This window comes from Corylus avellana, chromosome 9 (genome assembly GCF_965113065.1).
Source record: "Corylus avellana chromosome 9, dhCorAvel1.hap1.2, whole genome shotgun sequence".
In the NCBI taxonomy this organism is placed as follows: domain Eukaryota; kingdom Viridiplantae; phylum Streptophyta; class Magnoliopsida; order Fagales; family Betulaceae; genus Corylus; species Corylus avellana.
The window spans coordinates 2,084,411-2,156,499 of record NC_142498.1 but is presented as its reverse complement, the minus strand read 5'-3'; the positions used below and the strand labels follow the sequence as shown (position 1 = coordinate 2,156,499).

At 34.8% G+C, this 72,089-nt stretch overlaps 2 protein-coding genes and 2 long non-coding RNA genes across 12 annotated transcripts in view; 3 read left to right on the top strand and 1 right to left on the bottom strand.

The window, feature by feature from the left end:
* The window catches only part of LOC132188999 (sister chromatid cohesion protein PDS5 homolog C), an 11,741-nt gene extending 10,842 nt beyond the window's left edge, over window positions 1-899 (top strand). The window contains exon 14 of the mRNA XM_059603462.2: window positions 1-899. This exon is cut by the window's left edge and continues 48 nt beyond it. Within this exon, the coding sequence (XP_059459445.2) occupies window positions 1-529 (529 nt within the window). The 3' untranslated portion in view covers window positions 530-899.
* Window positions 900-21,909: 21,010 nt separating this feature from the next.
* LOC132188997 (uncharacterized) lies at window positions 21,910-35,910 on the top strand. Of its 4 annotated transcripts, none has more exons than XR_009440990.2 (6): window positions 21,910-22,518; window positions 23,345-23,905; window positions 24,087-24,166; window positions 25,871-25,948; window positions 33,869-33,938; window positions 35,407-35,910. It is a non-coding gene; the product is annotated as an uncharacterized LOC132188997 (long non-coding RNA). The 4 variants fall into 4 exon arrangements; XR_009440991.2 differs by lacking the exon at window positions 21,910-22,518 and having other exon boundaries at window positions 22,539-23,396; window positions 23,613-23,905; XR_009440992.2 differs by lacking the exon at window positions 21,910-22,518 and having other exon boundaries at window positions 22,539-23,674; window positions 23,835-23,905.
* Window positions 35,911-37,816: 1,906 nt separating this feature from the next.
* On the top strand, window positions 37,817-42,294 carry LOC132190190 (uncharacterized). 4 transcript variants are annotated; one of them, XR_009441100.2, is made up of 8 exons: window positions 37,817-38,342; window positions 39,903-40,292; window positions 40,395-40,645; window positions 40,745-40,978; window positions 41,051-41,143; window positions 41,245-41,331; window positions 41,433-41,849; window positions 42,070-42,294. It is a non-coding gene; the product is annotated as an uncharacterized LOC132190190 (long non-coding RNA). The 4 variants fall into 4 exon arrangements; XR_009441101.2 differs by having other exon boundaries at window positions 41,245-41,344; XR_009441103.2 differs by having other exon boundaries at window positions 41,245-41,350.
* A 3,793-nt stretch (window positions 42,295-46,087) lies between these two features.
* Window positions 46,088-66,376, bottom strand: TAF5 (TBP-associated factor 5). Of its 3 annotated transcripts, none has more exons than XM_059605043.2 (19): window positions 66,077-66,376; window positions 64,430-64,511; window positions 64,260-64,338; window positions 63,945-64,042; window positions 63,793-63,849; window positions 62,061-62,148; window positions 61,866-61,975; window positions 58,430-58,537; window positions 58,108-58,259; window positions 57,013-57,123; window positions 56,850-56,919; window positions 56,731-56,770; window positions 53,211-53,372; window positions 52,986-53,062; window positions 47,362-47,478; window positions 46,977-47,242; window positions 46,780-46,875; window positions 46,605-46,707; window positions 46,088-46,336 (listed from the first exon to the last, which is right to left on the bottom strand). In XM_059605043.2, the coding sequence occupies exons 1-19, from the start codon at window positions 66,259-66,261 to the stop codon at window positions 46,283-46,285; spliced, it is 2,055 nt and encodes a 684-aa protein (XP_059461026.1). In that variant the 5' UTR covers window positions 66,262-66,376; the 3' UTR covers window positions 46,088-46,282. The 3 variants fall into 3 exon arrangements, with proteins under 3 accessions (XP_059461026.1, XP_059461027.1, XP_059461025.2); XM_059605044.2 differs by having other exon boundaries at window positions 46,089-46,336; window positions 46,605-46,680; XM_059605042.2 differs by having other exon boundaries at window positions 46,089-46,336; window positions 46,605-46,675.
* Window positions 66,377-72,089: the final 5,713 nt, after the last annotated feature.

Sequence of the window (72,089 nt, the reverse complement as noted above, 5' to 3'; positions counted from 1 at the left end):
TGATCGGAAGTCTCGTGGTGGCAAGTCGAAAGAGGACTCCCTCAGGACTCTAAGCAAATCAGAAGATGTCAGTAGTGGCAAATCTAAGGATCATGCACCTAGAAGTGGCAGTAGTAAATCAGTTGATGCTACTCCTAAATTGGCTGGGAAATCCAAGAACAGTGATCCCGAGATACCCAAGACTGGCAAATCCAAGGATGATGATAGCGGCACACCGAGAACTTCCACAAAATCCAAGCAAGATATTGTAAAGACTGGAAAGTCCAAGCAGGACACGCCCAAGAGTGCCTCCATTTCCAAAGGCAAAAACCCCAAAAGTGGTGGTAAGTCTAGTGCTAATAATGGTACTGGCAAGGTGAAGTCTGGTTCTTCATCAAAGACGAAAGAGAGTGAGGATACGAAGGAAAACTCAAGTGATTCTGCTAAGGTGCCTGAAAGTACAGCAAAGGGGAAGTCGCCAAATTCATCAAAAGGACAGGGAAGTGACAACAAAAGTGGGAAGAAGCGACGAAGGGGGGCTAAAAGTTGATAAAATTTGCTTTTCTCTTTATCTCTGAAGCCTGTTTTGTCTTCTCTCCTTTTTTATATAATAGTCAAATCTTCCTACCACCAGCTTCTGCAGCTTTGTTTGATACTCAGCGCTGCAGTTAACATAAGCTGTCAATTAGGTATTCTTCATCATCTTTTGACATAATTGCCAGATTGTGACTAGCTTGTAATCCACAGGTAGCCTAGTTTATAGTGGTTTTTGCTAGGGTTTAGTTAGCTTTGCTCTACATTCTTGTTTTTAGATTGAATTTCGTGTTATTTGGGAGACAGCAGTAGAGAACTTTGCTTAGCTTTGTTCGAGAAATGGTTTTTATAGGCAGTGTAATAGATTCAAAACTTGGCTGGCACAATTTCTTTTCTCTTCACCGTCCTAGCTTCCTCTTCTTACATGCATTCTCACGCTAACCGGGGGTTTTTGTGGATACTCCCAATAATTTACCCGGGAAATGTTTTCATTTTTATAAACTTTTTTTTACATAATTTTCATCCTTAATGATGTAAAGGTTCTGTCATTAATATACTTGTAAAACGTGGATTTCAACACCAATCTTGTGTTTTATCTATTCGGAACCCTGATTTGGTATCTGCAATTACGTTCTGACCTTTTTTCTTGGATGTAACACAAGAGGTGACAATTGGGGCTATACAAGTATATAGGTCAACCTTAACTTAATTAATTAAATGGACTAGATTTTTTGATTTTAAGTTGTTAATTTTGTGTTGGGCATGTGATCACGCAAATGGGTATAATATTATATAGAATAATTAGAATTTGATTTATTTTTAATTTAACGAGTCAGAATCAGTGGTGCAAAATCTTGTTGGGCTTCTTTAACAAAGTTACGGCTTTCTTCTATCTTTTTCCGGATCTCTAGAAATCATTCTACAAGGTTGTTCTTTTATAGTGCAAACCTCATTCCGCTGCAATAAGATTTTGCCCATGTGGGTATTTTTCATAGGCTTCACTTGTTTTTCACGAAGTGGTTTACTTAGTAAATGCTAGGCATGGTTTACTAGAATGTTCATAAACTGGCTTTGAGGTCCAGTCAAAAGTGTCTTCAATTGAAACGGAGCCCAATATATATACAACTATAAAAAAACATTTAGGCCTGTGGACCGTTTGAATAACTTCCATTTTGGCAGTCAAAAGATAAGCCATTTTTTTTATTTTTTATTTTTATGTAGGGGAAGGAAAAGGGGAGAGGAAAAAGATAAATTAGTATGAGTTGCTGTTAGGGATACTATAACTTTTTTTTACAAATTCCTTACAAGTAATTTACATGGTACTCGTGTGAACTGTCACGTAAATTTGTAAATAGATTATAATAAAAGTTATACCCCAATTTATGTCATTAATTTGTTTAAATGGAACCGTCTTTCCCAATTTATGAATATGTAAAATATAATTGAGGTCCACGTCATTATGATTTGGATGTAATCCATTTTGAAATATAATCCAAAATTTCAAATCCACATCATGTTTTCGCTTTCCCAGTTTGTTTCTCAATTATATTGTCCTTATCAACTCGATTTCACTTTCCCTTTTCTTTTTTGGTGTTTATCCATTGCAAAGGTGTTGCATAAACATTCCCAAATTCAGGGTTTGACTTCATTATGCCAAGGAATTCTGATAACTAACAAAGTTTTTCTCTACATTAGATTAGAGGAAAGTATTTTAACTCAATCTGTTAAATTAACATATATTCAAAATGAGTAATGCAAAATACATGTGATTCTCACTCACGACTCTTACATGTATGTTTCAAGGCTTTGTTTATGAACACTTTTTCCTCTTTTTTCAACAACAAAAACATTAACAAAAAAACAATTCAAAAGACTCAAAATTATTTTCACATTTATGTCACACCAAAACACTTTTTCAAACAAAGCATTAACAGACAGAACCTTTGTGGTCTTGTAGAATTCCAAAAAATAAAGTGCAATTCTTTCATGTAATGGTTGGATTAATATGGACCGTAAGTTTAAAAGATGAATAATAATAATTTGGTTGAAAAAGCAGCATCAATTTGGTTGTTAATTAGTGAAAAGAGCAAAAGATTATTCTTTTTGATAAATTACTCAAAAGCTCAAACTTCTGTGATAATTGCTCCAATCCCCACACAACATCCGTTTGCCCCCCACTTAGGTAGTTTGACAAAGTTAGTGGATCACCCCCCCTTTCTTTTTTAATGTGGGTGGTTGAAGAAACTCAGATTCCATGTCTCTTTTGGATGATCAATGCTGCTTCTTTGTTCCTTTGCCTTTGTTATTTTTTTATATATATATACTTTTACATTTATTTGGTCAAATGTTGCTGCAAAGTGCAATTTGATGTCATGTTTCTTTATTAGAATTTGAAAGATATGGTTGGCGAAGCAAAAGTGGCTTTCATTTTGTCATTAAATCGACAGGCATATATAGGTGCTGAGGAAGTTGGAGATACTGTTGCTCTTTTCGACTTTGGAGGTTGGAGATATTGTTCATGCATCTGAGTCATGGACATCACTTCTGATCATTTCATGATGGAAAAGTTACTAAAAAATATGCTTTTTTAATATATATATATATATATATATATATATATATATATTAAAAACCTTTCTTTTTTATTAATTTAAACTTTTTTCTTTTTAACAAGTAATGATTTAAGATTGTATCAGAACAGATGATCAAACTTTTAATTGAATATTGCTGTGTTTGCCCTCACATGTTAAGAGGGAATTTGGGTCTTGTGAGGGGGATCTAGAGGGTTAATTCATCATTTACGTCAACTTAAGCTTTTGAAATAAGTGTTGATTTAGTAAAGAAAAAGAGAGGGAGAGGGGGGGAGGAGAATAATTAGGGTTGATAATTTTTAACATGATCTGGGAACCCGACATGAACCCAATACAAAGTTAGTAAGTTAGAGTTGAGAGGCTTAATTAAATGGGTTTGGTTAAAATTGACCTATATAGTTTTTTATATTTGTGCCTGGACATGATCCGAACCTAACATATGACATTTAGGGCAGACAATTTTTGACATGACTTGCGAACCCGACACAAATTCAACACGAAATTAGCAAGTTAGGGTTGATGGGTCTTTCTTATTTAATTAAATAAATCATGTTATGGTTAACCTATAACAGGAGGGTTAACACGAAGGGTGGGATGTGCAAAATTTATGTTTTTTATAAGATTGACCTCCAAAATTATTTTTTGATCCCAAAAAAGTTGTTTTTTTTACCCAGTTATGCTGACGTAAAATTCTACTTTCCCCTCGGTTAAAACCAATAGAGAACATTCAAAATATGACCCACACCAATCCTATCCTTTAGAGAGAAAAGAGAGAGGAAATGGGAATGTTTATAACGTGAGGGTAAAAAACATTTGAGAGGATTCAAAATAAGACCCACACCAAGCTTATCCTTTTACCATTTACGACATTTTCTAGCTTCCAATGATTGAATGAAATCAATTGATACTTGATAGGGACGAAATGAGATCATTACAGTAAAAAAGCTAGATTTACCATATGATGCAACCGTATGGCAGAAAGTACTTTTAATGTGGCAGAGTAGATATTGTTTAATTAGACCTAGCTTTTCCGTTGTTAATATTTTTTAGATTGTGCTTTGAGTGTTTTGTGTACGTTGTTTGTTAATGTTTTTGTTTTGAAAAGAAAAAACAAAATGAATAAGGAAAAAGTTATATCAAACAAAACCTTAGGCTTCATCAAAACATCAAAATCTAACGAGTAATGCTAGAAATCGTATTTTTATCCTACAACTATTTCACAATGTTGACATGAGAGTTGTTGTGTATGCAGTTATGAGATTTGTGTTTCACATTGAGAAAATATAAAGAATAAGAGTGATTAGGCTTTTGAGTTAGAAGTGGTGTCCTAGTTTGTATATTAGCTTACTCTTATTTGACTCCCTTGATTTTTCTCTCTCCAACAACAGTCCCAATTAACTCTTAGATTATTCATTCCGTTACATGTGTAGGTAGACGAATAATACTACATATAATATTAACATCCCATAAATATTTCACAAAGTTGATTTTTCAAGGTCTATTCCAAAATTTTATGTTAAGAAGCATGTCTAGGTCAAAGTGCTTAGAATGGTGCAAAAACAAATACACAAAAGCCAAAGGAGACGGATCTAATTAGACACATGAATTTGAGTGCTAAGTTTTATATTGCCTAATTATTAGGTGAAAATAAACTTTATAAGTGATTTTAGAGAAGTTTCAAATTGACTAGTCATTTTAGAGTGATAGCACATATGTGGCTAGTGTTTTTTCTTGTGTCGTTACAAATGATATAAGAGTCACCTAATAATGCCATAACATATGATGTTGTAAAACTGCATGACGTGGTCCTGACGATAACATTAGGAGTTTAAGAGGAGGAGTTTGTAACACCCTAGCTCTATATTAAGAAGATAAAGAATAATTTACATAAAATTAATAATTTATAAAGATAATTATAAATGCTAAGTCTCGCATTGAATTCTGGCAAAGAGATTTCACGTGGGAAAATGTTAAACATGTGGACAACGAGATTCTTTGGACCGTCTCTCCAAATGATACTTTTTCTATATATTAAGAGTGTCTGCAGGGAGTGTCGGGGGCATTCAATGGCATGGATAACATCCAATTCCCAAGGGAAGACTCTCTTGAGCCTTATTATTAACTTAATATTTACTGTAGGTATCTGTTATTTATAGAGGCCAAGAAATGCTAGAACTTTCAGAAAGAAAAAAATAATAATAATAATAATATTGAAAATGTTTTCTCAGATATTTTGTTTGGGAGTTAGGTCACGGGATAATGTTCTCTTTGCCTTTTTATTGTTTGAGTTTGCGATTTAAAAATATTTAGAGTTCGATTCATTTTGTGATTTTAAAAATTGTGATTTGAAAATATGATTTTAAAAAACTTTTATAAGTAAAATTGCAGTTTGACCTTTAAAATCACAGTTTAACATTTAAAATTATGTGCACTATATTGCCAACGATTTGAAAAATTCAAATTTTATATGTTTTCAAATCGTAATTTTTTTCTATAAAATTGCAATGCAATGCACTCTTAATAATAAGAGTTTAGTAAAATCGTAGTTTAGCCTTTAAAATCTTCTTTTAACCTTTATAATTGTGCATTTAAAAAAGAAAACGCTTTCTTTCTTGCAATTTAAAAACACAAGCAGTTCCGAACATTCATTTTCTACGATTTGATTTAAAATCACAATCTCAAACGCACTCCTAAGCCTTTTATATATCTTTAATATATCATACAACCACACAAAAATTCAATGGCATCCATTAACTAAAATCAGGGGGAAAAAAAAAAAAACTCAGAACCGCATCTCAATGGTCAAAATTATTATTATTTTTTTTTCTTCTGCAAAGAACAATAACAAGGGGCTGATCTCCATGACGAACAAACCAATAACAGTGGGTATACCAGACTTGCAAACCCTGTGAAAATCAGAATGATATAAACCCCAAATGATCCTATTAAAGCAAATAATGATTTTTAAAAATTTTTTTTAAAATTTTTATTTTTTCTATTATCAACATGATCAGCAACAGAAAAGTGAGTGAGGAAGAAGAAGTAAGGCAAAATACGCAGATCTGCTTGCAATATCTAAGGGGGGAACTTGATTAATTAAAACCCCAATTTTTAAATGGAAAAATAATAATAATAATTGTACGAAATATCAAACCCTAGCTTCCTTCAAAGATAGAAAGGTGTTGAGCTGCCTGACGCGCGTCGCCGGAGAAGTTGTGCTTGAAGTACTCGATCGGGCAGGAGATCACGGCCGAACTCCGGCGGGTTCCACCACCACGAAGCTGTTGTTGGTCGTGTCTGTCCCCATCGGATTTTCCATCTTAGCTTCTCCCCCATTTGAACATTTAGGGAAAATGCCAAGAAAATTAATTTCCAAGTCAGTATATATATAAATATAATGACTACATGCAAATTGCAAGCCAACAGAGACGCTTGTCACATGCATGGAGTTGCTATTCTCCACTTGTGAAGATTCCTAGACAAAGGTGCATCTGAGTGCCATGGATGATGGGGATGGGAGCTAGAGAACTCAGAAGCAGAGACACCAACATCGATAAATTAGTGTGCTAATAAATAGTTAAACATAATTACAAATAACTAATTCCTAGCCTTGTGCTTGGAGATTATTAATTAAACCACGATGATATTATTTCTTTCTGTTGAAATTTTTTGTTTTTTTAACCAATTATCTATTCATTGATAAAACAATCAAATAGAGCAAAATGCTTCGTACAATATTAAAGATATAATTTGAAATCTTCATAACTCAAACATTATTTATGACATACACAATAGCCTCTTGAGCTATTATAAGACAATATCTATGAAGTTACCGTCTCAAACAATTTCAGATCTACATCAAATTCTGACGAATCACGTCTCTATCCGCTACCAGGTCTTTGATTCCTTGGCTTTTTTATCTCCGCTACTAGTGCTTTATCAATTACAATTTCTTTGCTGCCTTTACCATAGTGATAATTCTTCTTTATGCTTGATAATTCCTCCGTCATCAATTTATGGCTTGCTCACAGAAAATGAACCATAGGAAAACAAAAATTCTAACGTTAAAAGTAATGTTATTTTGTAGATTTATTATGTACAATCAGCAATGCTACTATACTACATAATTACTCAGTTTTCATTTCACTCTCATATAAGTAGACTGATGTGACATATTGCATTGAGTAATGCTATATACTAAACTTGTGGCAGTACCCATTAGGCTTGATTTTTTTGTCTTTTAACAATGGCTGATTTAAAGACTAGTAGATACTACTATATCAACATTGTTGAATGATAGTCTAGTATATAGCACTACATTGTGATTTTAAAAACCATCATCATCAAGAATAATGCTAAAACCCACATTTTTTTTTATCTCATCACTATCCTACTTTATTGACATGGCAGTGCATGCCAATTAACTTTAGAATCAACCATTCTTAAAAAAATAAAAAATAATAACTAATTAACACTGTCACGTTAGTAAATTAAGATTAAAATAGGATAAAAGGAATAAAACTGTAATGACTTATCCTTAATTGAAAAACTGTAATGCACTTGTAGGAGAGATGAAAAGCCAAAAAATCACTATCTAGTTGAGAAAATTGTGAAGGACGGGCAATGGCTAGATACGTGATTTGCCAGAATATGCTGCAGATCTGGAAACTAATTAGGATGATGATATTAAAAGAGTTAAACAAAGCATAGGTCAAATTTGGATGAAAGAAATTTCTAATTGTATCTATGATATTCTTTTGTTAGATTAACATACTCTATTAATATTATTGTTGTGCAAAAAACACACGATCATAATTACAGTTAAATAAGGCGAGAACAATCACACACCAGATAACATCAAGATTTAAGTGTTTTCCTCAATGTGAGGTATGTCCACTAGAGGAGGCGATCACGAAAAAATTCACTATGAAAGATGGAGTACAAAAATATAGTAGAGAGAAAATCACTTAGATCCAAAACCCCAATACACCCAAATTTCACTATCACACAATAGAGATTATTTCAAAGGAGAAAACAAAAGACAAAAATACAAACTGTTCTTTTGTTGGGATACAATAGCAGTTGGTCTCTATATTCTTTTTCTCTCCCGCAGTAGCACCCTTTCTTTTTTTTTTTTCTCTTATTTTGACTCCTCCAAAATCAAGAAGAAAGCAGTCAGTGCCATTTGATCACACACATAGCAGCCCACCTTTCTTTCCTTTAGAGACTAGCCTTTGTGCGGCTCTATATTGTGATACTCAAAGGCTTGGTATAAGGCTCCTTATATAGGAACAAAATGTGGCTTATACACCAAGCCGGCTACTCTCCCAAAAGGAAAAACAATAGTCCCCACCTATTTAATTGATGGGTGAAAAAGTCACCATGTCAACAATCTCCACCTTAACTTGAAACCTATCAAGTCCCAACAATACGAATCTACTTATGATGCCTCCACCCAAGCCCTTAAGGGCTATCACAATCCACAAGTGACGCTCAAGTCTAAGCACTTTTTGAACTTGAGTATAGGACTTGGTTTAGACAAACTACCATGCTTCTTTACCAGTCCTCTAGGCCACACAGCTTTCTTTGTTGGCTCTTTCTTTTTGTAAGCCAATCTGCACCCTTTAGCCTTCTTTCCCTTGAGCAATTTTGTCGATTCCCAAGCTTTACCTTTTTGTAGTAACTCCACCTCTATCGGCATGCCATTCTGAATAGACGATGAGTCTCCACTACCAGCTATTAGAGTAAAGGGAACCATCTCCTCAAATTCATACATCTCCGGTGCTTTTCGATCACGTTTCTATCTGCTTCTTGCTAAAGAATAAGGCTCTTCTCAGTACTCTGAATCTCTTAACGATTCTTCGTCATCACATATGTCCATGAGTGAACGCTCTCAGTTGATGCTACATTCTCACCCTTTCTTAACATATAAGCCTCATCAAACAACACGTCTCTACTAACAATCTTTTTCTTTGAGACTGGATCCCAGGACCTATAGCCTTTAACACCAGATTCCAAACCAAGACAAATACATTTTCTTGACTTTGAATCTAATTTTGATCGTTTTCCACTCTGCACATGAACATATGTTGGACAACCAAATATTTTCAACATAGAATAATCAACCGGTTTACCTGACCATACTTCCTCTGGAACCTTGAAGTCTATCCCAGCAGCTAAAGATCATTTGGTGACGAAGCGTGCATAATTAACTGCCTTAGCCCAGAAACTCTTTGGCAATCCTGCATTCAACCTCATACATCTCACCTTTTCTAACAGTGTTCTGTTCATCCTTTCGGCAACTCCATTCTGCTGTGGAGTCCCGTGAAATGACGAGTAATGCCTTTTGTTTTGCAGAATTCCAAGAATGCAGTGTCTTTGTACTCTAACCTATTGTCGGATCTTAGATACTTCATTCTTCTTCAGTCTAATTTTCCACCTGTGCCTTCCACTGCTTGAAGATGGTGAAAACCTTTAACTTATGCTTCATAAAATACAACCAGACATTTCTTGAGAAATCATCAATAAAACTGACAAAATAATGTGCACCTCCGTTTGATGGCACCGCCATTAGTCTCCAAACATCTAAGTGAACATAGTTGAGACCACCTTTGCTTGTATGAGACGCCACCTTAAAGTTGACTCTTCGTCGCTTCCCATACGGATAGTACTTGCAGAAACCCAATTTACATGACTTCACACATTTTAACAAAATTCATCTTGTGAAGCTCAAACATACTGCGCTCGCCTAAATGACCAAGCCGCATATGCCACAAAACTGTGTTGTCATTATTTGGTTCTACCGAGGTGGACATTGCAGCTCCACTTGTAACTGTATCCCTGAGTAACTTATACAAATTGTCAATTTTCTTGCCTTTAATTATCACCATAACACCTTTTGTTATTTTCATAACTCCATTTTTGGCTGAATAACCATAGCCCAAAAAATCTAATGTGCCTAATGAGATCAAATTTTTCTCAAGGTCGGAAACATATCTAACATTAGTGAGTATCATGACAATCCCATCAAACATCTTGATTTTTATGGTACCTAGTCCAATAGCCTTACATCTAGTATCATTACCCATTAGCACTTTACCCGCATTACAGGATTTAAATGTGTCGAACCACTGCCTATTTGGACACATATGATATGAGTAAATAGAATCCAAAACCCAAGAGTCTCTTAGAGAATTTTTACCTAAGGAAACTGAAAGAACATCTGCACTAACCTTGCTGTCATCATTACTATGGGCCACACTGACTGAATCTGCGGAACCTTATCTCTTCTTATCTTCAAGATCCTGTTTCATCAGCCTGCAAAATTTTTTGTAGTGCCCTTTCTTATGACAATAATATTATTCCACATCTTTTGCATCTGGCCAAGATTCTTCACCCTGTGCTAATCGTGACATAGACCGATACTGCTTACTTCTGCCATTCTTCCCCTTAAACTTATCTTTTTCGCGCTTTGGCTCAAACCGTGCCACAAGCCCATCAGCCTAATCATTGACAGGTTTCCTCCGCTTCACATGTGACAAGAAGTCACATCTTCAAACGCCAGAGTCTCTTTCCCATATAACAATGTCGTAACCAGGTAATCATAAGAAGGGGGAAGCGATGCCAACAGAAGTATCGTTTTATTTTCTTCACTAATATTCACTCCATAATTCAACAAATGTGTATTTAACATGTTGAATTTGTTGAGGTGCTCAAGCAGATCTGTATTTTCCCCCATCTGTAAACCATATAACTGCTTCTTCACATACAACTTATTCGTCAAATTCTTTGCCATATACAGATTCTCCAACTTCTACTAAACTGATTCTACATTTTATTCATCAATCACATTGTGAATGATTTCATTTAATAAATTAAGACAGATCGCACTAGCAGCCTTCGTATCCATCTCTTCCCAAACATCATTCTCCATCTTCTCGGGTTTCTTCGCCTTTCCCAATAACGCCTTGTGAACTCCTTGCTGAATCAGCAAATCCTTCATCCTTCTTTGCCAAAGAGAGAAATTATTCTTTCCATTAAACTTCTCCACTTCAAACTTGGTACTCGCCATTTTTGCTGTCAATTTGATTTCTCGAACTTGAACTTTGATACCACTTGTTGTGCAAAAAACATACGATCACAATTATGGTTAAATAAGGCAAGAACAATCACACAACACCAAGATTTAAGTGGTTCCCTCAATGTGAGGTACGTTCACTGGCGGAGGCGATCACGGAGAAATTCATTATGAAAGATGGAGTACAAAAATATAGTAGAGAGAAAATCACTCAAATCCAAAATCCTAATACTCCTAAATCTCACTATCACACAATAGAGATTATTTTCAAAGGAGAAAACACAAGACAAAAATATAAACTTTTCTTTTGCTGGGATACGATCGCAGTTGGTCTTTATATTCTTTTTCTCTCCCGCAGTAGCACCCTTTCTTTTTCTCTCTTATTTTGGCTCCTCCAAAATCAAGAAGAAAACAGTTAGCGCCCTTTGATCACACATATAGCAGCCCACCTTTCTCTCCTTTAGAGACTAGCCTTTGTGCGGCTCTATATTGTGATACTCAAGGGCTTAGTATAAGGCTCCTTATATAGGAACAAAATGTGGCTTATACACCAAGTCGGCTACTCTCCCAATACAAGTTGGAGAAGGAGATTTCTTCTCCTAGTCCAAGTAGGTTACGTAAAAGAGTTTCCAACTCCCAAAAGGGAAAACAATGGTCCTCACCTATTTAATTGATGGGTAAAAAAGTCACCATGTCAACAATTATGAAATGAATAAAGAAGCATTGTCATATATATATATATATATATATATATATATATATTAGGGCTTCATAGTTATTACCAAAAGAAGCACTAAAACCGAAACACATAATGGGTTGATTTTGAATAAATTTATCCCATTTAAGGATTTGGTTTGGTCTCTCTTTCAATTAAGACAGATTGTAAACCTTTTAGCACCGATATTAAAACCAAGTGGTCCATGACAACTAGGGACCTCCTATTTACAACCCTAAAGTTAAGCTATTTACGTATTTAAATGGAAAAGGACAAGTTATATATATACAACAAATATTTAGTGGCTTTATGAGCGTGCTCTGTGCTTCTCCTAGATCCAATCTTTTACTTGTTTATTAATTTGCACAGTTGTTGGAGTAGTAGGCTATTTCTGATCAAATTCTCTCTGTTTTAATTTTCTTTTTCTTTTTTTGAATAATTAAAAAGGATGCACTTGAAATATGAGAGGATTTCATTTCATAATAAAGTTTTTTTTTTTTTTTTTTTTTTTGACATGTCCGCACAAGAGGGGGGAAGGGGATTCGAACTAGTAATCTCCACTTCATTAAGTATGGTCCCAGTCGATTGAGCTACCTTTTGCGGACTTCATAATAAAGTTTTGTTTGCATTGCTTGCATCTTATGGTGTCAATGGTGTCATTATATTTAAAAATTTGTGAAAACTTCACTTGCCACTTTTAATCTTTTATTACTTTTATAATTATACTCTAAAACTTCAAAAAGTGTTAATTTAAAGTTACTATTTTTTAAAAAATTTCGATGTTAATTAACCCTCCCCTCAAAATTCAGTATTAAATTAAACGGTTTTCAATGTCAACCCACCGCCGTCCAAATCCACCGCCCCTCCGGAAGATACATACATCCCTTGAGAAAAAACACACTAATTGAGACCTTTTATCTACAATCATTTCTTTATATATATATATATATATATATAGCAATAATTGGGAACAAAGGGAAGGGAATCAAGGAGGGTCTTTCTCATTCTTAATTCTAACAATGCTTCCAAAACAAAGAAGCAGCCCTTTTTTAAAAAATAAAAAATAAAATTATTTGAGTAAAAAAAAAAACTACTTTCTTTTTTTTTTTTTTTTTTTTTTGTAACAAACCGAATTCCATTAAAACATAAGAAGATTACAGGACAGACACATTAAGCTAAAAAGCTTAGACAAATTAACCCAATCTAAAAAGACTATAAACTCCTCAACGAAGGTGCAGATGAAAGACATCTGCGAATGCAGCACGAGAAAACCCTTGCCGCGGCGCAATCTGATGGATGAAACCATCGGGAGTACGAATACTCCAAAGAAGCATCTAAACAGACTTTCAAAAAAGCCATGGAAATTTAGATGAACGGTAACAATGGAAAAAAGGTTTCCAAAAAGAAACCAAAAAAAGAGGGAAAGAAAATCCACAACACTTATGAGGAGTCTGAAATCTAATCGGATCGGGGTTAACAGATAACAAAACAAACAAGTTACAGAATAGTAAAACAACAGCGTTACAGAAGATAAAAGCAATCTAAAAAGCATAGAAAAATGTCCAAAAACCAGCAACGGCAGAGAAGTCAGAGACGCTCGGGCCCACGAACCGGAGAGGGAACCAGAAGATCGGCGAAGGAGGTGGGTGGAGGTGGAGCGGCGAGAAAGACGCCTCACCTGCCGGCGCGTGGGGGACACGCGCCCGCGAGTAAGATCTACTCGCAGGCGCGTGCTAAACACGCATCGGCGCGTGGACGTGGGGTGGGCGGATCGCAGGTGGCAGGCATAGGCGAAGACGGCCAGGAACCCTGTGGAGTGGCTCGTGTGCATCCAAGACTTCCTGAAATCAACAGAATAGATTCTAAAATCAACAAATCCAAAGATTCCAAGAAAAAAACTAAACCCAGACTCGGAGCGGCTGAAGATGGAGAAGATCGAAGGTTTTGCGGTGGAGGATGGACCATTGCAATTTTTGGACAGAGATAAGGCCTCCAAGGAGGCAGATAGGGTCTCTAAAGAGACGATTTTAGCCTCTGAGGAGACTAGAAAGGGTGGGAGAGGGGAGAAAAGGAAATACAGAAAAAAAAGGTGGGGGGAGGAGGAAGCCACCGGCTTCCTCCTCCAAGTCTGCCGAGAATAAGCTTGGGAGATGTTTCTGGAGGAGAGAGAAGAGAGCGTAACTTTTTTTCTACCCTCAAAAAGCAGAGTCTATTCCACTGTAATTGGAAACCATCCAAAAATCACTTAAATTTACTTGACAAAGTAAAATATTTTCACGCACAACTTAAAAAACACACCCGTAATGACCCAAAATTATTTTCCATTAAGCAGAACCTTGTCACCCACACCGGACACTGAAAAACATAGAAAATATTTTATGAAAAACATTTTACATCTAAGCAAATGCAACCTTAACATGCAAACTATTTGATTTCGGGAGCTCTTACCATTCACATTCGGTCCAATAAATTTATTTTATATTTTAACTAAAAAAATTATTGGTTTTTATTTAACTATCAACTTTTCTAAAGCACCTACATTCGACTATTTATTTTAATTTTTTAGTTTCATTATTCAATTTAAATATTATTTCTCAATGATTTTTTGTTATTCTTTATTGAGAGAAGAGAGATGTTAGAGATTAAGAAATGCCTTGTTTTTATATTTGGTAAGTGAAATTGTTGAGCCGAATGTTTTTCCAAAGGTTAGAATTGGTGAGCATGGTAGCAACTTACTAAATATTTCTCCAAATTGGCGAGTTAAAAATGAAACTAATTTTAACATCCCGACTAGCCAAAATAACTAGCTTGATGAGAAATGCTAAATTGATCACTATCTCTGTTGACCAAGCTGAACTGTAATTTAGTGCCTATCTCAATCAAGAGACTTTTAAACTTTTTATGTTTTAGGGACACCATGGCTATGTTTGACAAAAGGAGTGGACTTGAAGAAGTGGACTGGAACTGTAGCAGATTTGATTGATGTGAAAAAAAAAGTAAGAATGTTTTGTATAAAGAAGTAAAAAAATTTGTTTTGTAGTGATTTTTTTTATTTGAATAGTAATAAAAAGTGATTGATGTGATATAAAAAATAAGAATGTTAAGGTTGATTTTGAGAGAAACTTTTTGGGATTTTGAGTCCGGTCCGGTCCACTTCCAGTCCGGTCATTTGGCAAATAATGCCCCTAAGACACCTAGTTAACAAATAAAGAGCCCACTCCATAATCAAGGATGCCCAAAAATTGCCTTTCGCAGTTTTTGAGACAACATTAAAAAATTTATTGGGCTGCAGCTAGATCCCTCTCTATTTGCATTCTCACTTATTTTCTTTGTCCAATTTATTTTTATTTGTGATGGCAAAGAAACCCCTTGTTGTAGTTGTTTTCTCATTATGAATGCAATTTTTTTTAAAAAAATAAAATAAAATCCTATGCTAGGTGCCTTGCCATCATTTATGGAGAAAAGTACTTCTCTTTTAACTTTCGTTTCAATCACTACTCTAGCCAAGTATTCACGTATTTGAATCATCTTCAGTTAATTAACCCATTTTAACATGGAATTGCTAAATTGAATCATCCCCCGTTAATGATAATTCTATACGTCACTTAAAAGGAATTAATTCCTATACCGTTGAAATCAACTAGAAATGATCTGTTTCCTATCCTCACAATGATCGGTAAGAGGCATACAATCTCCTAGCTAGCCAAAGTTTTACTAAAAGCTTGTATATATTATATTTGTTTTTATACCATATTAAATTATCGCATAACTTAAATAACAAATTTAATAAGTTCAAAATTAGAAAAAAAAAAAAAAAAAATTAATAAAGTGATAAATGGTTGACGTTATCATTTAAGAGTACTGGAAATGAGTAGGTTGTGTAGGCAAGTAGCTAGAACCGCGCGCTCAGTTGTACGACCCGTTAAGAATGAATGGTGTCCTATTCGCAGGAGCATGTACTGAAGAGAGAGAAAAAAAGAAAAGAAAGAAAAAAAAAAAAAAGACAACTAGTAGAAGGTACAGGAACATTTTTATTATATGAAAAAAAAAAAAGAAATAGGGAAAAGAATAATATTATGGTACAATTGGTCCCCGCCCTGCTAAATATTGCAACCTTAGAGAATTCCAAAGGTGACCCTCCTTTCCAGAGCCTTCCTTTTACAGCTTTTTTTTGTTTTTTTTTTTGGGTGAGTTTTTACAGCCTGCCAACGATGTAGCACCACTAGACATTATCTATCACATGCACGCATGTTAATTGTAACCCACATGGGGCAAGATTTTTTTTTTTTTTTTTTTCCTAAGAAAAATTAAATTAAGAGAGGGGTGTAGGAATCTAACACTCTCTAGCGGACCAAGATCCAATGAAATGAGATTGTTCATTGCATATTGTATGGGATCGGAAATCCAACTCTCTTTTTATGTAGGCTCAACTGTAATAGCACGTTAGTCATTATCTACTGGAATACTGAACATGAGGGAAATAAACCATAACAGTACTCAATTTTCATATTGAAAAGATGATTAGTCCATATAAAGTGTGTACATTATAAAAAAAAAGTTTATTGATGCAAAGTTCTACATTGATTCTTGCTTGATGAGATTGACTCTCATCGGTTAATCTCTTTAACCCGTTTGCTTGCTCCTTGTAGGTTCTTCCCTGGTGGATTATCGTGAGGCTAGTGTTAGCTAACATAACTCTCTCGCACTAACAAATAGTATCAAAACAACCTAGTAATTATTTGATAAAACCCTATTTCTTCTCTCCTAAACCCTAGCTCTTTCTCTAGAGCGCCACACAGGTAAGGTAAACGCAAGTTTGGGGAGGAGGGACGGCCGTTGAATGCTAACCTCCTCACCTCGCCCCCTTCGCATGGTGAGCTAGCCTATTTACTTGATGCCCCTAACTCCGTTGCCCCCTCCCTCTCCCTTTCGGCTTGTGCGATTTTCCTCTTTTTGTGCCGCCCTTTTTCCTTTTTGTCCTGTTCTCTAGTGTTTTTCCCTTCTCCCTTTGCTGTTGTGCCCGCATAGCCGTTCTCCACTGTGCCGTCTTTTTCCACTGCCATCTGTCTCTGCTGCGCCTTGTCTGGGTCGAGCTTGGCTTTGGATCAGCTTGCCTTGGCTTTGGATTAGCTTGCCTTGGCTCGATCTCCCTTCCTCCGTTTGACCCACCTTGACGCGTGCCCCGCCTTCTTGCTCTCCGGATCCGTTAGTGTCCATCCCACCTTTCGTACCGGATTTGTCACTCCGGCTGTGGTTTGTTTTTGTGGCTTTTTTCCTTTCTTGTTTTTGCCTGTTGTTTGCCATTTGCTTCCCGTTGTGTTTGTGTTTGTTTCTTGTTATTTTTGCTTATTTGGTACACTTTGTGGGTGCCGCTCTTAGGGGATTCATTCAAACTCTCCCCCCAATTTCTTTGAGTGTGCTACTGATCTCCTCCGCACCTGCTTTGCTGTCCACTGTCAGCTGCCGGTTCTTTTCACGCGTCCCCCCGATGAGCTTCTAACGCCACCTTCAGCGTCAGTTTCAGGCCAGCACTCGATTGGCCTTCTTTCAGCTGCTGTCATTCGCTTTGTGTGCTTATCCGGTTATTTTCCCTCTATTGTGGGATTCCTTTTGTTGTATTTCCATTTTTCATGTATTCATTTTTTTACTTTCCTGTGTTTATTTCCCTGTACGCGTTTTCTTTCATATTTTTTTGTTTGTAATAAGGCTTTATCCTCCCTCTATGATCTGCCCGTTTTGCTTTTGGTCCAGACCTTTAAGTTGTGGAAGTGAACGTTATCCTGGTTGCCTGGTTGAGGAGGATGAGTTTTGGCATGAGGTTCTTTGCTCTCAGGGCTGAGGAATAAGTGCTACCTATGTATTGGGTAGTGTCTGTTTGGTGCAGATCTGATCTTAAACCTAATGAATAGTCATGGGTTAGCGGATTTTGTTGCATTTATTTGGCCTGATTGGTTGATGACTATAACTTTAGTTTCGACTATGATTTGCTTAAGAGCTTTTTGCTCTGTTTGTAAGAGCTCTTGCTCGCGACCTTTTATCAATGAATGAGTATGAAATATTTTCCTTAAAAAAAAGGAAAAAAAGAACAACCTAGTAATTACATCTTGTGGTACAAAAATAATGCATAATATAACCCTAATGAGGTCGTCAGATATTTAAGGTGGATAAATTGTAACACCTCATTTCCACATTAAGATAATAATTAACCCACATAAAGTAAGTGAATTATAATAAAAGTTCATAAGCGATAAATCTCATGTTAAATTCTCTTAGACTTTCTTTGAGTTGTTACATAAATTGTACCATGCGAAGCATAAAACGACGGCAAGCACTATACTTCAAATAGGGTAAATAGGGTCGAATCTTATTTCCATAAAAGCATAGTGTCTTGTATAGTTGTATTGACATATAACAAAGTAATAAATAATATATAGATAGATAGATATAGAGTAGAGTATAATTAGACACATTATTGTGTATTAAACATAAAATTTGGGTCAACTGAAAAATGATTAAAAATAAAATTAAGCCCATGTACTTTTCCACGCGCGGCTCGGATTTCAATCCCATCCTAACTGCCTTTGGGCAGTTTGAGATGTATGATTAGCTAGTTGACCCAAACAATATACTTGAAAAAGACGACAATTCTTGCTCTCATTGCGGAGATTTTTTGTCTTCTAACGAAATTGTTTTTATTTTTTATATGGTACAGTTGATCCATGATTTAAATAAAAGTTCATAATTAGCAATTCTAACGAAATCAGATAAAAGAAATCATATAATAACAAAAGAATTCGCTTTACAACCTTTCTCAACAATATAACTGTATAATCATTATCAAATGAGTAATGCTATTTAGTAAATTCTTATGCTATTTTATATAAATTGATGATGTGGCAGTTATTAGATATGCACTTTAAAAAAAAAATATTGATTTATTCTTAGGTCATCCTAGTTGTATGATAGTTGTATTGTTCTTATCAAGAAGAAAAATGTTATTTAATAATTTGATATACGACTAGGATGAGTTAATAGTGAAAATCAACCATTGATTATTAGTTTTACAAGTCTTTGTTGAACCAAAGGCTTATAACTTAGTCATCCCAATTGTATATATAGTAAGCATATAAAAGTTTACTAAATAGCCTTACTTTATAAAAAATATCTTGAAGACACTTGCCAGCTGGCCTGAGTCTTTTTTTTTCCTTTAAGCAACAAGAAGGAAAGGTGGAGGAGACGATTGGACCAAATAAAAACACATAATAAGCCCCATTAAATTAAAAGGGAGTATGTCAAATGAATAATACAGCCCTATGTATTCTTAGCAATTGGTCACCCATAAAGGAGGTTTGATATGACGAACTAGAAATTGCACAACTAAGAGAACAACTGTTGCAGCTGCACACTAGAATGAGAACCTAGACTTGACCTTCACTAGATGAGCTAGGTGGTCACTTAAGACTTACAATGAAATTAAACCCTCAAATAAGTATACTATTGTTAATGTTAAAAAAAAGAAAAAAAAAAAACCCACTTTCTAATGAACCAAACAATTGATGGGACGCACGACGGTGGACTGCGGCTTTGTTGAAAGACAAGAAAGGACAACCATTAATGTTTTAAACATTTGCTCTGATAAGATGTTATCGTGATCTCTCTCCAAGTGTCACATAAAAAAGAACACTAAAAATTGTTGAATACATTTATTGTTTTAATTTTTGTGAGGCAATATATGAACAATATAAGGGAGGATAGGAGTAGTAATTTTCTTCATCTTTAATTACGTGCTCGGCCTTGGTGCTTTGAATTTTTTAGACATATCATAATGTGAAGCGTGTGGAAAGGTTGTAAAGATGTCGCGATGATTGGTTGAATAATTCAGTCCATCAGCCACTCCTGCTTTTGAATAGCGTTTATTATATTATATATACAGTCAAACATTCCTATAATGGTGCTGTTTATGTCATGCGTTTTACATTAGAACTAGATTCCTAGAGATTGAGAATTTTTTTTTTTTTTTTTTAATAAAATTTATATATCTTAATTTTAAATTTCATATATTTTATTGAGTAATGTTAAATATTATATTTTTATTCAATTGGTAGTATCGATCCATACTGATTTTTTTTTTTAAAAAAATTTATTCAAATAAGAGAAAGTGGGTTACAATAGATCGTACAACGATAAAAAGGTGAACACCCCAACAACAAGGCCCAAATAGAAAACGCAATACAGAGACAATAACAATAACAGACAATAGACAATTATTTCATTCATGATTTCACAATAATCATAAACAAGCCGTGCCTTTCCGAGGGCCACACAAGGCGGTGACAAGTGTCAAAAGGACTTGGTAAAGAGTTCTAAGCAGTGAAGGCAACAACCACCGTTAAGAGATTGTTGCAGGAAATGTACTGCAAAAAACCAGGTGAAAGATGTTGAAGGACAAACACCAGCAACAAAAGTTTCCTCCACAACATCAAACCATGCATAGCAGGGAAACAATAACCCACATCAAACACTAAATATAGCAAAACACAACAAAAAAATACATAAAAACTACAAGAAAAAAGAAAAAAACAATCACTCAGGACATGAGCAACATTGATGGAGGAGAGGCGATTGGAGGTCTTTGGGGCCGCACAACCTATACTGATTTCAGGGTTGATTGGTACTAACACGCTTCACTAAGAATGGGATTTGGTTAGAATTTGCATGGTGGATTAAGGAACCATATTTAGTGAGTGAGGAATGGAATATGTGATTTGATAGATGTTCTTTGTAATTCCTATTGGTTGGCTTTGGTTAGTTGGATGGCATAAAATGGGAGTTGAATGAGAGATGTTTGTTTACTGCCATCGACACCATGTCCATCAATCATCATTATGGGTTGCAACAAAAACAATAAAGAATAAAATGGAAGCATTAACGTGGGTCTGTGACAAATTTGATCCATCAATTATATATGCTGTTCTCTATTTTTTGGGTCAGTGATTTTAAAACGTGCAATTTTAGAAAAGAGAAATTTTATAAATTATATTTTTACTAAATTATTATTTCATCTTTGCTAATATTTTTTAATGGAGTGAGATAAAAATGTAATTTTTAATATTATTTAAAACATAGATAATAAAAATAAAATTTTTAAATAATTATGATTTGACATTTAAAATATGTGTTTGACGGACATTTTTCACTCTCAAACAAAACATCTTTTCTGATTTTTATTAAAAATAAAAACAAACACATATAATTTTGCTACAAAATGATGGTCCAGAAGGTACTCTTAAAAAAAATAAACAAATTGATTAGTGTGGAGGGGCCATGATGATTGACACCCAACAAAATAAGAGAAGTGACAACCAAAACTGTTCACAATGGGGTCCTAATTAAGTAAATAGAAATGATAATGTGTAATTATAATTGTAATTAAGGAAAATTATTAAAATGTGAAAGTTGTATCCGGATTTGGTAGGGTGGTGAAGTTTCGGTTTTGACCCTGGTACGGGGTTAGGAGTCAGAGCATGCCACGTCAGGGTACGTTAGAATGATTAAGTTAATTAATCCGCACATCCGAGTCTGTCCCCCCCTGGTGACGCAGTCCCATCAGCCCAATTTCCGAGCAGTCCGCCATAAAGGACACAATGGGCTGACCCCGTCATGAGTGTGATCTGAGGGCAGGGAATGGTCTGTCACCTGAGTCAAATCAACGACGGTGACTCCATCACCGGTCACCGACCCATGATTATCAACACGTACCCCTTCTCCTCCCTGGGAAAAATATCTGAGCCAACCAATCACATCCGTATATCTTCTTCTTTTTTTTTTTTTTTTTTTTCCTCGAAAAAGCTTTTTGTGTACTCTTTTGTCTTCCCCAAAAACACCAACAAACCACACACAAACACACACAAACACACGCACGTACGTACAGATTACACACGTACCGAATCATGATGAGAACAGTTCATTAGAGGCTTTAAAGAGTCAAGAGAAAGGAGGACTCCTTCTTTCTATCCATCCATTAAAGCTCCCACCCCCCATCTCTCTCTCTCTCTCTCTCTCTCTCTCTCTCTGTGTTGTTTTCTTTCTACTACTTTCCTTATTTTTTTTGATGGGTCACTTCGTTCCTTTCCTTATTTGGCCGTTTTTGGTGCAATTTAATGGGTGGCCGTCGGCACTGTTTGATTTGTTCTGAGAGAAGTCAGGCTCGGGCGGCGTGTCTCCGACACCTGTACGTTATGCATGAGAGTGGAGCAGAGAATACAAGGGAGGCGATATAGTGAATGATGAGAGACAGAGAGAGAGAGACAGAGAGAGAGAGAGAGAGAGAGGGGTTGGTTTGTTTGGTTTGTTTGTTTGTGTTTTTTTTTTTCTTGGTTTTGTTTTTTGTTTCTTGGGTTTGTGGCTTTTTTTCTTGGTCTGAAAAAAAACCCTAAATCCTCATTGAAAGTTTACCAGTTTTACACGAAAAGAGAAGTGGGATCATAGATTTGTAGCGACTTTCGGTTGGTTTCCATAAATGGGTGTCTGTCCGTTCTCAGATCTGATATATTCTTCTTTTTATTTTCCTTGTTTGAGTTTGTTCGGTTAATCCTTGGGTTTCCGCATCTGGGAATTATAAGGTTGTCTTTATTATTCCTTTTTTTTTTTTTTTAATAATTTTGTGCTAGCTAGCTTGTTTCCCTGGTACATAGAAATTGACAGAAGAGAGTGAGCACACAGAGGCATATGGTATAAGTCTGTGCTATTGCTTTTGCGTGCTCACTTCTCTTTCTGTCAGATTCCATTGCCGGAGGAGGCCTGCCATTGTTCCAGATCCTCTCTCTCTCTCTCTCCTTCCTTCATCTTCAACAGCTGCTGATCAACAAGATCATTATAGAGTAGCCTATTGTTTAAATTTTTGACAAATATATGTATATGTTATAGTGGTGAGATTGTTTGAAAGCGTGACTTTTGATGAGAAGCTGCGCCCGATTACTGTGCGGATTAAGCGGAAAATCTTGTTTATATATATATATCATGGGACCATTCCCGTTATGTAGGAGTATATAGCTAGTATGGTCCTCACCAACCCTCCTTTCTTCTTCTTTGTTTCTCCATTTCGTTTTTATAATATTCCTGCGCATGCGTTTTTCACTCGATAATTGGTTCTGATCTGACTTTGTTTTCACCTGAATCTGCTTCCTCCTTATCTCCTTTCTGATACATTATTATTTTTCGTGTGTGTTTGAAACCCTATTTGTGTTTTTTGTACGACTGCAAAAGGGTTTTCTAGCGAGGTCTGAATCTACTCTAAATCTACCTGCGCTATATATAGTACTATTAATGGATCTTCACAGAAAACTAAAATCTAATTTAACTATTATATATTTCTTTTCATCATATACTTTCTGAGCATTTTTCATCTTGATTTGATGCCACGTATTTACAAATTCTTTGTGTTATTAGGTTACGGTGATGAGAATCCGTCAACTCAGATATCAAGAAACTTGTCAACCAGGTTTTGGGCATCGTGCTTCCAATAAAACTTTTACCTTCATTTCTTCATTTTATTTTCACTTTATAATTCTAAGTTCATAAGAAATCTTGTATCAGAAACTTTGAGCACCCTAATTAATTTTTGTTTGATGTGCGGATTGATCTATTAATATATGTTGCAAAACAAGTTCTTTTTTCCTTTTTCTTTTTCAATAGGGTGATTGTTTATGAATTACAGGAGTTACACGAGTCATGGACTGATATACTTTTGTTGCGTGTGTCTGAGCTGCAACTGGATAAGTTTGAGCTGACTCTTTCCGTAGCTTTGAAATAATATTGGCATCTATTTGCTGTCTTTATCGTAATCAGCAATATTTTTATGTTTGGGGTTATACTATTATTTTATGCCGACTTACAACTAATTATGTTATTATATGTTCGCATGATGATTTAATTTCAGAGGTTTAATGTTCCTGCCAGATGTTTTGGGTTGCCAAAATGGAATGTTCCACTAATCCTATGTTGGGCAAGGTACTAATTAATTTAATCTGCTTCAGAATAATATTTCCTGTTTAATTAAAAGTAGATGTTAGTTGTTGCTACATATTCTGTGACATCATATATATATATATATATATATATGTGTATACTGATATTTTGTATATGTTCCAAGGAATTTTAATTAACTAGGATTGTTCTCTTGATGTTAAAGTGATCCTGATCGATGCATATATAAGCTGCTGATGATAATCAATTGATTAAAAGAAGAATCTTCCTTGGCATTACTTTCAGGTTTGTCATTTAAATGTTTTGCTTTTGGGGGTTATCTAGCTAGAATTTAATTTAAACAAGCTAATAAAAACTAGTCATTTTGGATGATGTTGATGTCTTATCTAAGTAGTGAATATACTGAATTGACTATTGCATGATTGAATTTTGTAGCATTTTGTCAAGAATTTCAGCTGGTTCCATTTGATTTGGTTAATGCTTTAGTGTAGACAATGTGTGGACATAATTGTTTTCCTATTCATTTTTTTTAATTACTTTTATTAGTTCAGAGGCAACACATTGAAAATCAGTTGTTGTATGAAAAAGGAGTTGGAATAGTAGTTGGTGGATGGTTCTCAAAATGGAAGACTAGTTGGTGGATAAATATTGAATATTACAGGTTAATGAATGTGTGAATCTTTAATAAATATTTATATAAGATAGGAGTTAGAGAATCATGAAATATAAAAAGCAAGCCCTAGAGGATAATGAAAGTACCTTAATCATCCAGAAAAAAGAAAGAAAAGGAAAGAACCTTTTTGTTTGGGGGGGGAACAAGGAAAATCAATCTTGAATGCCTTCAAGAAAATGCATTAGACAAGTTGGGGGGCTTTAAGAACTGTGGTTGCATATTTGGGCATGTTCCTTGTCTTTTGAGATGAAGAGTTGCTTCCAAATTGCTGGGTTTCAGGATTAAGATTAGTGAGATGGCATATCTCAGGAGGTTGTGTTTGCTTTAGGGTGGAAATTTGACAAACACAGATTAAAGAAGATTGCTTGTGTCATGAACAATTGATAAAACTCACTGGTCGATTTATAATTCCCATATTGAGTTATATAAACAAACTTCTACTATCTATCAACACTATCTTTTGTATATGGCGATCGAAGTTGCCAATATGAATTCTGATTTATTAGTTTGATATATATATGAGTCAACTATTTAAGTAGAAGATGAATTTGGAGACTTAAGTAATTAAGTCAATTTTGTTTTCATCCCATTAATTTAGCATTTTCCTTTCAAAGTGTAATCAATAATACTTCTCTTTAGCCTCTAATAACCCACCCACCGGGTCCCCAACCTCCAAAATAAAAAGAAAGCTAACAAAAATTCATTTTTTTCTATATCATGTGATGTATTGTACAAAAAATTTAAATAAGGAGAAAAGAAATATCTTTAACATATTTTAGCCTGTAGCTTAGCATATTTAAGATTGAACACATCTTTGTATTCAATTATTCCATTGTTTTCTTTTTTTTATTTGAAACTAATGCAATATTATTCATCATTAATTTTTGAACCAGAAGACCCAAAACTATTCTTGCTCCATGATAACAATGTGCATGCTTTTATGTTTATAAAGCTAAAATTTATGCATTGGCTTTTTAGAGATTGAGGTTTATCACAAGGTGCTGTTTCTTTGCTCCATGATAGGATAAATTTGAAAGATTGCTTTTTATGTTTGGTTGCTCTTTGCTTTTGTGTTTTCTAGATCCCAGAATACAAAAAATTCAATCGATACAGCAGTAACATCGTTTGTGATTGCTGGGATTAGTGGAAATATTCAAGAATTGCTTTGTGAAAAGCTCATGTATTGACTTAGTTTCATGTTTCTACAAAATTCCTGGATATTATTCTTATAGTTCTTTGTTCTTTGTTGTTCATGATTTCTTTCTAAACCCTGCAATGGGGCGACTTTTTCTTATGGTTTGTTACATATATATCAGTATATGTTGCTTGGTGAAATGTGGCTTCCTTGGCGAAAATGAAAATTTTCTTGTGGAATGCAGCCAGCTTCTTTTAAGGTATGCCTTGTGCTTGAATTTCCCTTTCAACCTTTTTTATTCTTGTCAATCATCTTCAATGGACATGGTTACTATTATGAAATCAGAATGCTTAAACCCAACATATACAGGTGATGGATTAGCCCCAAGCCTAAGCTATGGCACTACCTTTAATTTCTTTCCATAGATGTCTATTTGCAAGCTTTATTAAACCCTAAATACCTACATTTTTGTACCTTCTACATATGATCTTCATGCCCAGTATAAAAAAAAGATAAAAGAGCTTTTTTTTTTCTTTTTTTTTTTCCTAAAAGCCTAAACATTTTTTAATATAAGAAAATACATCTTAAAACAGAGGGATAACATTTTTCTGCTGTAGAAAATCCCAAGGGAAGCAAGATTAATATATGATTAGGGTTAATTAATTCATTATTTGTTCCTCCCAAAGAAAACATGATTAGTAAAAACAGGGATTCAGGTTTTGGAGACGTTGTTATTCCCAAGCTTGAATGGAGTTGGGGAGTAAAAATTATTTTATTTCTTGAAAAGGGGAAGGGGGATTTTGTTTTGAGATGCACCCAATTAAAAGCTCCTAGTTATAAGACTTTAAATAAAGTAACTTTCTCATATATAGTAGTTGTTTGATTAATATAATAAGTTCAGTGATGCTTATCAAAAAAAAAAAAAAAAAAATATAATAAGTTCAGTGCTGTATATTCTTTGCACCATAAAGTAGGTTCATGAAAATATTACCATATATTTTATGAGTTCTTTTGATTGGATTGCTGAGTTTGGTGGAATTCCTTTTTATTCTCTCTGATTTTATGATTTATTGAATTACCCATCGTAATTTTTTTGGACAATATCCCTTTTTCACTGCCTATGTGAATGAGTTGTGACCATTTGATTCATTAGGCAGGATATTTGGCTGGTTTGCTACTGACCTTTGGTTATGGCGAGTAGGTGCTTTGTGAAACGAGTAATGGTAGAAACCATCATGTTAACGTGACATTGTCAATTAGTCATTATTATGTGAAATGAGTAATGATAGAAATCACATTTTTATCTCACCGCTATCACACATGCTGATGTGACAACCAATCAGCCCTTGCTAAAAAAAAAAAAAGGTTCACAGGCTGATTAACACTATAACATTAGCTGGGTGAGATAGTGATGTGATAAAAGTATAGTTTCTTCTCATTACTCATCAGATCTATATGGGGAGATTAGGTGTGGATAAGTCGAGAGGTTAATAGATTAATGATGTTTATAATTTTGTCAAGAAATTGTTACTAATTTCTTTGATATTTCCTAAGCTATATGTTGCCTACCACAAGGATATTGAGCCACTGGTATGTTACTGATCAATTAACAGCCCATACTAAGCTTTCCCCTTTCCCTTTTCCCCTTACTTTTTTTATTGATTTCTCTGTGGATATTTTTTTATTTCCTTTTTCTTCTTGAGTAGGGTGGGGAGTTTAGAAGCAGCCTAAGCAGGCCCTTCTTGAGTGGGGTTTAGACCACAAATATTTTTCTCGACGGTTTTAGCAACTATAATGTAGAATCCTTGTTGAATGGGGATCCCTGTTAATACCCGTCTTCATGAAGGAACTCTCTTAATTATGCTGTTTTTGTTCTCTTTAAACCGATGAAGTCGATCTTGCCTGGGAAATTGGGATGTGGTTTTGATGTTAGTTGCATGCTTTTGGTGTCACAAAATATAATTAAGATGATAATTGTCAAAGCCAAAGCCAATAGATCATGACTATATGTAGATATATGTTTGTATTGTCAGCCAATAGATATATGTGTGTGTGTGTGTGTGTGTGTGTGTAACAAGAGAACAGAAAATTCTTTGATATATTTCTGGCCTATCTAATATAACTGGCACCATGACATGAGGACTAGTCTCCGGGCATGTTTGGTGACTAACCATTTAAAAAAAATATCTGGTCTTGAACAGAAAAAGCTGTTCTTTACATGAAATTAATACGCTTGGCCCCTTGTTTTTGAAAAATTATTTTTGAAAGATGTTCTTGTATTCTTGTTTCTAAATACGAGAAAACATGAAACATGAACAGTGCACATTAAGTGCATTGTAACTGGCCAGCATATAGAAGACACTTTTTGTCGTGTGTGTATATATATATCAGTTTTGGTTGATGTTTAATGCTTTCTTATTCATACAAAAAAGTTCTCATCTCTTCTCTCTCTGTCTCTGTCTCTCTCTCATGGTGCAGTACTACTAGCTAGAGAACTCCAAATCGCCTGGAGCTTTCTTCCTTGAGGAAGTAAAAGGACCAGTGGACCATGATGGTCTGATGATAATGATGGGCTATATATATATATATATAAATGAAATATCTTTAAAAGCGCAGAAGGCGTAACCCAAGTACACATAAAGTATATAAGAGAAATACTTCACTAGAAAGAGAAAAGAAGTTGAGAAAATTATAAAAACTATGCATATAAAAATTTAATGCAGTTATCGAGAGGTAAAAGAAGAAGAAAGACTTTAGATTCACCATTGTCCTCGTCGTCTTGCGATTTTTCAAAACATCTATAATTTCTTTCCCTCCAAAAATACCACAAAAGGCATGTCAAAACCAACTTCCACACATGTACACATTGAGGACTACCTCCCAACTCTCTCCAAAAGCATATAGGTCAACAACTCTTCTTAGCATAACCCAAGTTAACCCAATACAAATGAAGATAGCACACCACAAAGCACTTGTGGTCTCATAATGTAGAAGAAGTTGATCTATAGTCTCCCCACTCTTGCATATACATATACAACACTAGTCAACCACAATGATATTGTCTCCCTAGGGCGGTATCCAATCAAAAAAAGGCCACTCAGGGAACTTTATGCAGCCAAAACTCTTTTGAGGGAAATGGGCAATCTCATGAGGTACAAGGATGTTATAGAAAGATCTTACATCAAACATCCCTCTCTTGAAAGTAGTTCAAACTAACTTGTCTTCACCTCCCTCTCTTAATCTAAGAGAATACAACAAATTAAAAAAAAAAAAAAAAAAAAAAAAAAAAAAAAAAAAAGACATTCACTTCTCAATCATGAGCGGCTTTAGTAAAGCTTATATTCCACTGATGAGATCCACTAGATAACTCCAAGCAATCAGTTATTCAAGCATCTTTTGCTCAAGCAATGCTATACAAAATCGGAAAAGATTTTTTTTAGTGCCTGCCTAGATCACATGTCAAGCTAGAATTTAATCTTGAAACCATTACTCACCTCACACCTAGTATGACCAAAAAACTCTCTTTGGCTCCTCATGATAAATTTCCATAACCCCATTTCATACGACCCATGAATCTCATTTAGACAACCACACCCCCCCACCAAACAACCAATACTTAGTGGCCACTAAAGTTCTCCATAAATTCTCTCTCTTATGCACAAAGTGTCAAAGCCATTTCCCCAAAAGAGCATAGTTGAACAAAAACAAGTTTTAAACCCCCTAGCCCTCCCTCAGAAAGTGAGGAACAAATCTTGGACCAACAAACCAAGTGAAATTTGAACTCATCCCCTTGTCCACTCCACAAGAAATCTCATTATAGCTTTTCTATGTGATTGACAACACCAACATGAACTGAGAAGGGGAAAGAGAGACATAAAATATGTAGGTAAATTGACAACACCATCGCATATCGACTAGGCCTTAAAAGAAGCTCTCAAAAGAAAGCCAAGATACTTCAAAGGCAAATAAGACACCCCAAAGGCCAACCCATCAACATTGTGGACATTACTCATGGGACCAACTCTGATTTGGTTAGTTTAACTTTCAAACTGGATACAACTTCAATGCATAGGAATAAGGCACGCAAACAATAGGTATGATATGGGTTAGTCTTGTAGAAAATCAAAGTGTCATCTGCAAATAGAAGATGGGATATATGAAGCACATTAGAGTCCCTAGACCCCATAGAAAAGCCTGAGAAAGCCCCCATCAACACTAGTAGAAATCATTTTACTAAGAGCCTCCATAACAATGACAGAGTTGTGGAGATAGATGATCTTCTAGTCTCAAACCACGAGAATTGCTGAAGAAATAAAAAAGAAACCGGAATTGCTAAAAAGACCATGCCTTTTCTAAATGAGAGTAAGAAAAGTAGCATTAAGGATTTTTTTTTTTTTAATTTTTAATTTTTTCAAACTTACCTCTAGCATGAAAATCATGGAAAACCCTTATGACTCCGTCTTTAATCACATTCCAACATACTTGGAAGAAGGCCATAGTAAAACCATGAGGGCCTACGCAAAAAGCCTTTGAGGTTGTTAAGGAATTGTAGGAAGGTAAGATGTGAAATTGGAGAGTTTTTTTGGGTAATTAAGAAATAATTTAATTAAAACCTCAAATAAATGGAAAACCATTAGGGGCAAACCATAGGTAAGAACATCAACCACGCAAGAAATCCTGAATCATAACATGCCAATGACAGATATAATACCCCCTTCTCATAGGAAGATGATATTACACATCGCTTGAATCATAAACATAAGGACATAAGGATATAAGAATTCCATAAACTTAAAAGCACAGTAAACCAAACGCCCCATAACAAATTGAAACAAAATTCACCCTATTACTTGTTATTACAACTCATCCCGTTAAAACATAACCTTTAAACGCTTAGTCATAACATAGAAAGTGTGCTGTAACAAATTAAACCTACTAATGTTCTTCATTTCAAAAACAATTGAAAAAAATACAAGTCCACATTCACACGTTTCATAAATCTTCTTTTTCCTTTGATCTCTTGAGTGGCTGATACACAATTACACCTTTTGTGTAAAGGTTGGCAATCGCAAGGATCCTAGCTCTGCTCTAGTGGCCATAGGTGGAGTTGCGTCTAGGATATGGACATCACTCGGTAAATAATAGTGCATTCAAGTAACCATTCCTAGCGAACCATACAAGATGGTTGTTCCTGCCCATTAGTTCCAGTACCGTCGCACATCATTTCATACCACGGTTTTTCTTTTTCTTTCCTTTCATTTAGTTCTCATAAAGTATCATAACAAATCCATGCATTACATAGCGGAAGCATGCGCATAATATCACTTACATTTAAACCCTTTTTCAAACATGTAGTTTTGGATGCATAAAAAGGTCTACCAAATCAAGGCTAACATTTTATCATATACCTTGAAATTTTTTTTAAGGAAAAAGATTGTGGTAACATTTAGAAGAAAGCAAATGTACGATTGTATCTACTTACTTTGCTCCTTAGTTTCAAGAATTTAACACACTTCACTTAGGAACCTAAGCAAACATTTATGGACAATTATTGTTAATTTGTTAACGCTTTCCTAAAATTTATTCTTTTCTATTGTTTGATTCTTCTAAATATTTCTTCCACACTTAGTGGCATATCTTATTTCTTCGCTTAAGACATTTATTTTTGCATTTCAAGTTCGATTCTTTTCTTTAATGATCACACCATGCATGTATGTTCAATTTACTATTCATGGATCATGGAATATGTAGATCTCAACACCACTTACATGTAGTCTTAATATGGTTTTAAGCCACCTTAAGGTCCCCTAAACAGGTTCAGTCTCAAGTAACAAAGATAGGCTTTAAGGCCTCAATTAAGTTCAACTAATATGTTTGTATGTGTGATGTACGTAATTCCGGCAACTTGTTAGTGGAGGTTACTCCGTTATAAGCTCTACATGTCTCCATTAATGATCGTGTGGTTTGGACCATTGGAAAGACAACTGAAAGAATGTTTATTCTATATAGCCACTTTTTGTAAAACATCTTTTTGGAAAAGGCCTTACAACCACCTTCGTGGTGATTGTAGTGCTGCAAAATTTTATGCAGCAACCTAATTTTGCTATTTCACCTCTATGGTACAATTCAACACTCAACTAGTCATACAACATGTTATGATAGTGTCAATTAATATTCAGGAAATTATGTAATCATGCTGTTTAAACCATATCTATGTTGTCTAGCTAAGGTAAGAAATCATATCCAAAGTGTTATTAGTGCTGGCAGGATGCATAGGAAACTCGAACATCAAACTTTAATGCTGTTATTCATACTTTTGTAGGTTTCTGTTATGGTTCTCACAATAACATGACTAAATATCAATATTAGAACTCATACGTATGCAAAACCCATACCTAACACTAAAAGGAAGCCTAGACATCCATAAATTTGAGTGTGATCAATCTTGGTTGATTTTAGTTGTTGTTTTGTGCCTTGAACAGAAGTATTCTCTTATGTTCTTTTAGTTTTCATGTAATAAGTCATTTGACTTTTAAATTAGGCATGTGACCACTGTAGGACTGGTTTAAAACCGTTATATTAGATTTGAATTTGTGGTTATGATAGCGTCTTAGCTAGGGCAGCAACATCTTGTCTTATTTAAGAGTTTTCTGAAATTATAACAACTTTTTCTAGAGAATCAAATGAAACAACTTTCGCTTAGGGATTCAGTTTTTTGGGTGTTCTTGTTAATTTGATTGCTTATATTAGCTCTCTGATTTCCCTTCTTAATCTCTCTTTTTCTCTCATTCATATTTGGAATTGTTTAAGTCTTTGTTCATACAAATATGTGAAAGGTGTTTAAGCATGGCTGCTCAATTCCAAGTGGCCACCGTTTTTATCCCCAAGGGCACTTTTAATTTGCACAAGAGTTTTTAAGGTTCGAGTCCTTCCAAAGTAAGGCTCTAAGAGGAAATATTTTTATAATATTAGTGACAACTATCAGTGACGACCCGAGAGTCATCGTTGAAAATTTGGTCGCTAAGGACTTAGGCCAAGATGTGTTGAGGGTGGCGTTACTTACCAACTAGGATATCATGGTGTTTGGTTGTGCATGGGAGATTTGATGATGGACAATGGTTGGTTGATTGGCTTTTCTGTTGGTATTCTTGGGGGTTTTGGGACTTCATTGGTGACAGTGTAGGGAAGTGGATTTGGTGGTTGGGTTACAATTGATGGTGGGTTCGGGGTTTAGCGGCCGGGGGTTGTGTTTTTTAAGTGGTTAATAGGTGCATGTTGGGCGTATTGGTGATGGAGACTGAGGAAGTGATAGCTAAATGCCCTTTAATTGCCGGCTTTTTAGTAGTATATATAGTGGGGTTAAAGATAAAGAGAAAATTTTCAACAAAAAAAAGTTAGTTTTCCATAAAAAAAAAAATCACCAAAAAAATTTTTCATTTTCATGTGCGAAAAACTTTGCCTTGAGTACTTCAAAATTGGTGAAATATTAGGGATCCCAATGTCTGAAACTGAAAGTTTAGCATGGTATAAAAAACTTGAACTTGAAATCTCTTCTCTTCATAGTTGGTGGCAGCAGTGAAGATCTTATCCCCAATAGGTCCATTGAATTTGTTAGAAATGACAAATTCAATTTTAGGAGCCACTTGCTTGGACAAAGTTGTCCCTCTCCTTGGCTTCAATGCAAGCCTTATGTTGGACTGTTTCTTGTGACTTTTCCAATCCATTTTGAAGAATTGGTTGTGGTGTTTTAAGCACACATGGATGAGCAGTCTTGGAGAAGTTCTCAGCCATGGGCTGATTAGCTCTCAAATTGTTGACTTGCCTATAACCGCACACTTAGCTTCTCCTTAGCTCTTTCTGAAGGAATTGGATGATTTGAGGCAATTCAACTCTTAAACTTCTCAGGAAGCTGTTTTGCTTCTACAGCTTGTCCTTTAAGCTTGCACCGCAGTCGGTTATTGCTTTGGCTTTTCAACTTGCTGTTTAGGCTTTCCTTCTCAACTTGTTTGGACAATTGTGGTTATTATTAAGGCTCTTTGCTGCTTGTTATTTAATTAGGCTTCTCAACTTGTTCACTGCTTGTTCTAGCTATTCTGCCTTTCTTACTTGTTATTCTCACTTGTTGTCTTGCTGTTTTGAAAGTTCAGATCTCTATTTAGAAATCTTATGAATTTTTCAGGCATGATAGCTGTTTCAACAGTATCCTGGAATTCATCCACTTGCACATCTCAGTGTCCACTCTTGAATTGGTAAATATTCATTTTCACTTTTGCTCTTTCAAATTTTATCATTAGCTCATCAAACTTTATAGAATAATCAATCACACACATATCACCTCATTGCCAGCTAATTAACCATCTCATCGTAAACCTTGTCCAGATGTTTTCTTTTTAAGAAGCGTTTTCAACCCTTTCCAATGCATCATTCTAGGTGTTGTGTAAGATCTACATCAATATGAAAAAATGATTATGGAGGAACTCGGAGCAACCGAGACTCGGGGAAAATCAATGATTTTGGGCATTCCTTATTAGAATGATGGGTTTATGTAGCTGGATAAGAGGGTAGGTAATAGGTTGAAATGGAAAGACAAAGACAGGAAAATTAGGTATGGGAGGAGTCCACCTGTTTGGAAAGATATGAAATCAAGATTTTTAGGAAACTGGTCACTTTTCTAATTCATTCATACTTCTAAAATGCATATAGGCCTGCCAATATATAGAGCTGATCGATCTCCTAGGATTTTTTTATTTTTTATTTTTTTAATTAGTAATGAATTTCAATAGAAACACCGAGGGGCACAACCCTAATAGATAAGAAGTATGCAAGAGAAAACTCCTTTAACAAGAAAAGGAACAAAAATCTACGAAATCAGAAAAGTTAAAAAAATTGTGAGATATTATTATATGCCAATGTCTATGTATAAAGTGATTTGACCAAGATATTCTTTAGCTCTTCCACCGAAAGACTTGAATGACTTCATAGCTTACTAATCAATGATTCTTTGAAGACTCAGCAATATTGGTGAGTTTTGTGATTGATGGAGGAAAGTAATATCTCTTATGGTGGTGAATATTGTCGTATTAGATTGGATTGACCAATAGGAATTCCTAATACAAAAGCTAGAAGTGCATGCCTCCTAACTGTAAAGGCAATTATAAAATGAGAATGCATCCTTTGGATGATTAGATTGTTTCACAACCACACGATCTCCTAAATTTTATGATCCATACATGTTCCCGTTTTTTTAGATGATAAATTGCTGTTTCTGCCTCGTTGTGTGCGTACGTGTGCGCATGCATGCACGTGTCCACATGTAGATTTGTTTGAGGAAGTGTCGAGTCTGCTGGTAATTAATTAGAGTAGATGGTGTAAGCTTGCAGGATTGGGGGTTTAGATAATTATGTAAAGCAAGGAAGTGGGAAGTAGGAAGTGAAATGGATGTAGACAAAAATTAGGAAATTGTTATATAATTGCTGCAAGGACTGCATAGAAAATAGTCCTCCAATTAAACAAGGTGGCGCACCTTAAATATTTTAATGAAAGCATGGCCTTTTCAATCCATGGTTGGGGCATATATATGCACTTGTTGTGCTGCTCGATAAAGACATTAATTTGCCCCATTCTAGTTGGTGCGTGTGCGTGTGCGTGAGTCTGATGATCATTGTCTGCATATAATTGATGAATTAATTAACTCCTTTCTCAATTGTTTAATTACAGGATGTGGGATATGATCAGGTTTGTGCTTGCTGGCGTTGGATACTTTGGTGGTGATTGCTAGCTTATTGTGCATGCACAGCCGAAGAGGGAAAGTAGAGTCTTTTTATCTTTTTTATTTTATTTTGTGGATAAGTTAATTTTTTTCTCAAAACAAGCATTAGGGTTCCCTAAGCCCCAAGGAGATAATTAGAGCTCTAGATTATACCCTAGAGAAACAACCTTAACAACCCTCCCTTCCCCTTGTTAATAAAATTAAGGTCCTGTTTGGTTTGCGAAATAGACCCTTGGATTGGACTAGCTAACACTAGGTATAGCTAGTCCTTTGTTTGGTAACACTCTATTCCTGAGAATAATCTATTCTCATGAGACTACTAATCCCATACACACAGGGTTAGCTAAGCCACTAAAAAATGAGTGACTTAGCTTCTTGTGGGATTAAATTAATTGTGTAAATTGTCACAAAAAACCCTACTTGTGGGATTAATTTTCGTTCTCTCTCTGATTCTTCTATCTCTCTCTCTCTCTCTCTCTCTCTCTCTATATATATATATATATATATATATATATATATATATTCTCCGTCTCTATATTTCGTTCTCTCTCTTTTTCTATCTCTCTATTTTCTCTCTGATTCTTCTAGTACAGTTTTTCTGCAAGTGCGAATGAAATTTTTTTTTTTTTTCTCTATGCCGTCTCCCTTCTCTACGGTTTCTAAGTTTTTTTTTTTTTTTTTTTTTTTTTTTTTTTTTTTTAATTATGTTTTTTGATTTCTTTTGATTCTCTCTAATTTTTTTCTTTCCGTTTCTCTGCTTTTTTTTTTTTATTTATGTACTTTTTTATTTTTTTTAATTCTGTTTCTCTGTATCTATTTTTTCTCAGTTTTTTTTTTCTTTGACGGAGAAACAGAATCTGCAAGATTTTTATAAAATACAAATATATAATTTGTTTTTTGATTTCTTTTGATTCTCTGTACATTCTCCAACTATATTTTTCATATATAAATAATTTTGTAACATAATTGCACAAAAAAAAAAAAAAAAAGCCCACATACCTGACATAATTAAAAACAAGAAAGAAAAAGAAATTATAGAAAAGTTATTTATGTTTAAAAAAAAAAGAAAAAAAAGAATGAAAGTCTTTAATAATATAAATTGTATTTGTATTATAAGGGTATTTAAGAAAATTTGATCACAATATGATTCTATTCACCAACATATTGCATTGTACCAAACGAAGGAATAAGATTAGCTAGTCTATTCCAGCGTTACAACCAAACAAAGGAATAGGAATAGCTAATCTATTCCACACTCTTCTATTCTCACTAGTAGTTAATCCTTTTCCAATGGACTAGACATTCTGCGAACCAAACGAGGCCTAATTGTCTTTGTTTTTGGGGGGCCTAGTGGATGGCCTTCTTTTGTATATCAATTTTGTTTAATGCATTTCTCACTCATCTTAAAAAAGAAGAAGAAAGAAGAAAAAAAAAAAAAAAAAAAAGCATTGTCTTATTGTCATTTGTCTCTTGGGAAGGCTGTTCAACACTGCACTACAAGAAATCGGATCTTTCGGGGCGACCTCATTTGGACGCTGTTGATCAACAGCGTCGATTGTTGGACGCTGATGGTCTGACGTTGATGATCAATTGTTGATCATTAGTGTCGACTCGGAAGTGGATGCTATTGATGATCTTTTAGCGTCCACTAAGTCGACACTAAAGGTCTTGTATTATGGACGCTAATGCTGGAGTAGACGGAAGGTAGAGTGGACGCTAGTGCTCCACACCAGTGTAGGAATAGTATTTGCATTGGGAATCTAGGATTTAGGACTGCATTTGCTTTGAGATTAATGTTACAAAGGAGGAATTATTTTCCAATTGGGGATTTGAGAGTAGGAATTTACAAAGTTTGTCTTTGGACAGTTGGATTTACACTACAAAAATTAGAGACTTTTTTGACGTGGTGAATTGTAACTCATATTTGCCACGTCAATCATTTTTGACGTGGCTAAATAAACACAATAAAATCTTTATTGACGTGGCGAACTTCAATGTGTTAATAATTATTGACGTGTCTAAATGCCACGTCAGTAATTATTGACGTGTCATAGTGGCACGTCAAAAATTATTGACGTGTCTAACTGCCACGTCAATAATTATTGACGTGCCATTATCAACGTCAACAATTATTGACGTGTGTAAACGCCACGTCAATAATTTATTGACGTGCAGAAAAGGCACGTCAAAAATTTTTGACGTTTTATTTTTAACATGTCGAAAAATTTTGACGTGCCATTATTTCACACATCAATAATTATAATTAATTTTAATTAATTTCAATCATATTAATTATACAATATGTATTAAAAAAAAAATTAGGTAGTAAAAATTAATTGATATACAATATATATGTATAATTATACCTGATTCAAAATATTATTATGTTGAAAAAATATATGGTGCATTTTATCTATAAATCATTCTAGTAATATTAATATGATGGCCATATTAATTTTTAAAAAATAGGACATACAGAATACATTTATTTCATAAGACCCGCAAACTCCATATGAACTCGACCAACACAAAATATGTGTTGGTTGTTATTTCCAAGTGCCAAAACAAACATTTCATTTCTTTACTATTCTGGCATGCAGTGTATTAATATCGTACTACCATTAATACACTACATGCCAGAATATTAAAGTATTGAAAAGACAAAGAAACAACAAGCAAACAATTATAAGGAAGGGAGTATCAGTTTTTTGTCGTGAACTTCACAGTCGAGGGGAGGATGATCTTAAAGAAGTGCGAGGGTGTCGTAGTCGCCATCGAACTTGACCTCCGGTTGTGCACCACTCTAGTTCGGCGAGTCCTTCATTTATCTCAATTGTTCATTGATCCTACGGTGGAAATGCCTGGAAGCTCGATCCGATTCTCGGTGAGTGGATTATTGAGCCATCATGAAAAAATGGATTTTATTATCTGTACATCTAGAATATTAATTTATTTATTCTCTAATTAGTTTTAAGAATATTGTATTTATAATGTGTTATATAAGAGAAAAAAAATGATATAAATTAAAAAATTAAAAATTTATCTTTCAATTATTGACGTGTCTACTTATGACATGTCAATAAATGTGTGTATATATATATATATATATATATATATATATATATATATAGTGTGTTATTAAATAAATTATATAAATATATAATTTACAGTGTATATTATTATATATTATTGATGTAGTTATATTAGCAAATTAATTTTACATGTTAGCTAATTAATTAATTTGTTTGAGAAATATGTTTTGTATTAATTTGTGAATTTGTTTAATTAATTTGTATGGTGAGATTGTTTAATTAATTTGCATACATGCATGAGGCCATGCAAAATTACGTACGTATATTGTTTGAAATTAGGTCTTTTTTTGCAGGTTTTTGCATTTAGATTTAGACCTAAATTTTATGTAGGTTTTGCAAATGTACGTTATCAGAACAAACAAACAAACAAACAAAAAACCAAAAAACTTGCTTAAACCAAGAAAAAAAAAAAAAGCAACAACATTTCACAATTGCATATCCATGTTGTTTATATTTTGAAAATTTTGAATAAATATGTAAATGTTAAAAAACAAAAAAAAAAACAAAAACAAAAGAAAACAAATAACATAGCTAGCTGGATTTATTTTATCTACGGTCCCCATATATAACAAATGAATAAATGTTATAATAAACGAAAAAAAAATAAAACTAAAACAACAACAAATAACCTAGTTAGCTACATCTATTTTATCTAGGGTCCCCATATATAAAAAATTCATTTAGGTCTTACAAATTTAAATTATGTAAATGTCATAAAAAAACGAAAATAAAAAATAAAAAAATAACAACAAATAACCTTGCTAGCTAGCTAGATCTATTTTATCTAGGGTCTCCATGTATAACAAATGCATTTAAATTTGAATCTTAATTTTGTTTAGGTTTTGCAAATTTAGATTATGTAGATGTTATAATTAAAACTAAATGTATGTGTTTACTTGTTAAAAATAAACAAAAAATTGAAACGATGTAATTAAAGAAATACATTAAAAAAAATAACAACTAACTAACTAACCTAGATTTATTTTATTCAATTAGGATTCTAGTAACTATAGCTATGGACAAGAGTTGGATGACAAAGTCTAGAGGTACGAGGGAATACAGAGACGGGTGTAGATTATTCGTGGATTTCGTAGTTATGAACTGTACAATAGGAGTGTAAGCCGCTCCTATTGACCAACAATAATGAAGTGGATCCACAGGATGACATTGACTACATTCGACCAGACTTAGATCCAATATAATCGTATGTGGTTCAAAAAAATAAAATTATATATGTAGTTCACATTAATTGACTTGTTTTTTGTTATTTCTTTCTACATTGATTGGTAATTGTGATGCATATTTTATCTATTGTATACATAATTAATTGGGTGCGTGATGTGTTTCACAAGTTGATATGAGTACCAAGGGGAAGAGTAAACGACAGAGGTCCTCATAGGTAGACGACCGGGGGTATAAACCAGTACTTCCAAAGCATGTGGAAGGGCAGAACCAGATGGGGTATCAGTCTCAGCCGTCTCCATATGACACGGATGGAGAGTATCATACGCCTAGTCCACTGCCTACGATGAGCGAGTTAGGGATATGTTCACATGGCCATGTAGAGCGGGTAATCCTCCTCGACGAGAACACAGGTTTGAACTACAATGAGCTATCGCAACTAGAGGACAACGAGACACAGGCACAGGCGGACGAGGATGATGGGACAGGTGCCATGCATGACTCATAGCCTGATGACCCTGCTCTACAAGTGTTGGGTAGTCGCCAGGTCCAGACAATAAGTAAGTATATATGCTTCAAATACCAATATTGAATACGTATATAAGTTGTGTAGTTAGTATTGAATTCCAAATAATTAACATCGGTAATAATTAATGTGTTAGGCATCGGTTGAGATAGGCGCACTCATATTTAAGTAGTGACCATTAAACCATCGAACAAAACGTGAAATGTCCCCAGCGGGTAAAAGGTCGTGTGCGAGTACAATAGAGTGTGACAGCCCGTAGGATTTAGTGGGTTAAAATTCCGAATGACGACCTGCAACATCATAAGGAGAGGGAATTATGTTAGATTATGGGATGACTGGATGGAGGTACCACCCTGTAAGAAGGAGGATATATGGGACGCCTTGATGGTATGATTAAACTATCTGTTATATTTTAACATGTGTATTTCATTATGTCAAATGCTATTAATGCATGAATTATACACCTTATTTTTTTAACTTGTGCAGACGGACTTCTACATCTCGCCTAAGTACAATCTTGATGCGATAAAAAAGGACGCATTTCGAGATATGGGCGTGAAGCTGAAGAGTTGAAGACACTCAGTGAAAGAAGCGATGAAAATTCAGTTGGGCAATACTTCTGACACCGTGAATGCGAGAATGAGTCAAGATGCCGTTAGGAAATACGATGCCTACGACTTGGATGTGTTGTTGGATAAATGGTGCGACCCGAAGAATCAGGTAGGTCACGAGTATAGTTTCATTAATTGTAATTGTGTTAGGACTGACATATTAAAAATGGTAATTGTGTAGGAGTATGCTGCTTATATAAAGGCATTGTGAGCAAAAAACAACACATCTCATTGTATCGAGTCGATGAGCTTTGCTAGGGTGACACATGAAGAGGTATATTGTCTTATTTATTGCATATATATATATATATATATATATATATATATATATATATATATATATATATATTTGATCTACTTTTTTTTTTTATGCAGACCTTATCTGTGGGCACCTCTGCTACTCGAGCGCAAATTTACATCTCGACACACACAAAGAAGGATGGTGACTATCCAAATGATATGGTTAGGGAGAGATGTATAAGTACTTACCGATATATATTTTGATAAATTATTTATGATTAACCTTCTTTATGTGAGATAATAACTTGTTATTTAACATACAGGAGAGGATGAAGGAATTGATACCCACTGGCCCTGCATTGATCTCAAGCGTGACTGAAAGGACGGTACGGTGGACACCAAATGTCGCGTATGCTCAGGCTCACGAAAATAAGCTTGAGTACGCTAGCAGGGTCTGACAAGTGGGTCCGAATGTTCTACCGGTGCAGGGCAGCATACACTCGTACTATACACCGTTCCAGGCAGATCGCAGAACCTTGGGAACTCCTCGTTCTCACAGATGACGAATATGATTAGAGAACTTGAAGAAGAGGCACAACAAAGAGTTGCGATGGATCAGATGGCCAAATAGATTGAAGAACAAAAAGCTCAGATGACAGAAAAAGATGCGATGATTGAGGCCCGTTTCTACCAGCTTGAGGCCATGCTCGCGTCGACCTCTGGATCCGTGACCGACAGAGGTAATGTTATATTTGTGTTGGTTTTGTTATTCTTCTGTTAACATGACTATATCCCGTATCGATCACTTTAACGGTTGAAATTATGTCTCCACAAAAGTCTCAGTTAGCAACGCATTGTTCCCGTGGTTCATTTTAGAACTAACATATATTTGCATCACTGTATATCTGTGTTTTGGATTTTTTTTTTATTGATTATCATTGGTTCACAAATCATTTGCAGGTAATGCAGATAAGGTGTTGGGAAATGATTATGTTGACTTAGACTAAGCACGTGGTTTCTCATTGTTGTTTGTTAAGTTGTATATATATTTTGTTACTATTTGTTGATGTATATAGTTAGATCAAACTATATGTTTGTTGAGACTAGTTTGAACTTATATGTGTTGTATATTTGTCTTTGATTGTATATTTGTAACAGATAGAACAAATATAGTTTGATTGTATATTAGTTTTGTGTTGTGTTGGAACGTATTTTCGATGTAGATATTTGTAGTGTTGGAACATATTTTCAATGTAGATATTTGTTTTGTTTTGTATTGTGTTGGAACGTAGTAAATGTGTTGGAATTTTGTTCAATTAATTTGTGTTGAAATTCAATATGTATTGGATGTATATGCAAATTGAATTGGAATTTCATATGTGATTGGATGTATTGGATATGGTTGATGTATTGAATTAATTAGATGTATTGATATGTTTGATGTATTGGATATGGTTGATGTATTGGATATGTTTGATGTATTGGATTAATTGGATGTATTGATATGTTTGATGTATTGGAGATGTTTGATGTATTGGATATATTGGATATGTTTGATGTATTTGATTAATCGGATGTATTGGATTAATTTGATGTATTGGATATGTTTGATGTATTGGATTAATTGGATGTATTGGAGATGTTTGATGTATTCGATATATTGAATATGTTTGATGTATTGGATTAATTGGAGGTATTGGATATGTTTGATATATTGGATATATTGGATATATTGATGTGTTGGATTAATTGGATGTATTGGAGATGCTTGATGTATTGGAGATATTTGATGTATGGGATTAATTGGATGTATGAGATTAATTAGATGTATTGGATTAATTGGATGTATTGGATATTGGATATAAATGTAGATATTGGATTGAATTGAATGTATTGAATAATGTAAATGTAGATATTGGATTGGATGTATTGGATATTAAATGTATTTGAGTGAATGTATTATATTGGATATTAGGTTAACACCTATAAACCCGAATAAATCAGAAAATGTATAAATGAAAAAAAAAGATTTTTGATATGTCAAAAATGTATTGACATGTTTTTGACGTGGCATTTACACTACGTCAATAAATTTTGACGTGGTAAAACTGGTACGTCAGAATTTTTTTTTTTTACGTTCTAGTTTCTAACAAGTCAGAAATTTTTTACGTATTAACATTGACACGTCAAAAACTTAAATTTTTTTACACCTGCACTTTTAACCGTCGAGACACGTCAAAAAGGGTTTTTTAACGTGTCAGTACCATTGACACATCAGAAATCAATGGTAAAAAAAACTCATTTTTGTAGTGTTAGCATAGAATTAGGTTTAGCCCTTCAATTCATTCATGTTTTGGTCTCCAATGAGAAATCTTAATTAGCTACTTCCCTTTAGCGATTATTGATTCAGAATCTTTACTAGAGTGGTGTGGTATAAGTTCTTATATGCAAGAAATTTATGAAATTTTATCCTAAATTTTTCTTTTTGTTCCAAAAATAAAAACGAAACACTTCTGTTGTGAGGAGACTCACTATGAATATTCCACAAATAGTTGAAGCACGAAGAAAAAATCATTAACTCTTTAGTTTTGTCATAGGTTCTCCATCAAGAGTAATGAATAAAAACAACTTTTTTTTTTGTGGAATTATTTACTTATTATTCAACTAACAAAGCCCGTATTTTTTAAAGTGTTTTTCTTAAAAATAAAAATAAAAAATCCACGTTTTGTTTTCTCCATCAAGAGGATATTGTTTTTGGTAAGATTCACGTTTGAAAAGTGTTTTGTTTTGAACTATAAATTGATAGCTTTGATGAAAAAAAAAATGTTATTTTTATAAATAAATAAAAAATTCAAAACCTCCATCAAACGAGAATTGTCTTCCCTTGTAATTTTTGTACTTTTTGACAATTTTGGTTGTTTTTGTGTTTGAAAAGAAAATTAAGCAAGATTTTTTAAGTTATTGGAGCTCCAGTTATATATATATAATCTCATTTTGTGGTTGCTCGATCTCTTTGGTTTCTGAGATTACAAACTTTTAATGCTTCGATCAATGTTCTTCTGAAAAACGAAAAAAAAAAAAAAATGCAGACCAGTTGCTTTGTTTTCGTTTAGTTAATATTATTCAAATAGATTAGTGAAGTGATGATTTTTTTTTTTTTTTTTTCAATGAATAAGAAAGAATGAGAAAGGACAATTTTCCTCCAAACTAAATTAAACGAAAATTTTCCAATTTAATTTATGAAATTGATATATGTAGCATCAAACAAAGTATTATTTAACCATCCAGTTCAAAACAAACAATTAAACACAATTCAAAACATCATCAAAAAAATCTCAAAATTTGATCAACCATGCATGTAATTAATACAAGAATGCTTGAAACCACATAAAAATTAACCTTTAGCCTCAGATGTAACATAATATCAAGATGAGTTTGGTTTGGGTCCAGTTTCAGTTAAAACTAAACCCGTTGAAATTGGGATACGTTTCCTATAACATGACCCAAAAGACATGTGTCTCAATTCCAATCCAACAGGTTAGCAATATTCTTGCTCTCTCTAACAAACAATCTCACCCCCTCTTTTTTTGGGTTAAGAACTCTAATGGATCCAGAAAACATATTACATCCTACTAAAAGTGGCAAATCAATGATTATTTTAAGAGTTACATTATTTTTGGAAGGACACAAGAAGAAAACAAGGTGATTTGTGGCGTTACTCTATTTGTTTCCTTCACTACTAGTTCAAGTTTAATTTCGTAAAGGTGGACTGCAATGGACAATAATTTTTTTTTGAAAAGGTGATAAATATTTCTATCAACACGCTAAATGCTTTGCAAAACTGACTTAATTTCATAAGGATGGAGCAAATAGTTACTTCTAATTTTTAGTTACCAAGTAATATATTGAACCTAAAAATATATCAAGAAGTTTGCACGATTTAATTCAAACCATTAAATCCTTAATGGGTGTCCAGGATTCTCCTATTAGTCTTTTTTAGTTGGGCCTTAAGGTTTCTTTGATGTAATCTTTTAGTTTTGCTTGCCCTTGTTTGCCTTATTATAGGCACTTGCTTGTATAAACTCTCTCTAGCTTTACCATTTATAGAAAACACTCGAGATGACTCTCACTATAAAGCATTTAGACTTATTATATATTTGCTTACTTTTTTATAAATGAGTGATATATAACAAAACAAAAGAAAGAGTATCTTTACTTTTGTAAAGATAACTTCTCGTACAAGATAGATAGATGATTACTTTACTTATGATAAAAATAGAGTATTGACCATTGCTGTTAGCTAGCAGATTCTCTTCTACTTTTTTCAAGTAGTCCACCTAGCTCCTCGCATGCTTTCCCTCACAAAGGATTAGGAGATAAACCAAGATTGGCAATCTGCTAGTTTGAGCTAGAATGAGAGAAAAGGGAAGGGGAACTACAGAAGTCACTAGGAAGAAAGAAATTGAGGGCAGCAACCCAGTGTGCAACAGCATGAGCTCTATAATTAGCGGGCCTTCCCACTTTGTGAGCTTTCCAAAACTGCAAGGAAGAGAGCTGAAATGATACTCCTGAGAACTGGAGCAATTTGCACATCATTGAAAAGTGATTGGTCATTGATGGCCATAATGACAACGAATTTCTAACTACAACATCAAAATTGGCTCTCAAGTAGCCAGCAGGGGGAGCCTTTCATATGTTATCCGCAAGGGCAACATTCTCCCAAGCTTTCTCATAAACCAGATCAAATTCATGACAATTACGGCTTAAATTTGAAATTACGTGTCTTCTTTGGGGGGATGGACAGATGCTTTAAAGGATCAAAGATCAATTATGAATTTCACCCAGGTGATAATAGGGAGATCCTCAAATGGGTCAAAAATGAGAGGCCAATTTGATTGTCTACAAATTATTCTTGGTGCCTTTATGTCTATGAAGGGCGTTGTGGCGGGGTGGGATTGAGGAGCATCTAGGCCAAAACACTGCAAATGGCGTTTGTTAAGCATCTTCCAATTCTTCTAATAATGAAAATTTTTACATTTGAGTATTAATTTACAAAAGAAGATTTAAAAAAAAAAAAAAAAAAAAAATTTCCATACACCAAATCTGAAGAAGGTTTAAATCCTGAGAGCTAAAAGACCAAAATCAATATAATGCTGAGTGGAGAGAGGGCACCCTATACGCTTTTTGAGAGAGCCCCAGCTGCAAATAGAAGATTCCTTCGAGAAAACTGTTCCCAAAACAAGAACCATCACAAAATTAGGATTAGAATGAGTGGCAACAGAAATTTTGAAAGAAAAAATGAGATAATCTGCTTGGAAAATGCTAGGGTACTATAGCTTTTACTACAATCCCCAAGGGACGTTACTTTTCATAATTTGTGAAATAATTAAGAGTAGACATTTTTTACTTAATCATTTCACCAATTATGGTGGAACGGAAACTTGTAAAAACTGTAGTACTCCTAGCAGCACTCAATCTGCTTTTTGTCAATTTACCCGCAATGCATAGACAGGTGTGGACTTGGTTGGAAGAGTTTTCAATGATCTTAGTCTGTTGGTATTTCCACCTTTGCTGATGAAAGTCAACATACTTGTCAATCTCTATTCAAAATTAGTTCTAATGATGCAAGAAGAGCAATAACATTTAACAGTCTGTTTTGGATGTACTTACTTTTCTTCGGTCTTTGGCACCTTTGTACTCGAAGCTACGTCCCATAATTTTACAGTGCAATCAGCAGATCCAGATGCAAGTAGAGAACCTTCACCACTGACACAAACAAGAAGGATGGAAAAATTAATTTCTTTTCCTGGTGAAAATACAATTCGAGATATTCTGTGGGTATTCAGTAACAAGGAAAGGATATCAACCTGAAAGCAAGGGTCCATACACATGAGGTGTGACCGATCAAAGGTGTAATAAACCGACCAGTCGAGAGATCCCACATCATGATTGTGCCATCTTCATCACCAGAGGCCATATACCGCCCATCAGGCGACATTGCCAAAGACAAAACCATACTCCTGTGACCAATGAAAATTCGGACGCACTCCCCACTTTGTACATCCCACAATCGGACTGTTTTATCACTAGAGCCAGTGGCAATGTAGTTGCAGTTAACATGCCACTGCACACACTGAAATAAAAACGTTCAACCCATTAGATATAAACATCCGACAGAGATTGACATCTAGTAGACAACAGTTAGGCAACAGATTGTGTGTGTGTGTGAGAGAGAGAAAGAGGTATACTCACATCAACATCAGATAAGTGCCCTGCCATTATCCTTAAAGGCAGTATTCTGTCCATAGACCAAATCCTTGCTGTTCGATCGTGTGAAGAGCTGGCAAAATAATGTCCTACAGGACTAAACTGAACCAAGAAATAGAGAAAAAGATACAATATTAAAGTTCATGAGAAGAACAATTATGTTAGGAAGGAAATAATTTCAACTGGAAAAGAATAGAAGAAATGAAAAACTATAGATACTCTTATATGGAACTTGACCAGGAACAACCCACAGGATGAAGTTAAAAAAAGAAAAAAGTGCAGCGTGAAGTACAGCATGCCTTTGTTGTCAAGCGGTACTCACTTTGTTTTAAAAGGAAAATTTTCTGGCTTGACTCATGGGGAGAATTTGGGAAGGGGGAGGGTCATCCCCAATGAGATTTGTTTTTTTTTTTTTTTCTGTCTAAGACAATGCCTCTACGACAAAAAACAGTGAATTATAATAACTGAATCGAGCATGAATCTGTGAGGTAGTTCCAGGACAATTTAGTAATTTAATACACATATGAATGATACATTCACTAATATTGAGCATCCCTAATCAGACTTACACGGAGAAACCAAATTAACAAACTGACTGATTGTTTTCAGCCCTTGCAAGTCATTACAGATTACTAAGAATATTATTTCTCTTTAAATTATGAGAATCATTGAGAAATAAACAGATAATGACCCCCTACACGCATAACACCTGATGTAGGACGATATTTATCTTTATTTTCAATAAAAACGAAAATAAAGAAAATATCAAAAATAATATTAGAGCAGCGCCGCTTGATCAGAATTTTAGCTATTCTCAAACAATGGAAGTACAAAAGGAAAGATTGCCACGATTCCCGCTGATTGTCAATTTTATATTAGGATTTTATTTTATTTTATTAGGACTTTATTTCCTTTCCTTATTAGGATTAGGTTTACTACTACTATAGGATTATGTTTACTTTCCTACTAGGATTAGATTTACTTTCTCTACTAGGATTAGATTTACTTTCTCTACAAGTATTTCTCTTCTATAAATAGGCTTGCCTATTATGTAAAACTCAATCAATGGAATTATAATCAAATCAGAGAATTCTCTCTCAAATACTCTGCGGAGTTTTATTTTTTTTAGCCTGCGGGCTTGTTTTATCTTTTGGGTAGAAGACGAAGACGCTTCTCCTTGCAGAATCAAAGACGCTGCTCTTTGATTAATTACCTTAGTCTTCCGCTACGTCAGTTGGTATCAGAGCAGGCTTTATCCTGATCATGACCAATCAGCGCAACGGTGACGATTCCCTTAACGACGCTGCTCGTGACAGGGAGGCTCCTTGGAGAGCCGAATTCCAAGAGTTCCAGCAGATCCAGCAAACGATGCAACAGGAGATACGACAGGAGATGCGCCAGATGCGAGAGATGATAGAGCGCATGCACATAGGTCCTAATCGTAATCACAGGGACAATGATGCCCATGATGGCGATGGGATCCGAGTGAGGCCTATTCCTCACCAACGACCTGCACCCATAAACCGACCACCGGCTTATGACAATCTTAATTATGATGAAGAAGTTGTGGAAGATGTTAAGTTGGTTGAAGAAGTGGAGTTGCCATCAGAGAAAACATATGTGCAGCCACCATCATTGATTCCAACGACTACATCAATGGAGGAACAGCTACCGCCTCCTCCACAACAAGTGCAACTTCCTCTACCACAGTTACAACCTCCTCCACCACAAGTGCAACCTTCTCCACCAAAGATGCAACCTTCTCCACCACAAGTGCAACTTCCTCTACCACAGATGCAACCTACACTACAGGTGCAACTCATCACGATCATCACAAAAATTGACGATTCTTTTGAAGAAAACAATGAAGTTGAAGATGATACCCAAGAAGAAATCGTTGGAGGAATTTTGGTGGAAGTAGACGAAAAGGAAAAATCATGTCTTGATTCTATCTATATAGATTTCTCCAAGTACTTTTCTTCAGAGGAGCCACATGTGCCATGTCCCAAAGAAAACTCGAGGACGAGTTTTTTTCAAGTGGGGGTGTCTGATGTAGGACGATATTTATCTTTATTTTCAGTAAAAACGAAAATAAAGAAAATATCAAAAATAATATTAGAGCAGCGCCGCTTGATCAGAATTTTAGTTATTCTCAAACAATGGAAGTACAAAAGGAAAGATTGCCACGATTCCCGCTGATTGTCAATTTTATATTAGGATTTTATTTTATTTTATTAGGACTTTATTTCTTTTCCTTATTAGGATTAGGTTTACTACTACTATAGGATTATGTTTACTTTCCTACTAGGATTAGATTTACTTTCTCTACTAGGATTAGATTTACTTTCTCTACTAGAAGTAGGTTTACTTTCTCTACAAGTATTTCTCTTCTATAAATAGGCTTGCCTATTATGTAAAACTCAATCAATGAAATTATAATCAAATCAGAGAATTCTCTCTCAAATACTCTGCGGAGTTTTATTTTTTTTAGCCTGCGGGCTTGTTTTATCTTTTGGGTAGAAGACGAAGACGTTTCTCCTTGCAGAATCAAAGACGCTGCTCTTTGATTAATTACCTTAGTCTTCCGCTACGTCAGTTGTCTGATGTAGGACGATATTTATCTTTATTTTCGGTAAAAACGAAAATAAGGAAAATATCAAAAATAATATTGGAGCAGCGTCGCTTGATCAGAATTTTAGCTATTCTCAAACAATGGAAGTACAAAAGGAAAAATTGCCACGATTCCCGCTGATTGTCAATTTTATATTAGGATTTTATTTTATTTTATTAGGACTTTATTTCCTTTCCTTATTAGGATTAGGTTTACTACTACTATAGGATTATGTTTACTTTCCTACTAGGATTAGATTTACTTTCTCTACTAGGATTAGATTTACTTTCTCTACTAGAAGTAGGTTTACTTTCTCTACAAGTATTTCTCTTCTATAAATAGGCTTGCCTATTATGTAAAACTCAATCAATTGAATGATAATCAAATCAGAGAATTCTCTCTCAAATACTCTGCGGAGTTTTATTTTTTCTTAGCCTGCGGGCTTGTTTTATCTTTTGGGTAGAAGTCGAAGACGCTTCTCCTTGCAGAATCAAAGACGCTGCTCTTTGATTAGTTACCTTAGTCTTCCGCTACGTCAGTTGGTATCAGAGCAGGCTTTATCCTGATCATGGCCAATCAGCGCAACGGTGACAAACTTCTCCAACAACGCCGCTTGTAGGGGAGGGGCTCTTTCGAAAGCCAAATTCATGGGGTATCCGAGCCGGCATTATCCGGATTCGATGGCCAACTTATACTACAACAACAACTTCTATAACGACGCCGTTCGTGAGAGGGATGTTGTTTCGAGATCCGACTACCAGCAATACATCAAGCGATCAGAGGGTCCTTGGAGAACCGAATTCCAAGAGCTCAAGCAGACAGCACAGATGATGCAACAGGAGGTGCGCCAATTGTGGGAGTCGTTTGAACGCAGGCAGATGCGTGCCCATTGGAATCATAGAGACACTCGGGAGTACCGGATAAATAACGATCTCCCTTCATTCGATGGTTATCTTCACATTGAAGATTACCTTGACTGGATAATGGAGGTAGAAAGATTCTTTGAGTACATGTGTATTCCGGAAGAAAAGAAGGTGAAGTTGGTGGCTTATAAGCTCAAAGGTGGAGCATCCGCTTGGTAGGAATGGTTGAAGCTCTCTCGATCCAGGGAAGGAAAAAGACCTGTGACATCTTGGCCTAAGATGAAGCGGTTACTCAATGCCCGGTTCCTACCACCAGATGACTATGGGATCCGAAGAGAACCCGTTCGATATTTGTATGTTGACCGATTCCGTGAGGATGACGTAAGCCACTTTCGTCATGTCCATAATCATCTTCATAACTCTCCAAATAGGCCCTTCGCCTATGAAGAGAATTTTAATTATGGTGAAAAAGTTGTGGAAGATGTTAAGTTGGTTGAAGAAGTGGAGTTGCCATCAGAGAAAACATATGTGCAGCCACCATCATTGATTCCAACGACTACATCAATGGAGGAACAGCTACCGCCTCCTCCACCACAAGTGCAACTTCCTCTACCACAGTTACAACCTCCTCCACCACAAGTGCAACCTTCTCCACCAAAGATGCAACCTTCTCCACCACAAGTGCAACTTCCTCTACCACAGATGCAACCTACACCACAGGTGCAACTCATCACGATCATCACAAAAATTGACGATTCTTTTGAAGAAAACAATGAAGTTGAAGATGATACCCAAGAAGAAATCGTTGGAGGAATTTTGGTGGAAGTAGACGAAAAGGAAAAATCATGTCTTGATTCTATCTATATAGATTTCTCCAAGTACTTTTCTTCAAAGGAGCCACATGTGCCATGTCCCAAAGAAAACTCGAGGACGAGTTTTTTTCAAGTAGGGGTGTCTGATGTAGGACGATATTTATCTTTATTTTCGGTAAAAACGAAAATAAGGAAAATATCAAAAATAATATTGGAGCAGCGCCGCTTGATCAGAATTTTAGCTATTCTCAAACAATGGAAGTACAAAAGGAAAGATTGCCACGATTCCCGCTGATTGTCAATTTTATATTAGGATTTTATTTTATTTTATTAGGACTTTATTTCCTTTCCTTATTAGGATTAGGTTTACTACTACTATAGGATTATGTTTACTTTCCTACTAGGATTAGATTTACTTTCTCTACTAGGATTAGATTTACTTTCTCTACTAGAAGTAGGTTTACTTTCTCTACAAGTATTTCTCTTCTATAAATAGGCTTGCCTATTATGTAAAACTCAATCAATTGAATGATAATCAAATCAGAGAATTCTCTCTCAAATACTCTGCGGAGTTTTATTTTTTCTTAGCATGCGGGCTTGTTTTATCTTTTGGGTAGAAGTCGAAGACGCTTCTCCTTGCAGAATCAAAGACGCTGCTCTTTGATTAGTTACCTTAGTCTTCCGCTACGTCAACACCAAAAGTTGTAAATCATAGAATCCAGACATATAAACTCTCCTGAATGCCTCGTAGAGACCAGGAACACCTGACTCTGAAATGAACAAAGAAATTTAATGTTGTCCATATGTAAATCCCCTTAAAGAATCTAAGCACTTGTCTTCTTCAAGTTGTCAAAAAGTGTCAGAGGAAGGAAAAATGGCACACAGAAACAGAACATGCAACAAAAAAATTTCCAATAGACTTGAGGGGGAATTGTATGCTTGATATAAATGTTTTGAGTATGAAACCTTGGTTGCTAGTTCAGTTTATTAATGAGAAGAAATGTAACTTTGTATCATAACTAGTCCAGGGATTACTTCAAACAATCACATAAGTAAATAGTCGGTGGTGCTAACGGTAAAGTCTCTTGTCGTCAAACAAGAGACCTGAGATTGAGTCTTGTCTACACCAAGAGACTGCCAGTTTAAAGAACAGAGAGGTCTACCTCCCCTTGTGCAGCCCATATTGAACATATTCAAATAGGGCTATTAGGATAGTGACAGCCATCTAATTCGCACATTTGGTTCTAAGACATTGATATTTAGGTAGCCTTTGTCAGAAGAAATGGAAAATATACAAAAATAAGGTTTACATTATCAATTTACCTGAACATCCCACACTGGGTAATTGTGCCCCTTGTAGCAGACAAGATTTGCGTTTAGTTTTGTGCTCCATAACCGAACTGCAGCAAGTGATGTAATTTTTACTGTTACATAGTGGTTTCAGCGAAGACTACACTATTATAATTCAAAAGAAACAAGATATTACTAAACAAGAGAGAGAGAGAGAGAGAGAGAGAGAGAGAGAGATGATACTCTAGGAGAGCATACTTGTTGAGTCTGCTGAAGAGGAAAGTAAAAAATCTCCTAGCGGACTAAAAGTGGCAGAATACACTGGCCCTGAATGACCCTGAAACAATGTATATCTTTTTCCACCTCTTGACCCTAAAACATGTTCACTTGAAGTGGTACCGTTTTCACCCTGCAAAACAGCTGACAGCAACACCATTTAAATATTCCTCTTCAAAGAATATCTAGGCAGTAAACAAAAGTACATAACACATACAATCATTTCCAATGAGATGTACTGTCCATTAAACAACATATGACACTAAAGACAGCCAACAAAAGTCGTATAAATTAAGTTAATCAAGAAAGTATAACATTTAACTCCACCTGCCCCAAAACATATCGAAATAGCCTTAATCACTTAGGGGACTTCGTTCGCCATCACTTTCTACAGGGTTCAATGCCATTCATTTCCTTAGAGCTTCAGATGTTATCCTTTGAGGCATCTTGAGTGGGTTTAAGCATCTTGATTCTTTTTTTTTTTTTTTTTGATAAGTAATGATGATATATAAAAAGAGCGCAGAGGGAAAAAATTGGGTTATAGATCCACCCCGAAGGGTGGGTAAACCTTTCCTTGATTCATATTGATTATGTATCTTCTGTATATATAATATACAGTCGGTCTTGCCATATATAACACTTTCCTTCTTTTTTATGCTCTTTTACATGAATATTATAGGCCTTTAAACCCTCAGTGAAATACATAGATTTTCACCCATTTTCAAATCAAACGATTCTATTTAAAAAATAAAATAAAACTTTATAGTAAGTAATTGATAAATTAACTAAAACAACATTTGACTGACTTTACTTCTCTTTGACCCCCTCCAGGTGAGCCTAATATTAATAACGTCTTGGAGTGAAGGACAGAACACAAAAAGCTTCTTTTTTTTCTGGAGATGGAGAGAAAAAAGTAAGTGGGGTGCTTCATCTCTTCCCTCCCGGTGTCCCCATTAGTTGATATACTGAATTGGAAAGGAATTCCAGATCATTCAGATTTCAGGTGGGAAATGGATGGAAGTAATAAATGTATTGAGGACTCATATCCAGAGTTGTCCTTCCACTTTGTTTTAAGAGAGAATAATTTATTTTAGGGAAAATGTATAATAAGTCCCAAAGTTAATCCTCCAAAATTTAAAACTCCATAAGTTTTTTTTTTTTCGAAAATTTAGTCCCTAAGTCAATTGAAATGACAATAAAATCTTTGCCGTCAAAATTTTTTAACAGCCGTTAGGGCCATTCAAAACGCACCGTTTTACCTGATTAAAATATTAATTTAATTAAAAAAAAAAAATTGAAGAGTGGCCAGGAGTGGCAGCGGCCACCACTCAACCCCTATGGGGTGGCTCGCGGTGGCCCCCTCCACACATGGGGTGGGTCGCAGCCACCCCATGGGTGGAGGGGTGGCCTGCGACCCACCCCATGGGGGTTTGGGGTGGCTCCCCAAACCACCCAAGGTGTGGCTCGAGCCACCCCATGGGGTTTCGGGTGGCCCCCATATGGGTTGCTGCCACCCTTGGCCACCCTTCATTTTTTTTTTTTTTTTAGATTTAATTTAATTTTTAGATTTATTTTATTGACTCAGGGACTTATTATACATTTTCCCTTTATTTTAAGGCAATGAGCAATATAAAAAGGAGGGAAGTGGGTTTCCCTGCCAGGCTTCTCTCCTCCCTCTGATCCTTGCAATTCTGAGGTGGTGAGGAGGGGCAGTGTTTACATCGACAAGTGTATTATCTACCAAGACGAATGGATGTATCGAGGGTGATATAGAGAGGAGCAAACCCACCCTTTGACAAATACATCCTCTTCCATCCAGCCAAACAACACTTTATCTTCTCAATAATGCTATCCTCATATAGATTTGACCTTAATCGAAGTTCCCAGCTGAAGGCCAAGATATTTCATAGGAAGAGAGGAAACCCTATAACCCAAAATGCGAGCCAAACATTCCATGTTGTTGATATTGCCAGTGGGGACCAACTCTGATTTAGCCATATTAATCCTCAAACCTGAAACCGCTTCAAAGCATAGGAAAAAACAACGCAAATTGCGAAGATCTGGATTTGCCCCACAAAAAATCAAAGTATCAACCGCAAACAAAAAGTGAGAAATGTTGAGGACACCAACATTCTTGGATCCCACCAAAAAGCTTGTTAACAGACCCCTGTTTACCATAGCAGAAATCATTCTACTTAAAACCTTCAGCAATCCTGAATTTACCAGTTCTATGAAAACCAACAAATAACAAGATTTTTGAAGCTATATTAAAATAGTACTACTCTACTAGTTAGCTGAAGATGAACCTCCAAGAAGTTAACTCGATACCCATCATTCCATCAACACAAGAATTGTTTATGATCAACATAACTTTCTCATACCAAAGGAAATGTGAAATTCTTTTACGTGGTGTTTGGTTCGCAAAATCTAACATTCCTCCAGGCACCCACATTCTCAGGAATGTGATGCCTGGGAATCTGGATCCCCAAAAGTGTGACTATTCCCATGTTTGGGAATGATTAGGAATCTGATAGGATTCTTGGGAATATGATATTCTCATGTTTGGTTTAAACATCCTGTAGGAATAAATTATTGAAAGCATAAGGCGCCCCTAAGTACATAGGCCATATGTATACACAAGGAGCTCCGACAAGCCTGAAACCCAAAAAACAGCAAAAACACCCACAAACCAACCCACCCAAAAAGCCCACAAGAAAACAAAGCCCTAAGCCCTTAAAAGCTACCAAGCGTGAGCCTTGCCTTTCCCACGCCTAAATGATGTTCCCTTCATATCATAGTTAATGGAGCATTCCAAATTCAGAAGCCCCTTCCTACCCTTGACCTACTGAGGGGTATCCGCTAAAACGTTTTGTCTATATTGCCCATACAATTTGCATATTTTACTACCATGTAAAGAAACACATCTAAGCCGTGAATTTAGTCTTATTACTCCCAAAATAAAGAGAGAAATGGAACCTACCAACAAGTACTTATGTATGATAGAGCCCATCAAACACTCAAAATTGAGAGAGAAATTCGTTTGCTCAAGGGAGAGGGAGATAGCTCATATTCGAGAGAGAGTTTCATCGGCTCAAGGAAGAGGGACAGGAATCCACATTCCCAACAAAAGGAAGTTGATAGGGAGCCCACATTCCCTTGGGTATCTAGATTCCCTCCACTTAAGTGCAACCAAACGAGGTAATATTTTAGGATTCCTAGGAATCCTAAAAGATTACCCCCATCCAAACAGCCCATTAAATTCTTTATGTAAAACAGTTTCTTAGCTAATCTAAGGTAGCTTCTTCTTCCACAATTCCTGGGTATATCAACTATACACCAGTTATAAATTATATGTGCCAACAATTATGATTTGATCATATTAACAATATATAACAAGTGTCAATACATACATAAACTCATATGATAGTATGTAGCAACTTGCAAGAAAAATAAATAAATCTCATTCTATTAAAAAAAATAATAATAATTATTGCAGACTTACGGCCAACAGGTTCTTGCCCAAGCTTTGCCATGTCCCAAATCTGTGGAGGCACAGTTCAAAAATTAGAAAATGTAAAAACACAAGAAGAATATTGGTTATGATATCTGATCAGATACAACCTTCAAAGATGAGTCTGAAAATCCTCCAGCAACCAAAGATCCATCATGGGATATTGATGAACAGTTTAAACTGGGACAAGTTATCAAAAAGATGACCATTTAAGAAAAAAAATGTTACTAAAGAAACAACATTAACATTAGACCAACAAAGTTAAGAACATACCCATTATGTGTGTTGATGAATGTATAAAAGCTGACAGATGGCAGTGAGACACTACTCAACTGTACACGGTTTCTTAGGTCTTCAAGAATAGACTTTTCTACGTCTGTGTGACTGAAGCAATCAATAAAGGTTAATCAATGGCCTGCAGCAGAACCTTAACATCAACAGCATCATAGATTTCTTATGCTGACATCCCAAATTTATCCACGAAGTCTTATTTGACAAAACATACAATAGAAATCATTAACATTCCAATAAACCGCAACACAACTTTATTCTAGGGCATATTGTCAAATAAAATGCAAATGCAATAAGTACCATTGGTCAAAGTAAGTACTCAACCAAGGCACACACCTGATTGGCTTCCAAAATCTAAGTTAACCTAAATGCTTAATTTACAAGGAAATCTTGTATTCAAGAGATGATTAGGAGTCAAAACTTTAACCCCCAAGGCAAAGTCCCATCTAGCTGCAGGAGTACAATATATATTAACATGACACTTTTCAAAACAAATCATGTGAAGTATGTATTAAGAAATGAAAAGAAAAAGGAAAGGACTATTTCCAATTGATAAATGACCTGGAACGTTGAAATAAGTATTAACTCATGACTACCCACTAATTAAGATCCAGTTAACTGGAATAGAAGTAACAAAGTCACAATTTAGCGAGAAAGAGAACTTATACTTTGTTGTTGGGGGTGTAAGTGCTAAAGTGGTGGGTGTTAGAAATAAGGTGCTGATAGTTTCTGCTTTTTCACTATACATTTATAAAACTTAGTAAAACAAAACCTTGTCAATATCATAAACCTTTTCAAACTCAAACCAAACTCTAAATTTTGGGTTCAATGCACTATTACTTGATATTATCTAAATAAGCCATTACTTACACTTTACATTAATAAGTCATATTATATTGCTCATTTTATCGAACTTGTCTCAATTTTAAGTTTTTCTGGCACCAGTTAAACAATATGATAACGCTACTTAAAGTTCTAGGTCACCCCACTCCATGTAAAGCATAATAGTTTCTCCAAATAACTTTAACCTTTGTTTAATGAGAAATAAAAATGAAAATAGAGGATTCCAGAAAATACACTACTGGCAAGGTAAGCTCTGGTTTGACTCGTGGTGCCATAGGTACAGTGTTAGCCTCAGGACGCCCAGCTTTCCCTGTTGCACTTGCACCCTTGTCCTTCTTGACCTTTTTAATTGACATGCCTTGCTTTGCTCCTTCACCTGATCTTTTCTGAACAAGAAACAGGCAACACAAAAATCAAGAAAAAGAATCCAAAACTTTGAACCATCAATCACTATAGAAATGACACATACAACAAAAAAATCAGATATAAATTATTTCAATCAATTATAAATCTGTAGATATGGGAGAAAGTTACAAGTATTTGAAGTACATTTTACCTTATTCTCATCTAATTCTCCCTCTTTGGTTTCTCCTTCGGCCTTTTCAGAATCTGAGAGCAAACCTCCACCCTTTTCCAAGCGTTCTTCTAAAGAATCTTCAAGCAGCTATCACAAATAAAAGAGTAAAGCTGAAAATTAAATAACAAACCAAGAAAAAGAAATTACACTTGCACAAATAACTACCATTGATAGCAGGGACAGGCATAGAGCTCATAACCATAAAACTCGTTCCCAACTTTTTTTTTTTTGATAAGTAATATTGTACAAATAAAAAAAAGTGCAATGCGCCTCTATGTACACAGATAGTATACATAGGAAAACCGCAAAATCCCACAAAAAGAAGACCCTATACAAACCCTAAAACCGAAGAATCCTAAAGAAGTCTGATACCCCAAAACTCACAAAAACCCTAAGCTCAATAGGCAAACCTACATCACCCTGCCATTGACCCTACTCGAGCCGTGGCCCCTAGCCTCAAAATTAATGGAACATTTCAAATTTTTGAGCACCCTCTTCCCCTTAGCCTTTGGAGCAAAAATGTCATTTTTGGGCACCCGCTCCTCTTCAATGATTGAAAAAAGATCCAAGAGTCTTTTCTCGTCAACACCATAAGACAACCCCACAAAGGGAGCGAACTTCACCGCATCGAGCGCCACATTAGAATAGCCCTCCACCCCCTCCACTGGAGTTTCCGCCACAAACTCGGTCAGCAACTCCTTGTTCTTATGCAATTGCTTAGCTATCCTATCATTCACTCTCCTCGAATACCCCATTTGAGACTTGGAGACAGAAGAATAAATGGGTGCACCACTCTTCTTGTTCGCAACTAAATTAAGGCCGACTAATTAAAATACCAAAATTTGTGGAGAAAATAAATCATATACAAAGCAACCTTTCAACAATGATTAATGAAAGTGGACTCAGGGCCAGTTTGAGAGGTTTGTAACTTTAATATGAGAAGCTGGCGCTGTTTTGAATAAGCAACCAAGGGCTGCTTCTCAAAAGATGCCTAAAAAGCCTAAGCTGCTTCACAAAATTTGCAAAAAAAACGCAGCACCATTGAGATGCCAAACGAGATGCAAGTAGCTTCTACTGTTAAAAGCTGAAGCACCACTGATATCAAGAGGGGTTGAGGGGGAGTTTGTGAGAGAAGGCTCCAAGATTAGATTCTAGCATGACATGTGGTATCACAATCTGGTCTTAAGGAAGTTTTTCCAAATTTATATAGTACTGCTTGCATTAAGGATGCTTCCATGGTAGATTACTTGAATTTCTCTAGTGATTTCCATGAATGGAATCTAAGCTTTAACAAAGCGGCATTGGGAAGTGGATGTCTTTGCTTTGTTTTTTAATTTATTGTGCTCCTTTAGATTGAGATGTGGGCCACTTCCAAGATAGGGATGTTTGGTGTTAGATCTTTCTATAACATCGTTGTACCTCATGATGGCACTCTCTTCCCTTGGAAGAGTATTTCGCGGAATAAGGTCCCCATGAGAGCAGCATTTTTTGCTTGGTAAGAAATCGGACACTCAAGATGGGAATCCAAAATCAACCTTACTGAGCGGGAAGCGCAAGCAATCCCATGTTTGTTCGCTGCAACAAAGGAGATACCTCAGGGAAAAGCTTGAATCTATTCCAGACTTTATGCAGGAAGAGAGACCCAAGTATTGCTACATAGGCAAAGGGATAGGGCAGGGAAGGCAAAGCAAGCTGACTTCAGGAGCTAACAAGCAATTATGGAAATCTTAAATCCTAACCGAGTTATGAGAATCTCTCCTACTTCGCTCTTCTAAATTACTTTAGATAGGAAGCTCAAGAAAAGACCTTAGGCAGCTAGGAGCACAGAGAATGCAGGACAATTTCGGACATCAACAAAGGTGTGCAGGAAGGTGCTTCAAGACCTTATTATACCAATGGCAATGGCCGAACCTTGGATTCCTCCGTCACCCAGGGGAAGAAGGCCCTAAGAAAGATCCTCACGATAGATAACCTAAGGAAACAACATGACATTGTGGGTAACCATAGCTATATGTGTATGAAGGGTGGAGAGTTTGTGGATCATTATCTACTTCATTGTAAGATTGGCAACGCTATGGAGTGCTATTTCCAGCTGTGTTTAGCTTGAAAAAAAAAAAAAAAAAAGAGAAAAGGGCCCCCACCAAATGGAGCGTCACACTAGAAGTGACCATGTATTATATCACCATTGCAGCCATGCTTAATCATATATGGCCCCTTCAATGGTAACAACTAAAAAAAGGGTATAACTATTGATTTAATAAACAAATACAAGATGCTTATAAAAATAAAAATAAAAATAAAGAAATTTTTCTTCCTGTGGGCACTAATGATGCAGCCAGCAGAAAAGCTTTTGGAAAACAAGATCAAAGATTAAAGTAATTTGAAAATATGGTCTAATTTTGTTGTAGCACCTAATTGGCACCTTCATGGGTTACTTTCGTTACTATTAAAAAATCCTTCAAGAATTTATCAAGAATCTTAATCTAGTTTTCAATTTCCTAGAAATCCTGCATCAACTATTAAAATAGCAAGAAATTTTATACCTTCTTTCCAATTGACACCACTATGGGAAAACATTGAGAAATAAAAGATAACTATTCTTAAGACATCAAACGCTAATTGGATAACTATTCTTACTTATTAAAAAAAAAACTATTCTTAAGAAATCACAATTTAGTATAAGAAATTGGATAGGGCTCTATTTTTCAAATGTTAACCTAATAAATTTAGAGCAGAACTAAATGAGATGATTTTTTTTTTGTGCTAAATAATTCTTGCACAGTTGTAACCGGCGTGTCACCTCTAGACCTGCTTACTCTATACAAACATCATGAAGGAATATTGTAGTTAAAACTATACTGCAAGAGCATCTAGTCACCACCATCACTTTGGAAGTATATACTCATTAAGAGCCAAATCTACGTTAGTTTGACCGTCTCAGATTCAAACACGCAACTTAATTTGAATTAAGGTAAATTTCGTATGCAAGTATTATATTGTAACATCTGAAAAGTTTTCGGCAGTTGTAAAAATATTAGCAAAATGTCCATCAACATTGGATTCAATGTTCGCATTGGCTATGAAAACCACACATTTCATAGCAAGAAATCTGTCAAAATCAATGACATTTAGTTAAATAGTTTTTTTTTTTTTATAAGTAATCGACAAATATCTAATAAAAGCGCAAGGTGCCCCTAAGTACACAGGAAAGTATACAAAAAGCAGCAATACAGAGAATACAGGGCAGTTATTCAGCATTTCAAACAAAGATGCAAGCCCAGTATATTCCCAGCCGATTTGCAAATAAAAATCATGACCACTATACACAATTACACGACTACCATCCTTTTGAATAATAAAAATATGTTATCCTTCTCAACAAATAACATAAAAGGAACTCAGAATCTTTACTGACCCCCCAATGTATTTCCTTCTGATTTATCTGAGTGGCCTCATCCTGGCTGCTTCCAGTAAGTGTTACGACTTCAGTATCATCAGAAATTGAGCTAGGCTGCCCTGGAGAAACTGCAAAACTAATAATATATGAATATCACCATAACCCAACAAATAGATTCTTATATACATGCAACCAAAAGGTTAACATATGTACCTTGAAAGTTAATATGCTCATTTATAACCCCAAGCATTGTGGTCAATTTTGTCTTGTGTAGATACTCCAGCAGTAGGTCATAGGAGTACTGGCACAATAGTTAACAATAAGTTTTTCAGCAGTCCAAAAATATATTCTGAACCTATCTAAACAGTTACAACCAAGAAACTGTTATAGGAAATTCTATCTCTATGGCTATCAATGTAAACAAGGCCACCAATAAATCATCGCAATAAAAACAAATCATATCTGAGATTAAAAAATCAATTTATTACAATGTTAATGGATTTGTAGTTTCCAAAGGTACGTAAAACTCTACAAAGGATGAAGCTAATAGAGTTTTATTAATATATTGATATAGCACCAGATCATTTTCAATTCCTTTTTTTATATATAAGCAATGTAAAAATCCAAGGTCATACAATTCAAAAACAGCATACATCTCATAAAAAATAAAAAAATCAGATCAAATATCTAGAAAATACCAGAAGTAGAGATAAACTTCTACGCTCTTACAACATCATATCCTCCATACATCATGAAAGAAAAAGAACACAGCTATAGCTTAAAGACACATAATCTCCCAGTAGTTAGTTACAGAGACAAAGCTATTCAACCATATTTGTAAGTACAACATAATGGCCACATACATTATAATCATAAGCAAATTTTAACTAATTCAGGAGCAAATCATGGTAAATTAGGGTATCAAAAAGTGTACAAATCACTTTTCTTTTTTTTTATTCAAAAGGAAAATAACTCTGACATCCAGTCTCCAGCTAGCATTATTTTATACATCATAAGCAAAAATGAAAAGACTACCTGAATATATTTGGGTTAAAGAGTCTAAATATAGCATAAAGTGCAATCTCCAAAAAACATAACTATTGCTAAAACACGGCAGCCAAAAATGGACTTGCACCATGTAACTGGTTTTGATGCACAACTGATGATGTTGATGTTACATATGATACACAAAATCTTATAGAGGTGAAGTCAAGGAAGTAAATGTGAATGCAAGATCCTTTGTGTATGTTCAAAACAGGATCACCTTACTTATGAGAGTTGATGGTTTACAATGATCATAAAGATTTAAGGGCCACACCGCTAGCGAAAGCCAGATTTAACCAATCTATGTGGGTGGGGGTGCGTTACTTGGGTCCTTTGTGTATGTTCATAACAGGATCACCTTGCATATGGGGGTGGCCCCGACTTGGAAGGATTTCCCGTCATCAAAAAAATAGAATTCCATCGCAAAGAACTAAAGTTTTTTAAGTGCAATTGGACATAATAGACCTAAGCTAATGTTGATTATACAGGAAAATATGGCTTTTAGGGACCTTAAGATGGTTAAAGGACAAGTACTATGATTTGAGTGAACTATAATTGGATAAACAATAATATAAATCACTTTTGATACTGTTAAATCACCACTTGTCCCAAAAGCTTAAGCTAATAGGAAGAAATAAATTTAATCATTTAATTACTTCTTTAACACCCCCCTCACGTATGGGCTCAAACTCCCTTTTAATAGGCGAGACCCAACACATAAAATATTTTAATCAAATGAGGGGTGAATTGACGGGGTTCGAACTTAAGACCTTTGGCTCTGGTACAATATTAAATCACCACTTATCCCAAAAGTTTAAATTAATAGGAAGAGATAAATTTAATCATTTAATCACTTCTTTAACATATACTAACAAGCTACTCAAGAAGAACAAGAAGTTACCTGACATATCTTTATTTTTACTTTGTTCTGCCTAAGAGAATGAGCAAATTCCATCTCCTGAACAGAAACATGATGATTAAATTATTATGATTTCTAATCTACCCATACAAAGAGTGGGGAACATTAAATGAAGGTTCTAAAGTAGTAATTACCCCCAGATGAGAGGGAGAAAGAACTCCTTCCAACTTTTGAAGGTCTCGCGAGTGCATCATTTCATGGTCTTCACGGAAGCTATTGAAAAAGGTTCGTGCTGGAGATATCAACCATAATTATGTGAACATATACACATTACAGTTGTTGAACTAATTCTCACTTTGGTAAGTTTGCAGTACAAAGTACAAGACGTGAAGAAAAAACATCAACTGTAATCATGTAAAAACAAACAGATAAACAGTTGCACTAATGGAGCGCTTCAGTTAGTTTCTGACATAGACTACAAAACATAAGGAAATAAGTTCAAAACATACCTTCTTGAACATGCCCTTTTTCCACCAGATCCATGAAACAATGAATAAATACAGGATAAAGCACGCGAAGCAACTCATGCTGCAAAGGTTGTAAAGGTGATTTAGTCGAATCATAAACACCAGGATTATGAAATGAGTTCCCAACTAAAATCAATTTAAAAACCAGGTACCTTGTACAAATCTAGTGAACTATAAGTCCATGACCTAAACTTGCTATATCCATCATGGTATCGTGCTGGACCATTCTCCAATCTGAAAAATAAGAACTTTCATGATGAAACAAAAACACCTTTGTGACAATAAAAAGTGCACAAATAACCAAACAACAAAATTTATATATATTATAAAGATTGCATTTTTCAATCCATTTAGATACTCTGATGTCAGCAATTTTCACCATACTAGATACACTAACACGACTGCCACAAAAATTTGGCCGCCTACTTCATTTTCAGAATTTATTCCATTCCATGTTTTCAGTGTCAACCACTACAGTACTACACACCCATGTCATTCTCAAACACACATATCTGTAATCACATTATGCTACCACGTATCAGTTCGGTGGTGAGGCCCAAACAACTTGATTTTCCTTTACTTAAAAAGCAACATGAAAACATATTGTCTTCTATTGTTCAGAAGAATTCAAAGTTCACTGCAGTTTTTTCTTTCAGGTCCTATATCTCTAACTTCTACAATATTTAAGTCTTATGAAAGTCTTCTGCCACAAAAGTCACAACAATGGCTATGCAACAAAGTTTATAGTATCACTATATATATAACCCATCCCATATCAATGTAGTGATGGTCCAAAACAAGGCCAACCCCAAACTATCAAGAAATGATTGCTCCAAAGAATGGATTATACGGGTCGCTCAGTGAACAAGAGACCAAATTTAGTCTTCATATACCCCAACTATAGCAGATATTATTCTACTTAACACAAAAGTACCAGCCAAGAGAAAATCCAGAACACTTCTCATGTTCTTCTAACTTCTAAACCGTGGCACAACCTAAAGAATTTCAACCTGAGGATCTGAAAACTTTGGAAATCCTCTTTGATATATATACTAACTGGTCTTAGCAAGTCCACATGTGAATCATACGTACCAGCAAATTAAAGAAAACAATACCATATGATTCCCATGAAAACAGTGCATATTCCCAATTCACTCTACATCTTAACTCTAGCTTAGCGTAAACAACATAAAACATATAAATACATATGGCATATTCAACAGTCAAACCCCTTCCAATTTTTATTTTTTATTTTTTTATTTTTTTATTTTGATTTGGCACCGAGTATCCGGAGCTTCACTCCGATTAATCCCGGGGTGCACAGGCCCTCGGCAAGGAATTTCCCGCAAGTGCACCTCGGTTAATTCAATGGGCAAACCCCAAGAAACAGTTTGCACTCAATGGGTTTCGAACCTAAGACCTTGAGAAGCATACTCAAAGTCCCAAGCTGTCCAACCACTAAGCCAACCCCTTACAAATATTTGGCACATATAATATATATTTTTCGAATATTTCGCACCTAACATACGCATAAAATGTGAACCTGTATCCCAATTTAAACCGTTCAATATGTTAAGCATGTCTTCGAGTGAAAATCATAAATTCGACAAAAAAAAAAAGGTTATTTTTTTGGCTCATTTATGCAGCATTATCATTCACCGCACCAATATAAGTAAAGCTATAGATCATTGACTTCACTAATCCAAGCAAAATTTGGAAATTACTTATCCTCATGCTTTATACTTATGTTTGAAAAAAAAAAACAGGATTAGAGAGAGAGAGAGAGAGAGAGAGAGTACTCGGAGAAGGCGAGGATGTGCTTGGCGAGGTCAGGGTCAGAGAGGGAATTGGTGGTGATGGAGGACGATGAAGTGTTCTTGCTCTGTTGATGTTGTCGTTCTTCTTGGAAAGCGTGCTCAGCTTGCTTGAACCCCTTCTTCTTCAGGTACTCTGCCACAAACTTCTCTATTTGGTCTTCCTCCATTGCTGTCTCTCTCTCTCTCTCTCTCTCTCTCTCTCTCACGCTCGCTCGCTCCGAGTGAACCACCGATTTAGGTCTTGCCGTTTCGGGAAATTTGCCCGCGGGATCTTAGGCCAGAATTTGGAATCGACCCTTGTTGTGTCTATGAAAACATTGGCCTTTGGGCTTTTGATCAAAGCTCAATACCCTTTTTTGGGTCTATAAAGAAGGCCTAGACCCAAATGTCACGTAAGGAAATGGGCCTAAACTTCGAAGAGATCAAATATAATCGGGGATTATCTTTTTGCTCAATTAGGCCGAAAATTAAAGGTACATGATGGGAAATTTAAACTTCCATGATTGTGATTTCACAAATAAAAATTTTAATTTTAAATTAAAGTACAAAAAATGTATTATTTATGTTAGAACAATTTTTGGTACGGTCTTTTTTAGTCTGAAAATTTATACATGGTGTAAGAACCTATTTAAAGGCTGAGAAGTGAAGTTAGACTTTGACTAGGTCTCTTTTTTCAACTTGTTGTGGGAGTGCTGAGAATTTGAATTAGACCTAGAGTCCTACTTCAATTAAGTTTGAAGTAGGATTGTTGTGTTAAATTCTTCAATGAGTTATAATTTGTTAGAGTAATGGTTAAGTGATTAAATTTACTTCTTCATATCAGCTTAACTTTTTGGGATACATGGTATCAGAGCCAAAGGTCTTAAGTTTTAATATTGACTCCGTCAAATGACCCCCCATTTAAATTAATATTCCACATGTTGAGCCTCTTCCTATTTAACATAATTGAATATAGATTGAGACTCCTACTTCAATGGTGTTTTCTTTGTGGGCTTGACATTAGCCTTGAAGTCCAATATCTGATGGGCTCCTTGAGTGAAAATATTTTCAACAGTTTAGAATTAGGTTTTTAACAAATTGCAATATGAAAATGTAGAAAAATTTGCCGTTTTAAATCGCAAATAATTGAGTAATGTTAAAAGTCACTATTTTATCCCTCTTATATCACTCTAAGGGTCTGTTTGAGATTGCGTTTGAGGGGTCCAAAAGTGCTTTTAACACTCAAAAAGTCTGTTTGAAAAAAAAAAAAAAAAAAAAAAAAAAAAAGGTACTCGTTTGGTAAAAAAAATTAAATGCATTTTTAAGAGTCCAAAAAGCCTAAAAATAGCCAAAAAGTAATTTTGGCAAAAGCTTAAAAATGAAGTTTTTGCCCAAAAGCTCTTTTTGACTTAAAAGTTCTATTTCTCAAACGCAATTCCAAACAAACTCTAAAAATGATGTCGTTTCTAAAATTATCATTAGGCTTGTAATTGATTATTATTGAATTTTGATCAAATTGTAATTTTAAAAGCTACCTCATTCATAGAGTGACTCATAGAATTACTCAAAATAAAACACTATTTTAAATGCTAAATTGCGATTTTAAAAGAAAAGTTGCAATTTTAAAAAATTGTAATTTTTTTGAAGTCACACATTTTGAAATAATACATATCTTATTATTATTATTATTATTATTATTATGAATAATGTTATTTAATATACGATTGTTATACAATTAAGATGATCCAAATTTATTTTTTTTATATAAATATAAATTTTATCAAATTGATAACAATTAATCATATTAACACAACAGTATACTAAATTGGTTTGCCCTATTATCTTACATGTCTCATTTCATGCACAGCGCATCAATGTAGCAAAGTTAGGTGGCACCAAGCCATCAGCTCTCGATAAATAATAATAACATTGTTTTCACCAATGATTTTTTTATCAAACACTTCACCAAATATCTCGAGTCCTTCAATTTTTATTTTATTTTTCCTTCGAGAATAACTATCAAATAAAGATAGCACACCTAATTTAATTATAAAATAGAAAGAAAATATATATATATATATATATATATATATATATATGTTGTAATAAATTATTCTATATTTGCATTTATGTTTTTATGTGAAGGCTGAAGCAAGCTTCGCCGATTTCACAAAGGAATTTTGTGTGGACATGTTAAAAAAAAAATGTACGTATTATTCATAGGAAAATTAACTTTTTCCCACTTTTTAAAACGGGTAAATAAATTGACAATAAAAATCGTAAGTTCTTTAAATTGATTGAATCTAGCAATAAAACAAAAACAAAAACAGTACCTTATTGTTTACAGTAATTGCCTTAAGGGTGCCAATTCGAGTTCATGGATCGAGTTCATATCATTTTGAATTATATGTATACAAATATATGAGTTTAACATGATTTATTTAATTAAACAAGTCAAACTCATAAACCATGATACTATCTCTATAAATAAACATGTGACACGATACGACCTATATAAACCTGTTTAATAAACGGATCGTGTTGGATTGACTCAAAAATAACCAATTTCGACCTATTTTTTATAATTGGGTTAAATTGACCAAAGTACCTGATATGACATGATTAGCACAATTTCTTATATTATAAGCATATATTATATCAATTATAAACATTTACAACTGGATTCATGACAACCAATTTAATAATTGATATCCAACTATCTATAACAATAATTAATAAATATAACTCAACTTCCCAAGGCAATATTCAATCAAAATAATAGTACAATCCAATAATACAAATTCTAAAAATAAAAAGAAAAAAGATTCCATCTACATAAACAAACACATAGCAATTGTAGGTTAAGCATGTTGATCCGTTTATTAATCGTGTCTAATCAAATCAACTCGGTTTAACCCGAATTTAATCACTCTAAATCTTAACCTGCCATTTTCGTATTGAATTGTGGACTCCTTAATAGAAGTTTCAAAGCAACAGTTGCAATATTGAGATTTGCCGTGCATATCCTGCATGCCCATCTACGCTTAATGCAATGAATTTGACCAAAAAACAGAAAATTTATGAGACCAAAAGTTCCACAAGCAAGTGGGCAACTGGGCATTGACTTTTCAATAGTTTTTTGGGGTGGCAATGCATTAAAGCTTTTGAGCTGCCAAAATGGGTTTGCTCACAAGGTGGAGCATATTTTAAACTTCTTCAACTAAAATTATGCAGCATCGCACCTGCATTTGTCTCTATTTTCCGATGCAGCAAGCCTCAATTATGAACCAAATCCGCCACTTTCTATGACATAAACAAGTTGCACCACCATATATTTGCACGAGAGTACTGTTGCTTATGCAGCAAGTTATCAAGCATATATATATATATATATATAGGGATGTAAATATCAAATAATTGGATGTTATTAAACGAAATGGACCTTTTCAAAGTCTTTTTGCTGCTCACAATGGATGTACAGCTATATGTATAACAGTTTTACGATAATATGTCAACCAAAGCATTGCTGTCGACATCATATGAGTTGGATTCATAGAGTTGTTTTCATTTTATATATATATATGGATGTACAGCTATATATATAACAGTTTTACGATAATATGTCAACCAAAGCATTGCTGTCGACATCATATATATGGGTTAGATTCATAGAGTTGTTTTCATTATATATATATGACTTGACAATAACATCAACATGAATTGTAATTGGAGAGTATGATTGGACGTTGGGGGATTTCATGTAAATTTTTGGTAGGGGTGAGCAAATTTAAAAACAGAGTGTTTGGATTTTGGTTTGTTTCAACCCATGCAGGTTGGGTTAGCAAGTCGAATTTTGAAATGATTTTTATGGATCCAACTTACATGCTGTTATTTTAATAACATCATGTATGTTGTAATTTAATCAACGGTCAAGATTGACTCTTAAAGTTGACTTACTTTTAAAAGTTTTTAATAGGAAGGAAAAAATGAAAAGAGATTTTGAGAAATTCAATCTTGACCGTTGATGAAACTAGAGCATACATGCTATTATTTTAATAACATCATATAAGTCGAATCCAATTTTTATAGGGTAGGATTTTCGATTCCAACACAACCAAATTTTTAAATATATTTAAAACGGCATCGTTTTGAGTGAGTATATATTCTTATTTCCCTAATCCTACCTCTCGGGTAGGGTGCCGAACCGCTCCTTGTATTCTCTCCACATGCAAACAAGTCTTGTAAATGGACATATTTGATGCCAAGAAAAAATGACATCTTTGGAATCAATTCATTTTAAGGAAAATTACCATTAAATTTATGATAAATTATTATAAATTTTGATCTAATTATGATTTTAAAAACTACTTTGAAAGTGAAAGCGTGAGAATAAAAAAGTAGGTAACATTTTTCAATTCGAAATAAAACTTTGTCATTGTCCTTATACTTGGCTTTTGCATGAAGCATTCTTCTTCTCTTATTATTTAGTAGCGTAATGATCGAGGGGCCGCCGATGAACAAAACAATAATGCATTTTTAATACTATTTTTTTTTTTTAACTTTTGTATTTGTTATTAAGAATTATTAAATACGATTATAAGTTAATGCTCATAAAGAAAAATAAATAAATACTCTTTCGTCTCACTACATATATGATTTGCTCAACCGTCACCATTTCTTTATGGAGTAGGTCGGCTCTAATTCCTTGTGTAACCCTCGAGGGCTCCCACACATTTTGGCACGACTTATGTTTAATTAACTTCAAATGTTGAAAGGGAACTTCTTTTCATATTTTCCCTGGTGGGATTATCAAAGATCCACCACTCAAGCTTGCTCTTTTTTTTTCTTTTTTTTTATATATACAACATGCCGGCGAAAAAGAATATAAATGCATAATTCATAAAGAAATCTCCCCCCCCCCCCTCTCTCTCTCTCTCTCTATATATATATATATATATATATATATATATCTACAAGGGAATGGAGAGAGAGATTCGAATTAGTAATATCTACTTCATGAAGCATGGTCCACAGCCGATTTAACTACCTCTTGAAAACTCAATACAAATATATGACAAAGTAAGAGTTGCACAAAAATAATTCAGTTTAAAAAAAAGCGGCAGGGCTCACCAATCTAAAAAAGAAAGCGTCATTAATATATTAAGGGCAGAGCCGGTTTGTGTACGCGTTTGATGGATCTAAAAGTGTGTTTAACACTTAAAAAGTTTGTTTAAAGAAAAAAGTACTTGTTTGATAAAAATAAAAATAAAAAAGAAAAATAAAATAGAACTGTTTTTAAGGGTCCAAAAAGCTCTAAGATGGTCAAAACGTTTTTTAACTTAAAAACTCTATTTCTTAAACATAATCTCAAACATGTTCTAAATTTTTTTTTTTTTATTGGGTATATTTTGTGTCCTGCATCTTAAGCGGCTCACCACAAGCAAATCTCACAGTATTCTTCTCTTAAATTTTTTTAATTTTTATAGAATTCGAACAGTCTACTAATAAAGAATCCTTGTAAGAGTTCGTTTGAATTTGCGATTTTTTTCTATTTTACTGAATTGAATTCAAAATTGCGAATATCAAAAAGAAAAAAAATTGAGATTATGTTTGGATTGTTTGAATAATATAAAATTTTGAATAAAGTTAAAATTTTTTAAGTTGAGTTGAGTGTTAATGATATCAAATTACTCAAATCAACTAAAAAAAGAGAAAAAAAAGTTCAAAAGAATTATGAGGAATTATCTTTTCAAACAAGCCCTGATGACACGATCATATATAGTACAAACAGATCCTGTGGCCATTAAAGCGTTAAGTCTTTGCTTAAAAAGAAGGGTTTAGTGGTATATTTGTAATTTGATAATGCATGCACCAACGCGGCTAATGGGACCCTAAAGAAAATCGTGAATAAATAAAGTTGATAGAAGTCTCCAGAACCATCGTACCAAGACATTTGTATTTGTTTAGTTGAATAAAAGTGGCCCATGGATTGAATGGTCCATAATGATTGATTTGA

What these genes read in the sequence shown, in the direction of transcription:
- TAF5 (XM_059605042.2), bottom strand. Translation starts at nt 66,261, where the DNA reads ATGGAGGAAGACCAAATAGAGAAGTTTGTGGCAGAGTACCTGAAGAAG. An exon ending in TAAAAATAAAGATATGTCAG is followed by an intron (nt 62,149 to 63,792) that starts GTAACTTCTTGT and finishes CTATTGTGCCAG; the next exon opens with TACTCCTATGACCTACTGCT. An exon ending in AGAAGGAAATACATTGGGGG is followed by an intron (nt 58,538 to 61,865) that starts GTCAGTAAAGAT and finishes TATTTGTGATAG; the next exon opens with CTGCTTGAAGATTCTTTAGA.